At 40.6% G+C, this 60,948-nt stretch overlaps 2 protein-coding genes across 3 annotated transcripts; both read right to left on the reverse strand.

The window, feature by feature from the left end:
- Nucleotides 1-22,410: 22,410 nt before the first annotated feature.
- SOD2 (superoxide dismutase 2) lies at nt 22,411-29,749 on the reverse strand. The gene is made up of 5 exons (XM_065631245.1): nt 29,639-29,749; nt 28,556-28,758; nt 26,134-26,250; nt 24,247-24,426; nt 22,411-22,923 (listed from the first exon to the last, which is right to left on the reverse strand). Exons 1-5 carry the CDS (start codon nt 29,665-29,667, stop codon nt 22,778-22,780), a joined length of 675 nt encoding a protein of 224 aa, XP_065487317.1. The 5' UTR covers nt 29,668-29,749; the 3' UTR covers nt 22,411-22,777.
- A 3,072-nt stretch (nt 29,750-32,821) lies between these two features.
- WTAP (WT1 associated protein) lies at nt 32,822-60,623 on the reverse strand. 2 transcript variants are annotated; one of them, XM_065631979.1, is made up of 8 exons: nt 60,375-60,623; nt 56,577-56,614; nt 56,435-56,490; nt 49,934-49,992; nt 48,075-48,202; nt 40,855-41,033; nt 35,925-36,079; nt 32,822-34,040 (listed from the first exon to the last, which is right to left on the reverse strand). In XM_065631979.1, exons 2-8 carry the CDS (start codon nt 56,604-56,606, stop codon nt 33,451-33,453), a joined length of 1,197 nt encoding a protein of 398 aa, XP_065488051.1. In that variant the 5' UTR covers nt 56,607-56,614; nt 60,375-60,623; the 3' UTR covers nt 32,822-33,450. The 2 variants fall into 2 exon arrangements, 1 of the variants encoding a protein (XP_065488051.1); XR_010605980.1 differs by lacking the exon at nt 32,822-34,040 and having other exon boundaries at nt 35,997-36,079; nt 40,301-41,033.
- Between the last annotated feature and the right edge of the window lie 325 nt (nt 60,624-60,948).

A 60,948-nucleotide genomic window follows, 5' to 3' on the forward strand; every position in this document is an offset into this window, starting at 1 on the left:
AGGAGAGAGACTCTACTTTCAGTAATTTGAGCTATTATAGGTTTTTCTTACAAGGAAACAGCTGTGTAATGGTCTGTACAATGGTCTTCTCGTCAGGGTCACACCACCATGTCAAGCAGAGTGCCATAAGCAAGTGAGAGAGAAGAAAAACATGAACCAGCAGTCTGGCTAAAATGAGTCCTCATGAGCACTACAATAAGGCTCAAAAACTATAAGCCAAATCGCAACAAGAGTTGCATAGATAGGATTAGAACTGTTTATATCACTGCCAAAAACTTTTATATGCCCAGAAGGCCTGTTAAAAATTGGGGAAGTTTGATGTTGGCTAGAAATACTGTGTTAATAGAGGGAAATGCGAGTTCTGGAAAAGAAAATTATTGTGTGCTACACAATTTAATAAAAAGCTGTTTGAAAGACATACACTAGTGTATCATGGGTAGAGTAGAAGTGGCTTTGAAAGAAGTGATGGTTAAGAAAACCTAGCACTTGCTTTCACTTTCTAAGACAGATTCAAAATTCAAAAACAGCAGAAAAGCTGGAAAACAAGCGTGTCTTCCTATGTAACAGGTAGCTGGACATGGAAGTTCCTGAAATATGTTACTGGAGGAGTGGAAAATGCCATGGGAAGAAGAGGAAGAATAGATTCATTTCACACTTTGAAGCTCAAAAGTCTATCTACATGGGGAAGGCTTCTCCGAATATCAAAAAATCTATCCCACAACTCATGCTGGTGTGCAATGTGGGGAACACTAGATTTCTGCTTCACATAAACCCTAGATGCTAAAAAAATTGTGTTTAAAGAAAAAACATGGAAGAAAAAAAAATGTGCAGAATGTACTGGACCATACACAAGGGAAGAAGCATCAAGCACCAGTGCAAATTCAGCCTTAATAAACTGGATATTTTTCACGAACCTGAAACTGAGGTTGTAAATGCTGAGCTCCAACACCCCTTCCTTAGCAGGAATAGCAGGGTCTTGATGGGAAATCTTGACTTTGAAGGACAGCTATGCTGCTGAGCAAGTTCGTCCTGGCACCCAGTTTCTGGACCTTAACTTCAAATGTCTGGCACGATGTTAGACCTCACTACTCTGCATGGCCAGGCTTTTCCTTGTGGAGGAAGGTTATGAATCAAAATGACAAAAGGAGCTTTACTCTCCCAGGTTTGATCACGGCTCATAGCTATATTCTTTATAACATGGCTAACTACATGCACTGAACAAAGTAGAAAACGGCACAGGGCAAACGCACCCCGAGGCAGCAGGGGCCAAGGCGGTGCCCAGAAGGATGGCCAGGCAGGAGATGAGCTTACGCTTTTAGTTCCTGCAGGCACAGTATTCACATTTGCTCGGGTAATATTGCCTAGGCCATCTGAAAGCTCTTCTGTAGTTCTGACGTTCAGTCAGGACCTGAGACTAAGAAACAGCAACAGTACTCATCTTCAGCCTCAAAGAAGAGAGCTGCCCCGGCTTCAGGAGGACATTTCCCCCTTATCAGAGGGATAGGGGAGAGAGACCCTCACGATACCCACATGGGGCTTTTGGTGGGGCATGAGGAAGAGGACAAGACACTGCTGGACAACAAGCAAAGAGAAGAATGCTTTGAAGGGTATCTTTGTAATGTTTTTTACATTACTTTGCTAGCTGGACGGCAGCATGGAGCATCTGTTTTCAGCTACAGAACTGCTCATGGAAAAGAAAATACTCTGGCGGCTGCAGAGGCTCCCTTCCCCCGCCCTGAGGCCTCCCCCCAAACCGCACCAGCACTGGATTACGGGCTACATCGCTCAGGGCATTTTGCCTATGATCCCTGGCAATAGATTTATACGTGGAGTCCAATTATGTCCTCAAATTTATGATTACAATGGAGTGATTTAGACTGCAAACAGAAGAGCTAATGGGTCACAAGACCTGTCTTCCTGTGTTTCAGTTTGTTTCTCTGGTGGTTTTTTTCTTCTTTCACTTTTGGGGAGCTGAGGTTTGGGTTTTTGTTGGGGTTTTTCGTTTTCATTTGGTTTGGTTTTTGTCAGAGATGCTGCTTCCTCGTAGCTTGACGGCACAAGGCAAGCAGGAAGAGGCAGGCCAAGAGGAAGCAGTGACTCGCCATGTCTTGTGCATTTAATTGTTTTTAATTTATGAGCTGTAGGCAGACAGTGGCTGCAGCACATTAAAGTTTCTGTAGGAAATAACACAAAGGGTTTTCCCTCCAGTGCCTGAAAATTTTGCATCCTCAATAAAAAGAGTGAGAGAGTGCAGCGCAGCATCGGCACTGGCATAGCACCTGCACACAACTGGCGAACCTGAGGCTCCGTTGTTACTGAGGGCTTTTGCTGCACAAAGGCAGCTCAGGGAAAGTACAAGAGCTCCAATGAAATCAGAAAAGCTGATGACAACGGATGCTTGCTCCGGAGATGTGCACTCCCTCTCACCCTGTGCAACACCATCTTTGTAGCCACTTGTCTTCTCTGAACTAGCGAGAAACCTCAAAGGAAAAGAACAAAGTCAAAAGAAACAGGATCTTGGAAGAGAAGAGCTGCTGCTATGAATAAAGTAGGCCAGATGGGAAAATCACTGCACAGAAATGCAGTGTGAATCACTGCAATGGGAATTATGGCTCTTTTGGTGTACCTGGACCTCAGCAGGCAGACATAGTTGCAGACACTGTGTGTCAGAAGCCTGGCATATATTGTTACTATTACTAAATATTTCATCTCTGCTCATTTGGAACATCTGGTTCTAAAAAATGTCTGGAAGAAGACTGAGTAGCTCTCCGAACATCACTACTGATAATGGTGAAAAGGCAGATAAAACCTTTAATCCTGTTCATGACATGAGGAATCCACCACCAATATCTTTCCACCCCAAATACGCTTGGCATAGGATGCTGCAGGTATAAAAGTCTACTTGGGTTCAAGGGACAAGTTTGGAAGTTCATGAACCAGAAATAACATGAAGAGCTATTACATACAAAGGCACTCACTTCTGGCCGAGACACAAGTTGCTGGAGGATGGGGAAGCATCGCTTTGCAGTTGCCACAATCTCATATCATTGCCGCACTTCAGTCCTAGCAATGGTAGGGCACAGCTTCCTGGGCTGGGTGAACCTTGTCCTGACCCACTTGGTTGCTCTTATGTTCCTGTAGATTTATTTTATAGCAAGTCTGGTCAGTTATTGATAGATCATTCCCACACTTCCTCTATAATCTTCTTTCCATGAAAGAGCATCTCAGGCCTACTACACAGTAGTTTGTGCTGGTGTAGCCATTAAATGTTTTAATGAGTCTGATTGGAGACAAAGAGTCTGATTGGACAGTGAGAGTTTATACACAGGCACCCAGTACTGTAATACTGTATTTTGGCTTTGCTTAAACCATTCTTTTTATTTTCAACAGAGTAAAAGAAACCAGAATAAGCCACTCCTAACCCCCGGTAGCCTACACCTACACTGTCCTATCTAGCCACACCAGCTAAAATACACAGTATTAATTAATCCCTGGTATTTTGCATGTAGAACTGAACTTTCTTGCAGCTCATTGGGGATGCTTTCCTCAGCACTATGAAACTGCTGCTGCTTTAGACAGACATTACTTTTTGAGAGAATATATAAAGGTGATGTAATGCTAGGGTCTAGCATGTCACTCTGCATGCCACCAGGGTGGCAGCAAGACCCTCTCTGGTCATGGCGGGGAGTGAAATACCGCAGCATTGACTCTCAGCACCCGTGCCTCAGATTCAAGCCTTCGAGGAGGTGGAGAGAAATCTTTTCCCTGGAAAGGCTGCTTGAAGTAATAGGATGCCTTCGAGGCATCCAGGCCCTGTGTGGGATGAGCACTTTGTTCCACTGTACTAAGAAGAGCAAACGTAAATTTGGACTGCTTTGGAATACAAGTATAAATAGGAATTATACACAACACATACTTCACACCTTGCAGTGACAGAATGTGCTCAAAGTTGTTCTTTCCATTTGTCTGTCCCTGCTTCCAACAAAATGATTCAACCTTGCACACCATTCAGAGCTTGAACCTTGTGGGGGTTATTTTACATCCACATGCTTGCAGAGATGAGAAGGTCTTTTGGACATAAGGCTATACTCAATGTTTAAAGCAAAATCATATGGAAAATATATTGGGAATCTTGAACTTTTGAAAAGACAGTATTTAGAGCAGTTGGCTTCTGTTAAAGGAGAGTGTAGAAGCTGGTAAAGACTCATATTCCAAATGAAGCTCCAAATTGAAGACAGCCCATTTTATAATCCCAGTTTGATGTTAACTAGCCTTCTAACACTACAAGCAATATATACCAAGGTCAAGGCAACCAGCTTTCCTGGGTCAATCCATTCACTCCACCCTTGCACTCAAGAAAGGAAAGCATTAAAAGCCTCCTGGGTTGATCCCAAAGAGTAGGGCTGTGCCAGTCCACCCCATTAAAAGAGAAAAACTGGAGAAGCAGCACAGTTTTTGTTGGCACTGCTTTGTGTATCTCACTCCTCAGCATTTGCTGCCATGGAGCAAGCGCACAGACGCTGCGGGGGAGCTGCCACGCGAGCCCACACCGAACGCCACCAAGGGCCAGAGCTTTCAGCCATCGGCAGCGCACCTCCATCCGCGCCCTTGTCACCTGCAGCTGGGACAGCTGGCTTGCCCTACCCAGGACTGCAGCTCCAGCTTGGCAGGGGCAGGAGCCAGCGGACGCTGAGCCCCATCCCAGCCCTGGGTGCAGGGATTGGGGAGCAGCGCCCCGGGGTCCCCTCCCCACAGGCTGGGTGTCCGGGAGCTGCGCAGTCCCCATCCGGCGGCTCCCGCCAGCACCGCTGTTTTCTCTCTGGGCTGCTCTTGGCTTCCTCCTGTGCAGCTGTGCTCTCCACATCAGAAGGGACTTTTCAGAGAGAAGTGAAATTAGTAAAAATTAAGATAATTGAATGCATTTTGTTTTAGCAGAGAGACTGTTTGTGGTTAGCAAATAGATGTGAAATGTTATAAAATATTTTCTAACAGTACCCTATAGAGATGACTTGTCTGTAAAACATGAAATAAAACTGGCAGGCAACCACCACACTGACTTAATAAAACATAACATTAACTGACACCAAAAAGCAACTTAGTTAAGAAGCAGAAAAGTTTACAACCTCGGTTATTTGAAAAATACAGAGGTAGCCCAGCTATTACAATGAAAGGGATCATTAGGGTAATTTCCACTATTTGGTTCCCTGCTATTAAACGTGATGCCATGAATACATTGGGTTGGAATTTCTTTGACTCTATGATTCTTCTGACTACTCCTGCTCAAAAAAAAAAAAAACAGTAAAGGACTAACTGCCATTGTAAAACCATACAATGTTTTGCAACACTCATTTAGAAATATTTCTAGCTGAGCCAATCAAGGCTTCAGAGTTTATAGAGCATATATCTTCCCAGTGCATAATGGTATGTACATTCTTGACATACTTGGCTCGAACTGGATAACTAGAGGTACCGCCTGGGTCTAACCCAGGCCCTGGAAGCCTGTTAACCCTTTCTGTCTTTTAACTGCAATTTTGCAAGAACATCTGTGCACAGAAAAGGTGAAAACAACAGTAGGTTGCTAACCTAGAAGATAGTTATTCATTCACACTTACATTTTTGTGCTGATGCAGTCCACAGGACCCTGTGAATGAGCCAGGACTCCAGCACAGCTGGTACTACAGAGGTGTGAGACAAATGCAGAGCCTGGGAATGGTCTCCACTGTGCTGAGCACCTGCCTCAGATGCATGAAAAAGAAAGGGAAAACAGCTGAACATGTTCTTAGCCATTTTTTAACTACTATGGACTTCTGGGCAATAGCTCTTAAGAGGCAGCCCTAAAGCATCTCTCAACATAAACACCAAAACCATTCTTGCTCACCCTAGTCCTGGCTTAACCCTTTGTGCCATGGGGCCCAGAAAAGCATCACAGTCACTGCTGTTCTGCCTGTCATGAGCAGCTTTCTGGAAAATCACAAGGTGTTCAAGTGGCTGGTGAGGTGGCATCAGTGTGAAATCACAGAGAGCTGAACATCACTGTTCGTGCTGCAAGCAAGCCTTTGCGATGCCACAGCTGTTATTATTTTACTTGCAATACCAGAGTCCCAACTCTTGAGTCTTTGGGTTGGGAACTTAGGGTACCAGATCGTCTTGATATGACTGTCAGCGAAAGGCTCAGTGTAACCTTACCCGAGGTGGTGCATGATCCCAAAGCCTTGCTGAAAAGGCCTGTCCCATAACTGGATAGGTCCTGACCCTATTCCTCTCTGTTCTCCTTGCTGTCTGAAGTGTCTCTCTTTCTTCACATCTCCTCTAACAGCACAGTCATTTGTTCACTTTTAAATGCACAGCTCCCCTGGGGGAGTCAGTAGTTCCCCCTTCTCTTTCTAAAAACAAGCACAGCACACGTTGGGGTGTCGGGGATGCTTGCAGGTGCCTCTTCATCAGACAGACACCAGGCTTGAAAGACACCTCATGTGCAACAACAAATACAGCTACCATAAACTTTTTTCCCAGAACCTAGACAGCCACAAAGAGAATGGTGGGTGGTTTTGTTGGTGGTGTGTTTTAAGAGTGTCTAGTACCATGGATTATACCAAGTAACTAAGTCTCCTGAGTGGTAAAATAATACAAAGAAATTAATTAGGAGAACAAAGTATTTGTATGGAGTAAATGTATAAGAGCAACTGACTCAGCCATCCTCCTTAAATTCTGAGGTGGTGTGCCATTGTTCTAAAAAGAGAAGACTCTGAATGCCAACATGCAAAGATTTAATATGCTTTTCCTCTTAGGCTAAACTAAAGTAAAATTGGCTGCACTTTCCTGGAGTTAACAGCAAACAGATCACATTTTATCATCCTGCCACTCATGTTTGAGAACTAGCAATTTAACTGCTCCTAAATAAGCTGGTTTGGCCCTCCTGAAACTGGAGATGGGTGGTGGTTTATATGCAATCTTATCTGCTGGAAATGACTAATATTAGAATAACAAGGGACTGCAATCTTGGCGTTCTGGAAAGCTGGTGAGATCCTAGCCCCAAATTCTCCTGCTTAAATGCTGCTGGTAATTTCAGCAGTGTTTGTTTTATTGCTATGATTTATGTATATAGGTCCCAGATAAGCTACCCATGAAGGAAAAAATAATTGACAAATTCTCCACTAGCCTTCTGAGTTGTTTTTTCCCTTCCCAGGATCAAAATTTCCTTAAAAAAAAGACTATTATTCTCTCCCCACAACTATAAATTCCTCAGCCAGCTCCTCTGTTACCAGGCAGTCTGCTGGGCACATTCCAGAATTATTTCTGAAGTTTTCTCAGACTTCCATATAAGTCCAAAAATTCCACAGTCCTGCTCCATGCCAGCATGACAGCCGACCCTTACTGCTTGGTATAAACTTTTGAAACAGCCAGTTCCGCTGATGCTGAGCAGTCAGTTACACTGACTGGTAAATTAAGGACACAAGATCTGCATAAGACTCCGGGCAAGCACTGCCACGATAATCACACCCATGTCTCCAGGAGCTGCAGTGCTTTGTAGCAAACCAGCCTGCCCCAGAAATCACAGGGACAGGGAGCATCCAGTCATCCCCATATGCTGTAGCACGGATCACCTCCAGAGAACATGGTGTTGTGGAGTAGTCATAAAAAGGGGCGGGGGCAGAACCCCAATATCTGTGCAAAAATACGTGAATTGTACAAAACGAAATAACATTCGTCCACCGGAAGAAAGTAAATCACTCCCAGGTGTGAAGTCAAGTGTGACTGGAAGTGCTTTGTGAAAATAGATGCAGCGTCCTCAGCATGGTGGTGTTCACGACGAGGTCTTCCTACCGGGACCTGGTGTCCCAGCCACGGTGTGGATCCCAGCCCTGCCGTGGGCTGGAGGTGCAAGGCAAGCGTCTGCTCAGGGCCTCTGCATCCCTCTTCCCTGCTAAAAGAGAGAATTAGCCAACAATAACAGTGTTTGTTTTGTTGCCATCTCAGTAGACGCTCTAATAGAGCTAATAGGAAAAAGAAACCTCACCAGAGAAGGGAAAGGTCAGAAGGCTAATAAAATAAATGCAGCTATTGTGCTTTCACTTGGCAATTCATGAGGGAGTGTGATGTTCTTTTCTTTTTTTTTTCAGTACAAAAAGAGTTCACTGATTAATCCAAAAATGACATTTCAGCTTTCATACAACGTTTGTTACTGACAACCACATAATTGCAGAGTCAGGAATTTTAGATACTTAGGTCTACACTTGCTAGATTCCTCTCTCATCTCATTTCTTTGTTTTTGAATTTCTCTTCCAATCAGTTCTGGCTATCAGAAAGAAGCAGTGTCATCCGTGAGAAAATGTTGGTCAAAAAGGTAATTTTATGCCAAGAGCCCTGTTTTGTTCTTGAAGAGCACATCTGGCCAGCTACTGTCCTTTTTCAGTGTTGCCCAGCTAGGTAATTCATGGTTGTTTTATCTTCAAGCTTGTGAGTGTTCCTCTGTTTATAACCAAGCACCTGCTGAAGTGCTTGGCTGGTCTGGGGCTTTGAGTTGACAAAACACAGTTTGATGGATGGTTTACTTCTGAGAACGCTCCTCTCCACCACTGTATTGGCACCATGGCACTGCTGGGTTCAGGGCCCCCATTCTTGTGTGTCTGAGAGTGCACATATACACATAAATGTATACCCCATGTATCTGAGAGTCACCAGGTGCACATGGGGCTGAAATTTGGTCCTCTTACCAGTACCCAGGCGGGACACATGATCGAGGCAACACGTCCTCCTGCGCTGCCAGACCTTGGCGCTCCAAGGCAGCTGTCGTAAAGCATCCAAACATAGGCTGTGGTGCTGGAAATAGCTGATCACCAGCATGACAAAAGCTGAGGGAGAAAGCAGCCTCAAAGGCTGCAAAATAAGTTGCACAGCCACACTTAGGAGCACTGGTTTGTTCCCAGAAACCAAGGCAGAAGGTCACCTGCTGCGAAGAAGTTCTCTCAGATCTGCAGAGGGATGGATCCCATCTTTCACATCAGTCAGCACAGCTGAAACAGCAGCGTCTGCAACTTCCCCAAGTGCCCAAAGGAAATATGCAGTTTAAATCTATCAAACACACAGGAAGGCTTCGTCCTGACTTCTTGTACAGCAGGCTGATGCAAGTAAACACGCAGCCCCGTGCCCTGTGGAGGAAGGAGGGCAGTGTTTTGGTGGGATACCCTTCCCAGCGTACTAGAGAAGAAATACTAGAGAGGAAACTCGCCACACTAGAGAAGAAAAAAAATCTGTCATGTCAGCCATCCCTCTGCAGCGGTGGAGCTTTTTCCTAGTCAGTATGTTTGTTGTTTTAAAGGGTACAATTTTGTCCTTTTCACGTCAACCTTTTCTAAAGTTATACCACAATTGCAAAAAAATAGTTTTGTGCTCTATATAGTATATGTGTTTTGTAGGTAATGATACATCCTTCCTCAACTTCTCTTAACTATACTTCATTTCTCTAAAAAAACAACAGCCTGAGATTGTCCACAGAGTTAATGGGATGTTGTGGTAGGTAAGCAGGGGATGAAGCATCATTGGCAGGTGCTTTGACTCTCTGCTCCCGGCGCTGGTGAAGGCAGGACGAGGAGAGCTGTATGTTACCAGGCTGATGACCACACATGAAAAGGGATGTTGGAAAACGGGGATAGGCTCATAGATCAGCTACAAGAAAAACCTCCCCTTTGGTTGGTGTCCATGTCCATGCAATCGGTGACAGACCATATAGACTATGCCTTTTGGCAGCTCAGTTAAATAAAGCAAAGCATGGGAACATGAAACTGGCTTGTGAACATCTTAATTAAGTTTTCACTCTGCAGAAAAACCCATTGCTTGCCACATATAGCCTATTTTCTTGGCAACCTGAGTCTTCAGCCTACATCAGTACTACAGGTCCTTAGTTTTCCTATGACAGTTTCCTACTCAAATCTTTTATTCTACTGGAAAAAAATATATATTACATCAGTGTGATTCAGATGGGGATTAGTTATTGCTGTCTCTAAAACAAAGATAATCTTTCCTTTTCAAGGCGCTCTTGTATCATAGGGGATTAGGTGGCCTTGGACAACCTAGTTGTTCCATATACTTCAGTGCAGACACTCAGACTAGCCACAGGAATCCTACTAATCTAATGGATCACACAAACTAATAACAGGGAGACTAGGATTTGATCGAAGCCCTCAGCTTTTGGAGGGAGAGAGAAACCAACTTCTCATCAGGGAGAAAGACAGGAAGGGTAAAGCAAATGATACGGGAATTAAGAAAGGAAAGGAAAATATATTAAGTTTACTGGCTTTAAAACGCAAAGAGACACTGTGATCATCCATTTAATATAAATTCCTGCATAAGCCAGGCCATTACATGATTGATTACCTCCCAACAAACACATGGTTAGTTCCCCTACAACTATAATTACAAGTATCTTCAGAATAAGAACATTTGCTTGCATCCCAATATTGCAGTGTTTTACTAGCATCATCTATCCACCTTTTGGGAAAACATTCTTACACCCCTTTCCAGACACTCTGTGTGAATTCTTGTCCAAAAATACCACAGACATGACCAATACATTCACTAGGGGACCTCAAAAGAATAAAGCATGTCCCAGACCTCTTTATTAGAGAACACATATTGCTATTCAAACTTCTTTGAAGTCAACATCCCTCAGATGAAGAACTGCTTCAGACTTTTCTAGGAGCTCTCATTACCACAGCGATATTTATGGCTGTGCCTTAGGGGGAACAAGCAGACAGCCCAGCCCATCCCACGCACAGCCAGCAGTCTCTGGGCACTACTTATAGCATTCTTTTAATGCAAATTTCATCTCAGACCAAGGGTTCAGGCAACGACCTTCTAAACATCACCACAGCCCCAGCAGTAATTGCTTGGGCAGAATTTTATGCCAGGTTAAATTTCTTAACCTTAGTCTGCTCAATGGCACTGAAAGAAGAGCACCCAGCCCATGTGCTCATCACTGCTCTAATCCAGCGTGACTGATCAGACATTCACAGACCATCGTCATGCTGGATGGGGCCCCCAAGGGCTCCTTCAGTTCCCAGTGCAAAAATACAAAACACTTCTCAAGATACTCAAGCTTTCTGCAAATGCATACAAATCTGATGTGTTTTCAGAAAGCAGCAGGAGCAGCAGTGTTTTTTCTGGTCTCCATTGCTCATGTCCCTTCTGAAGGATATCGATATCCTGTCTCTTACAGAAATTTCAATTGAAATTCCCCAGAGGACTTGTGAAGAATTGAAGTTGCACATGCTGGGGATGTAGCACAAAACCAGCAGTCAAGACCACATGGAATTCTGCAGCTTCAGAGAAGCGTTGAGAATTGCCTGATACAGAGATCACGGAAATGCAGCCGACTTCTTACTCCATGACACTCCTGGCTATTAATACCACATGTGAACAATTTAACATAAATTGGAGATAAATGTACTTGTTCGGAATTTAGACCTCTACATACTTAATGTCCCAAAGTCACCTATTTCCTGAACTCATTTTTTATCAAAAGTTTCACTGGCTTCAGGAAATTTTCACCTGAATCTGGGCCAGTTTAAGTTTTTCATTGCAATGTCTTGCTTGGATTAGTTCCAAGCCAAAGTAAGTTTATTAATCATGCATTGTAAATGAGATCCACACAAAGCTGGCAACTCAAAACCAAGTTCAGAGAATAAAGGTGGCATGCTAAATTCAAACAAAAATATTCACCTGGCTCTCAGCTAACAAAAACATTTTTCAAAGGAAAGATAACATACAAATCAATCATTTAAATGCAGAAGATATATTTCGGGGCAATTTTCTCCTTGTTTTCTACATAATGCCATTTTCCGGAAAGTACTACATGATGGTTTGCCAGCTACATCAAGCACCACTTCCATTCTGTACTGTGTTGCGGTACTTCATCCTACTAGGAACTAGGAAGGATGAAATACAAAGAACACGAGAAACTCTTACAGTGAATTTTGGTTGTATTTTGGCCACCTTGAATGATGGATGAGGCACAGCATTATGAAATGCCTCCATGTCCTAATAAACCCGAGCATCCTTCTGGTTAATGGAAAAGTGGAATTTTATTTTTATTTGATCCCACTAAAAAGCACAATCCCAGTTAAAGGCATATAACAAAGAACAGAAAATAGTCCACAGAAGGGTTCCAGGAAAGCAGTAAGTCTCCTTCCATTCCTATCAGAAGAATGCAAGGCTGGACTCCAGCAAGAACGAAATGAAAGCAGGTCACTTCAGCACGGCAGCTCTTGCATTTTCCAGGTATATGAGCGATAGTTTACCAAGAACACTAGTAGGGAGTTCCTGGGGGAAAATATGAAAATGTGCTTTTGTTTAAAAACTCATTTTAATTTGTATGGCATCATCTGCACAGTTTTAGAGAGCACAAGGAGAAGCCAGGGGTTACCATTGTCTGTTCCCTTCTCTCTTCTGCCACATAGCAAAGGAAGTGACGTTAAATGGCTTATGCTGTTCCTATGGAAATAAATACCATCTCCTGCTGGAAGTGCTCTTCCCTGCCTAGGTAGATCCTGTCTTAACAGAGAGAGCTCTCTGCTGGATTCATCCAGCTGCCTGCTCCACCTGACTCATGGTGATCTGGAATGTGCAACAGCTGTCAATCAGGAAAGGTGGATGTTTGAATCTGGACTGTCAATACATCAGACAATAAACCCCAAAAGCAGCTACAAGCTCCTCTGGGAGCATTTTCTTTGGTGAGAAGGAGCAAATACCTCTAGGAGAGCAGAGGTTCTGCACATATGGTAATGCTGTTTAGTTTAACATCAATTCAAGTTGAGAGTGAAGGATATTGTGGCAACAGGATATTGTTTGATCTAGCCGCGGTCTATCTTATTTGGCGTATTTTTTTAAAGGTTTAATGTTAGCAAGCCTGGGCCATTCTGGCTAATCCTTGACTGTGAGCTGAGAACTTGACAGACGAGGCCAACAGAGGTGACAGCTTGTTTGGGGCAGATGGTGGTGATACTAACTCCTGTGAGCAGCTTTTAAACTTCACCAAAAATTATTGTAACAGGTGACCAAACAACTGGCTTTCTACAAAACCAGGTTTTTTTGGTTTTGTTGTTTTCCAGTTACATCCTTTATCTCTGATTCCTTGGAGTTCTGTGTGTGTGTTGGTTTTGGTTTGGTTTGGTTTTTTCTCCAGAAAATGTCCACAATTTTCTCACCATTGTCAAGAATTCCATACAAATCAGTACGAGAGACAGAAAAGAGGGTCTCTTTCTGCCTCTTCTGCTGCATTTGTTTTTCTGGTCAAGGCGAAGGATAAAAACTGATCATTTCTCCAAGAGAATCTGAGGTCGTGTTGCTTTAAAAAAGAAAGCGATTATCCCAATTCTCATTCTATCATCTCTTTTTTGTTTTTCCCTGGAAAAACTAACATAAAATGCTGATGCTGTGACTTTCCAATAATACTCCCCTTTTGATCTGCAGTTTTACAGGTAGTTCTTCCTTTTTTCCTTGTTTTTCATGTTGCTGATTTCTACTTGGTGCTATATTTAATTTTACGCTATATTTAGTTTTGTGCTCAAGTTCATATAACCCAAATGTCACTGCCAAGTGCCACCAAGGCAGTCATTCTGTCTTGAGATGAACAAATTCATTGTAAATTCCTTCAAAAAAACCCCCACTTCACAACCCAAATATCTGTAGATGATGAAGACTAAATTTGATCACGACAAAAATCAGTAAATTGGAGTTCTTGTTTAGCTGCCATTACATGTTCTTTGACTCAGTCAACAAATTTATTTCATTCCTGTTCCCCTTTCAGGCCAATAGAAAGTAATTTCCTGGAGCTGGAAAATGCTTTGGGCAAGACTGGGAGAAGCAAACAACTTATTTACTGAATATGGGGTGTTGACTGATTCAGAACATCTTGTCAGTTTATCCGAAGTCACCAAACACTTGGAGCCAGAAAGAGGATGTGGAGCTCAATTAGTGGAACGAGACCGGGATGAGGGCAGACAGCTCCCCTTGAGCAGTCCCGATACTGCCTGTAGCATTTTTTGGAACTCCAGTCTCCCTTTTAGGCGAGAATCTCGGGCACTGGGCTGGAGGGGGCCACCTCTGCCTGGCTACCCCAGCTAACCAGCATTTCAGTAGTTTTGGCTGCAAGGAACTCAGAATTCATCACCTCCAAAATGCTCCTGGCAGGGCAGGCAGGGCACTCCGGTGGGAGACACACATTCAGGTCAGCCTCAGCAGAGGAAGAATTCGATGCTGTTCTCCTGCATTTTGGAGGAGCGTCCGAACTGCCCACCCAGAGTGCGGAGGCAAAGCTGCAGCACCCTCTTCCTCCCTCCTTGCGTGAACGGTGCTGTCATCCTGCCCATTTTCATTCATCCAGAGAGAAATCAAGGGAGGGAAGACACAAGGTCTCATTTCCTTAGGGGTTAGGGAGGGGAAAAAAAAAAAAGTTTTTCCTGAATTTCAGTTCAGAGGCTAACAGGAAGCCTTCATTTTTTATTCACATTGCAGGACTAGCATTTCACCTCTACGGTACATCTGGGTAACTGCACGAGCAGCTCCAGCCCAAGCAACAGGTTTTTAAGGCCAAGGCTTTAGTGGTGAAGAGATATGAGAACCACACACACATACTGCCACTTGGATTAACCTGGCAAGACTTCCACATAAAAAGGTCTAATGGTGGACACCTCCTGTCCTTCCAACACAAGCCCAGCTTGCACTCCGCCGTGGGGGGCAAGTTCCTCTCCAGTGCTCAGTCATAGTGGGGAACCAAAGCATGGAAACCGTATGAGCAGAGATTACACAGCCTCTCCAGGCTGGCAGACAGATGTTGGACTGCAATAGTGAGCGTAACCAGATGATTTTTCTGCCATTCTTTCTCCAAACACCCAGAAGAATTTAGCAGAACAACACACACAGAGATAAACTCATGATCACATTTGCATATTTAAACACATAGACATATTAGTCCCTTCGAAACTGTAATCCCTAAGAATCCATAAGTGAACAGCATGACTAGGATTTTCAGCTGTCAGGTCCAGCTCAGACTCTGCAAGAAGCTGCAAGTGAGCAACAGCTGGACTAGGACTTCTCCATGTCACTGCCTGGATGCCAGGACCAGCCCAGGGGTGCAGCCCACAAAATGCCTCTGCAGGTGGCTCCTGGGTGCAGCACATGGGGACAGGTTTTCAGCTGGCCATGGACAGGTTTACTCTTTTCTACCCATGCAAAGCTGCCCTGCAGTGAGCGCTGCGGGATTTGGAATAACAAGTACATCGGGAAAATCGTTGCACTGCTGTGAGACACTGGCTGCTGATGCAAAGGGCTCAGGCAAAGGAAAGAGGACTTTGATGGGATATTCCTACATCCAACACGAGCTAGCTCCTCAGATACTTCTCTGAGGTCACAGAAGCACACTAATTTCTAATGAAGCTGACATCAGAGCTCACTGGAGAGACATATGGGCAAGCCAGCCCAGAATCAGTAGATGCAGATGTTACTTTCAAGGACCAGTTTCAGGGCTGAACCCTCAGCACCAGCCCACACCTGTATCTGTCCCACGGTGTCTACGCCAGACAGCTACATCTGGAACAAAAACATTTTGTTCCATTTAACATCCTGTGCTTTCTCCTGTACAAAACATGGATTCAACACTCACACACAATGTGTGTTGCGCAGTCCCACATCAGCTGGAGAGAATGCATTTAGGACAGCAATGAATATCAGCAGATGGACAACAACCACCACTTAACTGCTACAACTTATGTTTAAGATGAAACAAAATCCAGGAACAACTCCAATTCTCAGCTAGATAATACAGAAAAACAGCGGTTCTGGCTCTGAACTGCTTTTAACTGACCTGGACCTCATGAAGGCAAAGGAAAAATCCCCACTGGAGCTTTTGACCCTCAGACAGACTAATTCCAGTTGATTGTTCCCATTTTATTTAGTTATGCAAACAAGCACCAAGCCCTACACATAAGCCTCATAAATAATATTCCTCCAACCCAAAAAAATCCAGGTGAGGGTTTTAGTTTAGTGATCCTTATTCTGTCATGAGAAAAATAAGTAAGTAGAAATTCATAAGCATTTCTTCCCTGTAAATACCAGTATATCTTACTGTAATTAAACCCAAGGTCTTTTGAAATGGCCTGAAATCTTAAGTAGAGGCGGGGAGCCCAGACGGAAGAAAAGGGTAAACTGATTCTGACACAAGTTTCTCTCAGCGTCTTGGGAAATTAACTCAAAGGACCCACAAGTCAAGCTCTTCTCCTGGCAGGCTGGCCAGGTTTGTGCACATCTTTTATGGGAGGGACAAGTCGAAGACAGTCCAATGATGCATCCTTTGACAGGTTGCATTTCCCCTCCTCCCTACAGCCTCTTACTCAACACAGTTCTTCTGGAGGGCCAAGAGTGGCTGGAAATATCTCAGCGAAGCACTTAGTCTAAAGACAGATACAGAGATGCACAGAGAGACAGAGAAGGAGAGCTTTCTGAAACACTACCTTGCTGAGCCCAAAATCCTTTGTTTGAAACAACTCTCTCTGAATGACCTTTGGGGAAGCCTGAGGCTTGAAGCCCATGACAGCTGCCCCAACAGACAAGAACATCAGACTTCCCCAGCAGCTGTAGGGCCTGGGGGGCTTCTGGATTCCTGGAAATACTGACAAGTTTTCAATTCTGGCCAATTTTGACTGCCAAATTTTAAAATTCCTGCAAGAATTCTGGCATTACCTTCAAATCATGACAACTAAATTAACAGATGTGCTTTCCCCTTACTTCCAGGTTTGCAGACCTCAGAGGTGCCAGTGATAATCTTTGCGATAACAGTGTGAAAACTTTTAATCCTCTCGTAAAAAATAAGGAAAAACTGAAATTCTTATGCAGTAGTCTTCTGATATTGCCTGTGTCACAAAACTCATGGAAAAAAAAATAGTTGAATTACCATGCTACTTGCTTCTAGATCTGACTTTAGAGCTATGGCTCTGTTGCCAGTAGCATAAAGAACAAGCCTTTAAGATGCAAGCATTATGGAGCGGCTGGTGTGAAGGAACCCAGCTACAAGGAACTAAAGAACTGCAGAGCTCACTCTGCAAGAGGTGGCCCTCAGTAATGGATCTCAGTAGAAGTAGGGAGAAGCCAGGGCATAAGACACTTGATTCCTCCTCAGACAAAAAGGTGACAGAAACAAGAAAGGACTAGGGAATTGTAATCCGGCTGAAGATAGACCCAGGCTTTTCAAAGTTTTTACCTTCCTCCAGAAGAAGACAGATTCTGCAAGCTCCCAACCTGTCTGCAAATACCTAGTGCAGTAACCAGCAACTTTTGCAAGTTTCCCCAGAGTTTTTGAGAAACGAACACCTTCAGAAAACTGCCATTTCTTCTGCAACTTCATGTGCAATGGGAGCCCACAACTATGGGACTGCCAGTCACTTCACATAGCCCTAGTGCTCAGACTTGCCAAGTGCTGCACTGTGGAGAGTTCTCTGTGTTCCAGGGATTTGCCACCAACCCAGAGGTACACATTGTCAAGAGAGCTGCTTCAGTAGTGTCACAAGGCTACACCACCAGCTCTGGCACGTCCAGGCAGCAGGTTTGCTGACTTGCCTCTCTGCTAAGTTGTCCATCCATCTCTTCAACTGAGAAAATCCAGTGAAAAGCTGGAGTTTCTCCGGAGCAGCAACAGCCCCTGGAGGCAGCACGATTGTAACTGCAAAGCTCCGTGCCTCAGGTAGTCGGCTGCGCATTCTCTGCAGCTTTGGTTTAACTACAGCAATGTAACAGACATCGTTCCCTGTGGTTAAATAGCTGGTCTCTGGGCTTGAAAGACGGTGCGGGATGTCATGGACATTGTTATGTCCCCTACAGAGACACAGTTAGACTCTGATGAGGCAGCCAGGTGGAAAACCCAGAAGCATGTTCGTTTTAACTAGGAGTACCTTCCTCTAGCCTCTGCCTGCCTGGCTTTAGTTACAGCAACACCTATATTTGACTGTATGTATTGAAATAAATCGTTTTCTCCGCAGCAGCATTGCCTCCTCCCCACATACTGACGGGTGGCTTCAGCAGCAGGGCTGACCCTGATTATTTAGAAAGTGGAAAGCAACAGCCCAAACAGCTCCCCGTCCTGTGCAGCCAGAGCACACAAACCGCTTCTGGACCTGCGCCTTGGGAACGGGACTGGGAAGCGCTTCGGAGCGCAGAGCGCGGCGGATCCACACCCCCACCTAGCGGTCCCCGGCACAGGAGTCTGCAGACACATACACCCCCCAAAAAACCCCCAGAGCCGCCTCGCCTTCTGAAGGAAAGGGGTAAAAACAGCTGTGGTGAAATCTGAGGGCATTGCTTTTAATCATTAAGCAGAAAGTATTTTATCCGCTCGGCATTAGACGGGACTGCAAACACAGCTCTCTTGCTTCACGCTAGTGTAACGATTAACTTCGGCAAGGTCAATGCAGCAGGCATGTAAAATGTTAGCAGAACAGCACAGCAACATTTTAAATCTATTTTGCTGCACTAGGGAGAACTACATTCTTGAATGCAAAACGAAGACAAGTGAGCCTTCTGTAAATAAAGAGGTTTTAATATGTCTAGAAGAGCCTGCCAGCTCACAAGCCGTCACTATTTTCTGGAGACAGTTTGGGGTCTACTACTTTTTTTTTTTTTTTAAATACATGCTCTAGATAAATGTGAAATAAATAATTGTGAGGTGAAAAGTAGAAGCTGGAGGAAAACAAAACAAAACATCTTTTATCTATTTCTGACTGCTCAGTAAAGCCATTTACAGACCCCTCCTGTTCCAAGAAAAGGATGAAGGTGCCACCCTCCGGGCTCGCTGGGAGCAGCCACCACGGCGGGACAGCTGAGAGGCTGCAAGAGCTCGGCTGGGCTGGCCTTGCATTACTTTAATCTTTTGTAGTACAGAATGAGACACATGCTTTGCAACTCATACCAGCCTTCAAATGTCTATTACAGGTCAGCAAAACATCACAAATGAGTGCTAGCATTTCGCAGTAGCGTATTGCACTTTGAGACCTGATTGCATCTGTTTCTGAAACGAAGTTCAGCCACTGAAATCCGTTCAGTCTTCAAAGCAAAACCTCTAAGTGCAGCAGCTTTGCCACCCGTAAGTATTTTTAATGGGATCACCCTGATGCACTTTTTTCTTCCAACTCATAACACATAATGATTTCCAAGAGCATTTGGGTTAGGTATGGCACTTTTTTCCCCTCTTGAAAATAATTCCAAGCTCTTGTTTTAACATTGTGGCCTACACACAAATTATCTGTGTATACATGCATGACACCTTCCTAAGCAAAACAGTTAAGCAAGGACTGACGAAAGTTTGGCTCAGGGTGACTGTCAGGATGCAATTCTTCTGCAACTCTTCTGGTTTGTCCCAGCTCAAAGTATATTGAAATCAGCACTGAAGTTAGAAAACTCTGTCCTTGTCACGCAGATCAAGTCTGCAAGTAATTCCATGCTCGTTGGCAAGAGATATCCTGCACAGTTCGGATTGGAGACAACTTTACACACACAGCTACTATTTTTACTGTTAGGTTCAGGAAGCTCCAGATAGAACAAACTGCATCGGTAGTTCAGTTTTCGAGTAACAGGTCTTAGACTTGTCCATTCAGAAGAGTGCATGTGAATTGGCTGTCATTATTTACCTTCCTGTTTCTCAATTCATGTGGGAGATACACACCTTCCCACCCCCAGGCCAGCTTCTGTAATGCAAAGCACTAGTTCTGAATAGCAACAAGCAGTTCCAACTTTAACACAGATTAGTTAAGAGGTTTATGTACTTTCACTGACAGCTTTGCTAGCAGATCTGCTAAATGACAGGCAGGCACTTCAGTTCCTAGTGCCACAAGAACCACTAGAACTTCTTCCAGATTTCATGGAAGTTTGGAGTTAAAAAAGTTTAACCAAGACCCTCCTTCAACGGCACCACACAACCTGCCTTTGTTTGTCCTTTATAACTGTCCACCACAACAAGCATTAAATTGCTTTCATTGCTTCACTGTTCCTACTGTTTGCCTTTAACATTTAGTAAATTTTCATCTTCCTATTCCACAAACGTTCCTCTTTGTATACAGCTTTGGACTTCCTACATTCAGACTTAAGGACGAGATAAAAGACACAAGGTCAAGCTCACCAGTTGACTGTAAGCAGATGAGCAGAGCTTCTTCTTAACCTGGTGCACAGCAGAAACTGAGCCCTACCAGCACACGTTGGGTCTCACACTACCGGCCTTAAAGCCTCAGCAACAGCCAGTGCTGCTTGAGGAGCTTCCCAGGATTTACCTCCTCACTGCCTGGAGTTAACTCAGGCTTACTGCAGAGTTTAAGTGCGCCCTTCCAGAGCACCAGCGTATGGCACATTTACCTCTCTGTCCTTCAGGAGTATGCAGCACCAAGAAGATGCCCAATATACGCACTATGGCACTGCCCACCAAAGCCCTGCCTCAGCATTCACTTACTGAGGAGGAGCATTCCACTAAGGTTTTTTGATCTCTGCTGTATGGTATTTCACCACATCATATCGTCTTGTATAAGGAAAGAAAAAAAAAAAAAAAAAAAAAAGACTCCACTGTTTCCTTCATCTCCAGGTAGACTCCATGGTAAACACAACATGCCTCCTCTGTGCTTCTCTTCATATCTTAAAAAAAATTACTTCGCCTCCACTCAATCCACCTGTTCTGCAGGATTTCAGTAAACTGAAATCTGAAAACTAAAACCTACACATGGCCTTTACTAATCCAGGTACTAACCCAACGTGCTTGAATTAAGTAGCTAGCTAGCTACAAGGTTTACAAGTTATGGTGCTTTTCCTTTCTCTCCCTAATAATTATCAACAATATTAATCTACCCTGTAACTAATATTAAATCCTTAAAAGGGATTTGCCTCAGTAGTCTTGCAACAGGAATATTGTGGGCTACACAATGTATTTTGCATTGAATTAAGCATTCTGAAGTGCTTAAAATGAAACATTCAAGGACAGAGGCTGGAAACATTAAGTTAGGAAGATGTGCTTCAAAATAAACTGATCACCTCAGTTAATAATTGCTGCAAAGCTTTTGTATTGAATTGCCACATAGAAGTGCCACAAGCTTGTATCGGGAGAAAAATCCACATGCTGCTAGTGTTTACTCATGGAGACCCAGGCTTCCTCCCTAAGAAGAAAAACTGAGCACCGTTTGTGACAGAGTCTTCATTCACCAGCTCTCCAAACTTAGACAGGATTTTGCAGACAGCAAGAATACAGGTGCTTCGGTAGACTTCTTTTTTTCTTAAAGTCAAAAACTGCCAGAATGATTACCAAGAGACTTACTTTTCTTCATTACTGCTCTCACACCCTCAGAGGTAAATGGAGGATCTGAGGGATGACAATATGTTTTAAACAAGATTATGAAGCAATCCAGACTTCAGCAGAAGCTCAAGTTGCACATCTGAGAACTGGGTCTAGAGAAAAAATATTCCATGGTAGAAAAAAAAAAAAAAACGCTTTACAGGTGAAATAAGCCATGTTTGCACAACTCACTTTCATTGGCAACAAAGATCTCCCACCAGTTGCTGCTTTGGTTAGCTACTGAAAACTGTTCCTATGGTGATGATATCTTCTCTCCCTACATCTGCTAATGAAAGGCATTTCTTTCTTTATAAACACTTCTCCCTTTAATCTTACTTGATACTTCAAAACAGCAGCATTAACAGTATGGTAATGTAAGCCTATTCCTCGTTTCCCTGAGAATCCATCCTGAACTTGTAGGACCTATACCAAAAAAGCTCAAAGAAAACTGATACACAAGGTACTACGAATGTCCACTAGCATCCAGTCTGAAATACTTGCAACAAAATTAGTAAAAAAACCCCAAAACACACCAGCCTTTTTTTTTGTATTTTTCAAGACCTTTTGGGCATGCTCCTTTATACCAGATGGTACTTTATTCCCACCTCAAGCATTATCATGTTACAACTGCTTCAGAAACACAGCTATGCAGAGACAATTTATATCTGACATATGTACATAATCAGTCTCTTAAGTTAAAGGATGTTTTAGGATACACTTGAGCAGCTAGTATGAACTGACTACCACATGCTGTCATTCAGTCCCTGTAAGAACAATTTAGGCTGACCCAGTACTGTAATCTCTTGTCCAAGGTAACACTTAACAGCCCCAATGCAAGAAATGAAGATCTCACTTAAGAGACCCAAGAAGGGGCAGGGATGAGTGCAGACAGCCAAGCCAGGCAGGCACAGCAAGGCCCACTTCTCTTTTTGAATCTGTAAGAAAGCTCCATACCTGTAACACAACAAATTACAAGAAGCATTTCTCTTCTCCAATCATGTTCATATCAAGTAAGTAAGTGGACCAGCTATCACTAAAAATGAGTCTTTCGTAGACAGTTATAGAAGATTCTTCTCTTGAGTTTTATTTGTTTATAGCAACATGAAGTACATGTTTCCACGTAGGTATTTCAGTGCAACAAGGAAATCCATTACCTCATTAAGCTTCAGCAAAGTGATCTATATGCAATGGAAAAGATTATTTAAAGTATCTTCCTTAGATGCACAACAGTGTAAAGCTTCAAAAACCTAAGTAAATACCTCCCACAGAATTAAACAAGCAGACACTTTGCTTGATTATGAAATGCTTTTGTTGGACGAACTAGGTGTGCAGTAGAGCAATTCATTTGTAAGCCACAGGCACTACTACAAGAGTGGTATCAGAGTAAAGTGGTGACATTTCAGTAGTCTGTGCAAGAATTCCACTCTACTTTTTGCAAGTTGCATATCTTGAAGATACATTCTCCCAGTTGATCACATTCCAGATGGCTTTCAAATAATCAGGTCGAACATTTTTATACTGAAGATAATAAGCGTGTTCCCATACATCGATTCCTAGCAAAGGAATGAGACCTGTAAAAAAACCAGGAGGATAAATTTTGTAAATTTATCACATTTTCCAAGTAAAAAGTTTTATATTGCATCCCAAAGCTGTATCCAATTTCTGACCCTTTATCTGCAGGAAGACAAAGAGCTCTCCAGCACACAGGTGCTTATTGCAACGTTTTGCAGAATAGTCTGCTCTCCACACACACATATATCATATAAACTGAAAGAGCTGCTTCAGATAAACACCTATGAATACTCTAGAACTGCCTTGAAGACATAACTGAAACCAGATAAAGTAACTTTTGAAAGGTTTACATCTTTTGCACAGTTATGAAAGCATTTTCATTGAAAGTTACACCATGAAGGAGGCTCTTGCCATGCCAGTTTGCCTCTAATATTTTAATCACAAGTTATTCATTAAGTATCTAATTATTTTCCTTGCTTTTGTGCTAAAATATCCTTCTCACTACATTTTTAGTGGGGAGTTTTCATGGAGGTGGGTGAAATTTACCCGCATCATGCCGTATGTTCCTATATATTTTTTTTCCTTACTGAAAAGCAATACATAAAAGTCCTTGCCATTCTCTATGCATTCTACAGAACATGTTTTTAAGATGTCTGAAATAGAATTTGGACAAACAGCCACTGCAGGCAGGACTGTCATTGGCCATGAGCTCCTCCTTCTGTGGAGGGTGTCCAGCCTGCCACTGTCACCTCCATGTCTCTCTAAGCAAGTAAAAATGTCTTCAAAAGTGATAAGGCCAGCATTACGCTGTTTGCATAAATTTATCCCCATCTAAGGCTTATTTAATTGACACTCATTGCTCCTTATCAACATTAAGGAAGCAGATTATGAGCCTTCCATTTTAAACCCAGCCTACCCAGTAACCCTTGTTACTATGTTCACCTTCCCCCCTCCTGCTGTCTGACCTACACTGACAGTTCTGTGAATAGTCTCTGCCAGAGAAAACAGTCTAAAAGTAGGAGGTTTAATCCTCCTCAACACAGGCAAGCTACTCCAGTTATTCAAAAATAATCCAAAGGAGCCTGAACTGAAACTATTGTCTGAGAGACAGTGCTTTCAACAATATGTCCCATCTATTTCCCCTTTGCCTAGACGGAGTTTAAGCCCTACTGCTCTTCACGGTTTTTAAGTCCCAATTTACAAATGCTGCTTTAAAAATTGCAACTGTTTTTCACTCCTGCTAGTAGCGACATGCAGTATTCCAGCCCTATTTATCCAGCAACGTCTTCTCAGCATTTGTCCACAAAGCCCTTTTCAGATTTCATACACTTTTCTACGAAATCTATAAAGAGAGAAGCGGACGGGAACAAAAGAAATGGGACCTGTTGTTCCTTGCAAAGGATCTTGATTTGCACAAGCTGCTATTTGCAGGCGTCCCTGCTCCTTGTTATAGCCAAGCCACCCCCAGCCTGATCCTTGAACACCAACTGATACGGCTGTCAGCTTCTCCTTGAAGTTTGCGAAGGAACCAAAGTCACGCTTGATGGCTTCCATCAATTCTCCTTTTAAAAAACATACAGAAAAAATCACAGGTCAGATACGGAACGTGTTTCAATTTCCAGTACCACCTGGAAATAGAAGGAAAGAGGAGCAGAAGCCTCTGGGCTCTGCGAGAAGGAAATGTCTAGACAGAGTTGTTGCACTGTTCTGTCCCAACCTGCTTAAGTGGGCAAGCAAGAAATTAATGCAGTAGTCAAACATGCTGTCCTCAAAGCCACAGTCAGGGTGCTATCAACAGGACATTCAGGAATTTATATTCTTGTCTAAAAGGAAAATCACAGGGGAGGACCAGGAAAGAAGGTAAAGAGCTAGTTTGCATATCTAAAAGGACAACACTAAGGGGCTGCCGTTTCTTTGTCTTCATACAAAGAAATATTTGGACATCTCTGATATCAATGTAATGAACCTACACTTAGTACGAGGTATTTAACCACTTCTCTCAGGTTTAAGATTTACATCTGCTTCTACAGTTAAGTAGTCTATTTGATATGGCTAAGTAGGCCCCGTGATTAGATCCCTTCTTTATTATATAGTTAAACTAACCTGTGCTGGGGCAGAGGGGACAGAAACTAGAACTGTTTTAGTGTAACAATGCACTGTCAAACTACTTCCTTTCCCCTACACCCCAGCACACCAGTAGTTTTCAGATATTTCAGTGTTTGCTCAAAACCTCTAATTAACACGCATAAAAATACTTCACACAGTGCAATGCTGGAGAATTCTTCATTCCTTTCACCTTCAGAAAGATGGTCTTGAAAATCACTTGGTGATAGCTGAAATGCATCTTAAGATAAGCTTTAGCAGGCTTCCTACGAAAGCCTTGAACCATTCAGTTGAAACTGAAAGATGACATTTTAAACTTACTTTCACAAAAACTTCGCAGAAATTGGGAGACAAAAAATCAAGGTTTTACAGCATCTTTTCTGATAATGTCATCTAAAAACAAGCTCTATCAGAAATGCACTGATATCAGAACTGCTTGTTGAAATTTCAGCTTCACAGCTTCAAAACTTTATGCTCTAGTCTTAACTGGACCATCTTCAGAGCATCTTTGTACTTTCACAGTAGAGTCGAAAGTCACAAGCAGATGTCACCTATGACCACTGGAGTACAAAGTACCTGAAAGCCACCAATTTACAGACAGGCATATGAACCTCATTCAAAAACCCTCAAGTTTATCACAACAGCTTTTGTGGGATCTGTATGATAGAGCCTTTACCTTTAATTGCAGGTCACTTGTAGAAAACCACTATGCTATCTTCCCAAAGGGGATTTCTTCCTTTAGGCTTTAGCTGCTAAATTATCCCTATTTCAAATTAGAGCATAAACCCCGTCACTACATTGGGTGGTCTGCAGCACATTTCTTCCTTTTCTGTGAAGCAAGTACATATATGGCAACATAATCAGCATAGCTTTGGAAAACTATTTTCTCATATTGAGACGGAAAGGACAATATGCAGCAACAGCCAAGTATTTTGCAGTGTAGACAATCAGATTTAGAAATTAAAAATACTTTGCACAGGGCTAGCTTTTCATGTTCTTTGCTTGCATCTGAAAAACGCTGAAGTCCTCAGACCTGGAATAACTGTCACATATAAACAGGCAAATTAATTTTGAAAAATAAAGATCCTTTACTCTCTGAAAAAGAGAAATTATCATCAGTTTTACTAGTCAATTAAAACTGACACAATAAAGTAACAAGCACTAACCTTTAGGCTCTCCTCCTCCATTAGGAGAAAGGTTTGTCCAGAAGATGGTGTGATTGATATGACCCCCACCATTGAACTTCAGGGCAGGCTGAAGTGATACCTGAGCTGTAACATCACCTAAGGATGCAGAAGATAAAAATACACAGATAAATAAAAACATAATCACTACCACAGTAGTCATTATGTTGCCATTAAGCCTCCATCGATCTCCAAAATCTTTCAAGTCTTGCTGGTCTATAACATGTCTATGGAAAAGGTTTGTGACTGTTATCCATATTTTGTCACTGACATAAACTACACTAAATATTTCTTTATCGTTGACTTTTTCTTATCCTGTAATTATATGTGATCTGGCAATACTGCACTTATCAGGCAACTCAGACTACACGTACAAGATCTACTACCATTCTAGAGCAGAATAAAGCAACTAGTAGAACCAGAACGTTTTAAGCACTCAGCATTTGTAAATTGCTCCATGTTAAGACTAGAAAACAAGAACACTGTTCATCCATGAGCTCACAAAAGTGCACACTCATTTTCAAATGAGCTGACAACATAAGCCAACTCTACTCAGGACAGTTTTTATTTGAGCTTTCTAAGCAGATATAGATACATGAGAAAGATGTTAAAGACGATCTGAAGAGAAAACTTTACCTTCTATTGCTGAACAAAAGCCATTCACAAGGCTCTCTTATCCAGAAGAGATATTAGTGATTAGATATGCTGTGTAACCCAATAATGAAATGAAGCACAGAAAAGATTTTTGATTATGCTCAGTTTTTAAATACAGAAAAAGAATTACAATACTGAGAGACTGAGGTGGCCATTCAGACATTCCCCTTTCATGAAGCCTGGCCTTAGAAGTTTGTCTATTGAGGGTCAAAATACTACACACAATATACTGGGATACCAGTTTGGAAAAAAAAAAGGCCAAACCAAAATACACACACAGAGATATCACAAGCAAATATTTGCTGCTTTGATGTGCATGACCATCACCAATACATTACCCATTTGCAAAATAATGCATGCAAAATCCATGAGGAAAGCTTAACTTGTACCTCTAGACAGACGATTTCCAACAGCTAGCAATGAGACACTATCAAAGTATAGTATTTTCGAAAAATACCTCAAAGTGTCCACAATACTGCAGATGTTTCTGCTAACCAGAAATTCTGCCTCCACTAGTGGCTGAAGCCTTGCTCATTAAACAGCATTAGTAACATCAGCAGCAGATACACTGATTTCTAACAATTCAGGTTCCCTCAGGTCCTTCCTGGACCTACCGCTGCCAGCCAATCTTGAGTAACTGATTCTTAACCAAATCTCATTAGTTCGTTAATTTAGACTGCACAAGTTATTTTTAGGTTTATTTAGGCACTTGAAAATCTCTACATTTTCATAGGTAACATTCTCTACTCAAGCACACTGGCTCGGAAATTGACAATTCTCACTTTCATGCAAACCCAAGCAGTTAAATTACAGTGTATAGCCACCTGGAAACCAGAGAGAGATCAGTCTATAAAGTAATCACTTATTAGAGATAAAATTATATTCCTTAGAAAGATCATAATGATAGGAAAAAAAAAACCCTCAGAAAATATTCTACCTTCCTCAAAAGATACACACATTATATCACACACTTTCATCAGTCCCACTGAAAAACTGGAAGAAGATTTGAAAAATGCATTTAATGTGTTTCTGTGTAGCACTGCTACAACAACTGTAAAGTTTTCACAGAAGTCAGCATATCTCAAGATTCAATTTAAGATCTTAAAAAAAATTCCATGATGGCTTGACATATATTTTTGTGTCTCACACTGGCATGCAACCTATAACCTCTTAATCTGACCCAATGATAGAAATGACAGCCAAATTCAGATCTCTTCACTGGGTGTCGTATACATTACCTGCACATCTCTCTTACCTCCATTTGTTGGTGACTAAAATTATTTCGCAAGAATCAGCAGAACATCTGATGTAAAAACCATCATGGTGCACATATTTTGCTTCATTTAAGTTTGTTACTAACCTTTCATTAAAAAATATTTGTATAGTAAAATGACTGCAGTTTCTTATTGACTCAGTGTTTGGTTCAAGTTACTAATGTAATATGGACAAAAGCCACAACAATCAATGAATTGTCTTCTAGTTTTACAGCACTACAAAGAACAGAAATCATGCTTTTTAGTTACACCTAGTTTCCAATTATCAGCACCACTGAAGCTTACAATTAAAGCTCTTTCCTAATAGCACTTCTCTTTATTAAGAAAAAAAAAACCAAAACAAAACCTTGAGTCAGATAACCCAAAACTTCTAAAATAAACTATTTCCCCTAGAATGAAGGACTACCCATTTTTTTCTCCTATATCATCTACGTCAACTAGCTTCTGCCTCATGTGTTGACTGTGGATATACGAACCTTTTGCCAGTGCCTCTTTGTATTTCTCCTCTGTGACATTCAGGTTGTTCACGTAGGTGGCATGATGTTTGCTGTGGTGCAGCTGCATGATCTCTGCACTAATATGAGGTTCCAGAGCACCATAGTCATATGGCAGGTCAGGAAGAGCGTGCTTTTGCCTGGAGACCAAGCAGCCCAATGGTGCTATCAGCTTGGCGCTGCTTCTAGAAGAGAAGAAACGAGAAAGTAGTCTTATTCAGTACCTGGGCTTTACCACTGAAGTGGACTATAAGCACGACTGTTACAATCAGCTGCTTTGAGGATATGGAGGGTTATCTTAAGGTCAAGAAGTCAAATTACCATTTTTCAGGAGCTCAAAGCAAGCACGCTCTGTAGCTTAATTGCAAAGATGAATTCACATAAAGGTCACAGGCGCAGGGCTGTGCAATGTAAAGCTGTCACTTCCCAAACCGAGCCCCCCATAGCCCCTGCAAAGCGCCACCCGCCTTCCCAGGCCCGGCAAAGGTGGGCGCAGGAACGGACAGCCAGCAGCGACACGCCGACATTCAGAGCCTCGCCTCATCTTTATCGATTAAAAACAGAGGCCAAGATGTCCCTGAAGCGCCTTTTCCTTACTATCCACAAGGCCCCTGTACCGGAAAACAACGGGGCTGAAAACCCCACGCAGGTTGTGGTCACCCTTTCCCGCCCCAACACCTCGCACTTGTCATGAAACGTAACAGGAGAACCGCTGGGCCAGGAGAAAAGTCAGCTCCTGAGGCCCTTTTACGTTTCGCTGGTGACCTTGGCATAAAGCAGAGACAAACCAAGCGCGAAACCCTCGGGGCCGTGACGAGCGGCCGGGCGCGGCGGCCCTGGCCAGCGAAGCTCTGGCAGCGCCCGAGCCCTGCGGAGCTGCCGGCAGCGGCGCGACCTCCCTCCTCTCGAAATGGCGCCAGGGGCGCCGCTGAGGGGCGACCCCACCGCCTCCTCCCCTCCCCTCCCGCTCGGCCGCCGAGGGCGAGGGCGGCCCGGCCGGCGCCTCACGCTGCGGAGCTCTGCCCGCCATTACGCTCCCCCCAGCGCCCCGCGGTGCGCCCTCACCTTCCCGCCGAGGCGAAGCGGCACAACATGGCGGCTCCCTCGCTTCACCGACGGCGCAACAGGGTGCGCGCCCGCCCCGCAGCCCCGGCTGCCGGCGGGGAGGGCGGCGCCGAGGGCGGGCAGCGCAGGGGGCTGAGCTTCCCCCAGTCGCAGGTGACACAGCGCTGCAGCCACCCTATTTCTTCACATTAAGAGAATTACATTTAAAAAAAAAAAAAATGTAGCACAATATTATAAACAGAACCACTATATAGAGCGTTCTGTTAAAACTCAGCGCTGCGAGCCGAGGTGAGGCAGCCCCTGAGGAGCCTCTACCAGGCAGAAAAACGTCTCTGCCTGTGGGCCCTGGAGAGGACCTGGCAGCACGAAGCAGCCACATTAAGCTCGGAAAACTCAGTGTGGATGCCTTAAGCCCATCAGATAAAATAACCGGTATAATGAGTACAAGTGAGTTCGGGAGCCATTAAAAACGGGTTCTCCAGAAAGGTCAGTGGGAACGCCTCCCTCAGGAGGGACACTGCAGATAAGCCAAACAGCAGGTAAAATTCAAATTGTATGGAAAACACCTCCGCTACCACAAAATCCTCAATCTTTTTTGGGTTTGTCTTTTTGAATAAAACATGTATATTCAAAGACCTTATAGAACTCATATTTACCAGGCCAACCCCCCCCGCGCCCCCCCCCCCCCAAAAAAAAAAAAAAAAAAAAAAAGTAGGGGTTAGGTCTGAACAACCTTGTTGAAATTAAACAAATTACCTTATCTTGGAAATTGCCAGGAAACCCACCTGGAGAGACCCACACTGGGAATCTGGGGATCTCAGCGCACACAGTAGCGTGTGTCCATGCCCCTGCTTCCCGACAGACCCTAGAAAACCACGTTAATGTAGTTTCACCCATCAGCCAGTGCTACCCTCTGGAAAATAACTGCTTTATCAATAAACACAATAAGAGGTGAATTGTCCAAAATCAACAGGAGGTTTGGAAACAGTATTTCCCCCTGAAAATATATACAGCAAGATTCTGGCAGTATCTAATTTTAAAGAGGAATATGTTGTATTTCTTGGTGAACAATAAAATGTCATCTTCTGCTAAAATAAACCAACTACATTCAGGATTACTAAATATCATAATACAGGCATTGACAGTGAGGCAAGAACATGAATATAACAGGTTTTAGCATTTCTACATGTATTATTATACTGCAATACACTAATGATTTGCAGTAAGTGTTCCATGAAAGCACATAAACTATATGATGCATTTTGTTATTAACTGGTGCAATTGCTGGGTTGCTTTCATTTGGGGGGAGAAAAACAAAACAATCAAACAAAATACCCCAGCCTGCTTATTTAGAAGATGCCCTCTAAGCAAAGAATGACAAGGGGATTGGCTTACCTTGCCTTACGATTAGTTTTCTTCAAGTTAAGCTAACTTCTAGGCTGAGGATAAAATTTGTATTTCTAATTTTTTTTAGCTCTTTAGCTAAGCTTTTTTACTTCTTAAAAATGAAGCACCACACAATCTTAAGAAAATTAAAACCATCTTTATAGGAGTATTTAAGACGTGTGTTCTGTAGTAACTGACAAATTTTAAGTAGTAAGCTGTCAACCTGTAAACTATGCATTTTTTTAACCTTAGTGCAATTAATAGCAATTACTCTAACTCCAAATATTAATTTACACCCTTCTAATTCCTTATACTAGGTAAAAATATGTCTACCATTTTCTTGGCACGAATTGCTTTCATGTTTCAGACTGATTTGAACCACGACCACATATTTCACAAGGATTTTTACCATCTATATTACCAGATAAAGCCAATGTTATAGTCTGTTACCAGCATTTTAAGCTTAAGATATTATTTCTACCATGTACAGGATCTGGGATGTACATATACATGTGCTATGGATAATCAAACAATATGATACTACAACCAAGTATAAATCACCAGCAACTACAGATCTACATCACCATCAGGGATTTTTGTAAGCTAGAAATTACTTTGTGTGCCAGATGCTGGTAGTTTTTTTGTATGGATACCTGCCACTTTCATGCATTCAGCTGTTAACTACTATTTCTCTGGCCATGAGGGCTCATGTTCAAAAAACAACCAGGTAACATGAATGGAATTTACGCTTCCAGTGACAACTACTTAGTTGTTTTAATACATTTAAGTGAAAGCAGTGAAATTAAAACAGCAGCAGTGCATCCACTAGCATGTCTCCAACACAGATGACAGCACCTAGTAGTTTTACTTCCATCCATTTGTCTTGGACTATTGCAGATGCTCATTGTCATATGCCACTTAAAAATGGTACCACAGAAACCCTTCTACAATCTAGGAATTTATTTTAACTGTAAATTCAAAACAAATTCAAGTATGTCCTAGAACTTTGGAGAAATACTGCTTTCAAAACAAGAGTCTGTTTCCACACTGAACTCCAAGCTGTAAGTTATTTACTATTGGTTTTTGTGGCTACAAACAAGATTATTTTACAACTCATCTGCCAATTACAAGATTCACAGGTAAGAAAAATGTTCAAACTGGATTTAAGTCTACCTGAAAATATATTGCTAAGTACTTTTATCTTCCCTTCAAACAGTGCTTAAAAGTCAGAAATTTTTCACTTCCTTGCTTATATGCCACCATCACTAAACTAGTAGATAGAAAATAACCAGAAATTCAGGTTCTGAGAAATTTATAACTCATTGCTACTGAACAATAAGAATATGCACTCAAAGGTAACTTTTTCATTCTCTGCATCTGTTAAAAAGTCAGTTCCCTCGGGCTGGCCTTTAAAAACAACAGGAGTTATATCTGGTTTAAGAGGCTGAATTACTAACTCCTTCTGTAATTTAATTTGTGGGATACTTCTAGCTTTTCGGAGTTTATCTTTATAAAAACCAGGTTCCAACTCTAAGGTTTAGGTGTTGGTTTTTTTTTTTTTTTTGCCCCCCTTTCTCTGTTATCTGCCAATAAGGACAAAACCTGTAGAATAAGCACTATCGGGTTAGCCTGAAATTAGTATGACAGTACACACCTGTAACTTCAGGTATTTGGCATAAGCTGTATCAGATAGGATTGACACAGGAGGAAATTCAGCTAAAAAAAGCAAGTACAGTAAATACACTTCAGACAAATAAAACCGTGTAAGCCAATGCAGAACAATGAGGAAATTACATTATTAAAAGTTTTTATTTAAGTTTGGTCAGTACAGGTAAGATAATATTGGAGTCACAGAGCAATATGCATGAACAGGATACAACAGTTCTTAAAAACTGAGTAACTATGCACACAATTCATAAACATTCGGTCACCTAAGGAGAAAATGCACAGATGTGTGGTGGGAAAAACTGTAACACTGAAACTACTACAGGACTCCTTCAATAAGTCCATCTTTTAGTGATAAAACTACTGTACTGGGCAAACTTGGCAGTCATAAACCCACAGCTATTATGACAAGTCTTGAAGGTGGTGTAAGTTTAACAGTATGAGTAAGAACGCCCTTACACAGCACAGGTTCTAGATATACACAGATTTGTACAGACATCATTTATGTTATACTTTATGGAAGTAATTTCCATTTCAACTTCACATTAACTCATATAAAAATAACTTGAGCTACACAAACGTCCTTTTAGCAACATTCAACATAATTAACTGTTAAAATTTTCAAAGTGGCAGAGGTATTGAAGCAAAAAGAAACCCACAAAAAGGCAAAATTGTGACAAGTATGCACTAATTTAAACGGCTTCTGGACAGTATCCTCTCCCAATTTAAATGACACTGTATAAAAATGTTGCAGAAAAACGTTACAAAACTGAACCCTGCACATTTACACTGGAGTCCAAACCATTCTGGACATGACGAGAACCCGCAGTTCTGTTACCTTTCATGCTCACTGTTTTCTCCTCTTGAGGATCATGATTGGAGTCTGTGTCATTTGAGTGGTGAGTGAGAGAGTTTTCACTGCCAGTGGGAGAGTCTACACTTTCATACCCAGTACTGAGCTGGTTTATGTAGCTACCACTTCCTCTACCAGTTCTATCTTCAGAGTGGTTGGACAGCTTATTACCATTCCCTGGAGAAGCCGGGAAGTCATCTTCCGTGCCGCTACCCTCCCTATAAAATCCAGGCCCAGACGTCCGCTGATGGGAGGAGCTCCCATTGCTTGGTCCGTTTGCCAGGCGGCTGCAGTCCTTTCCCACCGCCTCGCCCTGCTCTGCGGGCTCGGGAGCTGCTGGAGTCCTGCTGGTGCCGGGGTTGGTGGGCTGGGACTGCTGCTGCTGCTGGTACTGCGCCAGCTGCTGGCGAGTCTCCTTCAGTTGCTGCTGGAGAACTAGAATGGTACTCTGCATGCCCTCTACCTCCTCATCAAGCTGGATGATGAAGTCATTCAATTCTATATAAAGAAAACACATTTGTTGCAAATACTTAATAGCTTGAATCTCAGACAAAAAAATTAAAATCCTGTAACTCAACATTTTATGACTAAATGTTTCAACAGACTATTTTTCAGCCATCAGGTATGCAGGGCTTTGACGCTCTGCCTCTGAAGGAAGAAATGCTTAACTACCATCATTTTATACGGCTACTCAGAATATATGAGAAGAAATTAATTTCCAGTGAAGGAGGATATTTGGAAAACAGTTCAATTTCAACAATTAGTATTTTGCAAGTAGAACCTCCTGTATCTACTTTTACTCAAGTATAAAATCTTAGAAGTACTGTAAAAGTGACCATGAACCACATCTGTATGTAACAGATCTGAATAATTACAAAAGCAACCAAAAAAAAAAAATTAGTCACATTTCAATGACGTTTCAGCTCTCCCTGTTTTTAATCCTTTAAATCCTGCATAACGGGACACTGCAAGACTTTCTTACTAACAAAACTGTTAACTAATTCCACAGGGTGTTTTAGTAATTGCACACCAAGAAAAAGGATTTTACAATTAGGCCTGCATTTTGGAGCACAACAAATTTGACATGTAAACAGTAAGAGAAACACTGACTCCCTTATTCTTCAATTAAACTGCACCATTGATATGACAGAGGAATTAAAATGCGAACTGCTTGTTATTGTAAAAACTCATAAAATTAAAGTGTTCTTGCTGCTTTGGGAAAAAAAATCATTAGGAAAACTGCTACTGCAGGATTATCATTGTCTTTGTTCATATGGGGAAGAAGCAATAGGGGCTAAAGAACACATCTCTGTTCTGGAGCTTACTTTACTAAACTGCATTCAAGAGCAGAAATCTTTAATGCATGTCCACCTTTGCTTCAATTATGAACTTGATAAATTTAGATGAAGTGCATTATCTAAATAGTAGTTAAGAAGCAAAAGGGTAACTACTCCAACAAAATGTAATTACAGATAGAATAATTTACCTTAAGAATTCTAGTTATTGTCACTTTATACTACTACTTTCTCAAAAATATGATCCTATGGGGATGGGGAGAGAGAAATCTATCCTTAAAAATACAGGATATACCAGACTTAGATTAATGCCAAATCAAGTCTATGCTATCCTACAAAGTTCAGTTGCAAAACAAAAACATATCCAGGTTTGTGTGATACCTAAAAAGCTTGTGTGCTAAGACTTGTTGTAATAATCAGATAACTTACAGATAACATTATACTAAAAAAGCAGTGATTCTATACAGAACTCTCACCTGAAGATTTTTTTAACTTTGCATTTACCCCACCATTTAAATAATGCAAGAGATCAGAGTTTATACATGACTTCAGTTTAGGTTTACAATACTGTAAAATTTGGACTGTGAACACAATCAGATATTTTAGTTCACCTGAGTTACCCAAGGTTAAAAAAAGAATATATATATATTTTCCTTTTTCTTGGGCAGTTAAAAAGCTGTTGATTTTTAAAAAATAATGTCGAAATTAATCAGAGCTAACAAGCAGCATTCTATTCTCAGTGCATGCTTAACTTCATGCAACATTAACAGCTTTCATCTTACCAATCCACCAATAGTGTGTGCAGTCTAAACATTCCCTGTTAAATAGCAAGACCTACAGTACGAAACCTGGCAATTTCAAATTCAAACACTGCATTACTGGAGCTGCAAATCCCTCTAGTCCCCCAAAGTTAAGTTTGTATTTATTATTTATTTTTGAATTAAGACTACCAGTGAAGACTTAATTTTCGTATTTTACTTTATATTGCCCTTTCATTCTGGGAAAGATGGTTTTACAGTGTGTATCATCAGGAAATTAAACTGGCAGAAGTGCAAGGCAACTCCATTTTCTTAAAAAAATCCCTTACCATCCTGACTGCTTTTAAGTTCCTCACTATATTTCTTCTGTAAAGCCAACTCTGCCTCAAGCTGTGCAATACGTCCTTGGGACAGCTGCCTTCCAAGCTCTTGATTCTCCTGGATAAGCATTCGACACTTCGCCATTAACTTTTTGCCTGTTTGGCTGTAAAGGAAAGAGCCATCTATCACAAAATGAATACAAAACCTTCAGTAATCTTCCTCAATCACAATTACAGACAAAAAGGAGATGCAATTTCTGCATGTCACAATTCAAGGAACATTATGTCTCAACATAATTGTCATAGCAGAAAGTCTCCCTATAGTTACCACGTGCTGTTCCAACGCCAGTTGATCTTCTGTCGCTGTCCCATAAAGTGGAAGGCAAGTTTTATTACTGCAAATATGAATAAGCACATTGTTCTTTTTTGATACCAACATCTGGATTATCAGTATGCACAATCTTGCATGTGCTAATTCTCAATTGAGTTAAATATTTGATTAAAGATGTGCCTGTAATTCAAAAGATCAAGTACTGCATGAAAATTACATGTGTAAACTGAATTATAAACAAAAACCTCCTTCACGCATTTCACTAGTAAAACTTAATTATTACATTTGGGTGAACAGAAGAAAGTTGCTTGGGGAAACTTTAAATCCCACATTCATTTTTCATAGTGACACCCATTTTTTCTTAAAGAAGCTCAGACATTCTTTTGAATGCTGTTCAGTCTAATTTTAAAAATTCAATGTCTATTTTTCAACTCAATTTATATATCTGACAGTAATATACACAGTCTGTTTAATGATTTCTATGGTCAGCTTCCCCTAAGCACATCTTGCATGGTGAGGAGAAAATAAAACATAGTTAAAAATTGGCAAGAAATTAAGGAAGGAGTATATTATTAATCTACTTCCTTTAGAACGGCAGATTTCAACTCATGAGTAATGATCATTAGGATGTCCAGTTTCTGAAAGAAACAGGGAACAGGCAGAAAAGTACTATTTTTACCTGACAAGATTTTCTTTACTAAATGGGAAACATCACACATCTTTAATCCTCACGATAAAAATTGCACCGTAAAGCATTATAGGAAGCAGTATGCAAATTAATATATAGGCAATACAGCTGACTCCATAAAAGAGAAAAATTAAAGTCCTTTAAGACCCTTGGTCTGCCAAAATCAGTAGAGTAACCACAAACAGTTCTCCTTTTAATAGGCTCAACAACGTAATGAAGCTGTCGTCTTTTCTACAGAAGTGTAAGCTCTGCCAGGAAAAACAACAACGAAAACCAAACCAAACCAACAAAAAAAGCCACCAAAAATGAACAAAAAACCCCCACCAAACTTGAACAGGTTTATTGCAAATTCAATGGCAGGACTTGTATTGCTTTTCAAGACCAAGAAGGTCACTTAATTTTTTGTTTGTTTTTAAACAAGTGATGATTGAAAGAAATTTTGAGGATTAAAAAAGAAACAGGAAATTTCTGCTACAATTCACAGCCACGGTTCTCTCCTGAAACCAAAATAATAATTTCCTTATCAGCTACCTTTTAAGCATTCAATCCTTAGACAACTTTTAAGTTCTGCCAACTCTGCCCCATTTAACATTTTCCGACTGACTCTCCCAAACTTTTCAGATGGGCTGCTCCAGAAGGAATCTGGCTGTGTAAAGTCCTGGATGCCTGCAACTCTGCTAAAGCAGCAGCCTTTTTTTCGTTCTTGATGTGATGTCCAATGCCAGGTCCTTGAAGTTTAAATTGTGCTGACCTAATACAGTCCAAGTCGCACACTTAAGATGCAAGTTTCCTTAGAGATGTTCATTCTGGGTAAAGCAGGACCACTTTGGAGATAACCAATGTGACAATACCCCAAAAGTTATTAGGCAGACATGCAATGATTTTTAGCGATTCGCAAATTCCTGTTACCGTCACTAAAAGTTGAAGAAGTTCACAGTCTTTAAGTCATTTAATGCTTTTCTCTTCACAAAACGTCAACTGTAGAATTAGCAAGTACCAGTTACCTTGGAATTGGGACAATTTTAGAATCCCATTAATTTCTTCATGTTAATTCCTGCCAAAATGTAAAGTATTTATTACCTGTATAGAAATTTGCATAGTTACCTATAATGCTATTTCTTACCATCAAAATTTTTCCAGATGTTCTGAACTAGTACGGCACCATGTAACTTCCCCTTGCAATTTACAAAAAAGACAACATGCAAGAATATAAAATCCAGTAACTATTAAAATAACTCTTATTAGCAGAAAAACTAGGTTTGCATTCTTTTCACAAATCCTCTTGAACATACATGCAACAAAACCTGTAAGAATATAAGTGGTTAAATTTCGGACGACTAGTATTTGTTGTACTAGGTTTACTGCAAATGACATTTCCACTAATTTTTAATCCAAGTGTATACTCTAATGACAATTGAAATGGCTTAGTATAGCCATTCCTTTGATTACATATGCCCTTTTATTTCTCCCTCCAGACATCAGCAATGATTATGCTGTACACCTTTATCTATGGTTAAGGCCCAGAACTAACACTGCTTAGGGTTGCAGTTAACATGTTACCCTGTCAGTTGGAGATGTGAATAGGAACAACATCTCTTTCAAAAACTAGGTCAGATGTCAAGAAATAAGAGTAATTGCATACAAGGATGAACAATTAAAGCAATTAAAAGGGGGAGGCAGGGAATGGGGACGGACAGGATGTGCAAGGAGAATGGAAAAATCTTATAAATACTTTACATGAGTCATCATTTCTTTACCTTTCCAGAAATAAAGATCAATAAAATCTTAACCCAGTTAATGAAGACAGCCTCAATTATTTATCAGGAAATAACTCTAATTTTCTGTATTCCAGCTACTGCATATATGAATTATGCACACTGGCATCACTGACTTAAAATTATATGATGCATATTAGGGTATGTTGTAGCTACAGAAATAACAAAATTTTCTTTCGATACTTTTGCTTGAAAGAAAGTGGTAAGTTACTTGTCTCTCCTCCGTTGTACACACACATTTAGAGACCAAATACTTAAAAAAAAGAACCAACCTGTATCTGAAAGCATAAAATAATCTTCTGAACTCAAAGTTAAACAAGCAATCTCCACAACATGCCTCTGTCCACATATTATAGTGAGCTTTACAAACAGCTTGGTAACCTGTTAATAATTTATTAATGCAAGTCTTACCTCTGTTTTGATGCTAGATCGTTAAAATCTTAAGATACTGCTATAGCAAAATCATTCCAGATGTATCACTTTTTAAAAAGTAACCTTTTTCTTTAGGTTTTTTTTTTGCTGTTAAGTCATTACTCATGCAGACAAAATAAGCCTGCAGAAGTACACTACTCTTTGATCCCATATGAATCATCTGAAGCATAAACAGTTACGATACTTCTGAGTTAAAAATACGTAATACCATCTTATTAATTCATCAAAACAGTTAGAATACATCACCTTTTGTGACAGCTGGATGTCTTTTTTTTAACTTAAATTTGAACTTTCTAGGATCAAACTGAGTCACAAAATGTTGCCCAACTGTTTTGAAAACCAAAACCTCGGATTACTAAATAGAACTCAATTCACTAAGGAAAAAAAACAAACACACAAACGCTATACCAAATCTGCATTTCACTTTACACACCTCAGACATGCCACTCCCAACTGTCCCAGATTGCTACTCTTACAAGTAACTTGGGACAACAGAACAGAGGCATCAATCGAGTAGCAAAGGCTCCTTCACTGATTCCACCAAGGAAAATGCATGCATTTATGGTTTTTTGGTTTGTTAAAATACTTTGTTTTCAGAGAACGAGACAATGCAGAAATAACAACCTGTTCAATTCTCGTTCATCCCAGGAGTTTCACAATACAACAGTATAACCAGTAGCGTTCCTTGAACTATATATTACAACTATTTCAAGGCACATTTTATATAGAAGTGCAATACAAAAAAACAGGTGTACAAAGGAATAAAAACACCCCACCAACACTGAAGACAGTTGCCATTGTGTGCCTTCGGTATTGAGCATTTGAGATCAGTTCTTAGTATAGAAGGATCAAAATATTCTCATTTCTGCATGAAAACATGCAGTGAAATACTTATCACAACCAGTTTTTGTTATACATGCTAGTTGTGATCAAATATATATATAGCTTTCGTACAGTCCTAATTTTGAGGCGTCCATGGTATTACCAACCATCCAGAAAACAGTTCATTATTTAGCAACATTGACTTAAGGCTCCGTCAAGTGCTAGAGAGCCCAAAGGCTAAACAGTCAAATGTGTATGCTACCACTGTTGTGATAGCAAATAGCACTCTCATGGCTATTCAAAACTGGTTAGCAAGTAAACTCAACGCAAAATTCACCTCGAGTTCTGACCCAGCAGTTCAGTGAACAAGCAGGAAGTCCACAGTCTTATTGGCAAAACTGACTTACAGTGTCTCTAAGTCATCACTAGGCTCAAGGTTAAGAGCGAAGCATATTCCACTTCTACATTTTACAGGAATTTTACATGTTCAATTCATGATTTTTAATCTCTAGGTTCTCTCTCCTCCAAACTGTCTGTAGACACAGTGTGCCACAGACTTTAGACTTCTGTTTCTCCCTGTATTTTCTTCAAATAGAACAATTTTGCAAATGTCTACATGTTCTAGAAAAATTTTTTCGAAGATGGCCATTTCTTCAGAATAGTCCGACGCCATCAGGCCTCTGAAGCAAAGGGGGAGAAAAAAGCTGAAACACAAGGTTCATCTGGTAAGTTTTACATTAAGCATTACAAGCTGGACAGTATAAGAATGTGGCTTTTGCCTCAAAACGTCTGAGTCTTGGTGTGGAAACGAGTACTTGGCTGTCCCACCATAGCATTCTCGTAGTGGGACTGTCAGGGAAGTCTTGACTGGGGAGTATTTGTTTTGTTTACCTATCAGGCGTAAATTTCCAGGCACTCAGTTCATTTTGGGCTTGTTCCAGTTTGTCTTTAGTCTGTTCCAGTTCACCTTTCATTTTTAGGAAAAACAAGTTGATGGCTGGATCCACCATTGTTGATCGCAGTTGGGCAACACTAGGCTGCTGGACTTGCTTGAGGTACTGAATCTGATTCTGCATAAAATAATAAAAAGGACTGTTATTCATAAAACATTAAAAACATTTTGAAGTGATTTAGAGACAAATAAAAAGTTATTCTAAAGATAACATCAAGGAAGCTTGCCTTCTTTCTACACTGTAACCTGAAAAGGGCAGGATAAAAATAACTTTTGCCCACCTGAACCCTATCAATGTGCATATTCACCCAATTCCCCATCCCACCACCTGCCAAATTTAAACTTTAAAGGTCTTTTTTTTTTTCCTCTCCTCTCTCTGCTTTACAATGTTTTCTACATGTTAGTTTACATTTGTCAAAGCAATGACTCGAGCATTAGAATGCTCCATTTCTATTTTATCTGCCTGCACTCTTTGGGGGGGGGCAGGGGGGAAGTATATACAAAGCATTATCTGCTTAAAACAGATAGCTAATTTCCATGTAACTCCAGTGACAGTTATTATGGAACACTACAGCTATTACTGATGAGCAATATTTTTAAGTAACTAAAAAGGTTTTTATAAACTAAGGATTTTTGCAAGTGTGACAGTCACTTATGATGCAAGTTAGCATATTTTTTAAACAAAATAACTTAGAAATACTAACAAACATATTTTGGTTGGATTTTATTCTCTTGCAATAACCACAACCTAAAATATTTACAATTTTATAAATCTGTAATCCAGAATAGTTAGTCAAAATTTTAGGAGGAGTAACTGTGAGAGGATTTCTTTTACATATAGCATTCATTAGTCAAAACTTGCATGTATTTACATAGGATTAACTTTTTAGAAAAGTTTTTTATATTTTAATCCCATCACAAGAGAAACTCAAAATGTATTAAAACAATAAGTGTTTAGAATCCAGCTAATCACTAAAATTATATCAGCGTACACAGAGAGTGCTCATTAAGTTCCATTTATTATGCTCCCTGTATCACACATATTTCTTCATCAGCAAGAGGTGAACAAAATTACCTGAGATTAAAAAAGAAACATTTTAATTGAAAATTGGGGGGTTTGCCTCCTGCTGCACACACAATCTTGCCACCAGACTTCATAGCAACAGAGTTTCACCGATGAACAGTACAAGGCAGCACGTTACTTGGTACAAGCAGCACAGTCAAAGCACTGCTAGTTTATTCATTTTTCTATAGATACACAGTTACTCTGTAATGGGGTCTTTACACAGCAATGGTGAAGAGAAAGTAGAAACATTTTAATTATATTAAAAATATGTAGTGACCTCAGTCAGTTCTTGGTTCAGGATATTATACATTTTAATTTTATTTTGTCAAGTAGCAACAATTCTTGGATTTTATTTCAAATAAGTGATTTTAAAGGTATTGAGATAACTGAAATATTTCCACTGACTCCACATTAATTTGATATTATTAAAATAAAAATGTTTAGCTATGTAAAAAAATGAAATAACCAACATACTTTAAATTTTAAACAGACAACCTTTTATCTGTCCAGAAAGAAATATAAAGGGAATAAAGCACTGCATAAAAATATTTTCAACAAATAAACCACTCAAGGGCTCGCCTACAAATACTACTTGGAAATGGTAAGTACAAATTAAGATTATCCTAACATTTCTGAGATGGCATTTTACCCCTTTGCCTCACTGACTGTACACAACATTGCTCACTGAATAAAAGATCTATTTAATTTATTGTTATTGATATATATTTTCTACCCACTCAAGTTTCTGATGCTTGCACTACTGGAAATATTTCAGCAGCCTGTCAATTCTTCGTGAGGGGTGGCACTGGTAGAGGGCAAAACAGCTAGTTTAACAGACGCCTGCACACACAGAGATCCTCCAGTTGGCAACTTATTCCAAGAATATAATTATGCTACAGCACCATGGCTCCCAACCTATTTTTAGACAGGCATCATTGAGGAAAAAAAGACCATGTTCCTTGTCTTCCCCAGGCCCAGCTCCCTCCCTCTTCTACTGCCAGCCTAGGAACTGTAATAGACTCCTTGGATCAGCAGCACAGAGAACTGATGCCATCTGCTCCTCATTCATGCCAGACATGCGCCAAAAACACTCAAGAGGACCCAGTTGATTCTGTCTGAAGTCCATTATTTAAGAGTCTCATTTGTGTATCTTTAGCTCATGCTCCTAGGCCGAGCAGAAAGCACCCACACAGGCTTCACGGAACACCTCAACTGTCACTCCTAAAACAGTAGTATAGAAAGAATTTACTAAAACTGAACAACCCTTGCTCATTCTCTCCATGAACTTAAAGACCACCTATTCCTCCAGTTTCCCCAAGCCCAGTTTCTCCAGAATTCTCACCCATCGAGCTTTTCTGCCACCCAGACCTAGCAACCTCCCCCCAACATGACCCACTCCCAAAGTGAGCCCAAACCTCTTAACCCTTCTGCCTACTTCCTTATTCCATTCTTCTTCCTGCTTGGCCAGTCTAACTCTCCAATTCTTGCCACCTCTAAACACTCCCTTGTACACAACTCCTCCCACTGGTATTCCAGGTGGTAAGGGGTGTGGGATCTAAAGAGTTTTCCTGTAGTCAGGACCAACTTCAGGCTAGAGCTGAATATACAGGAATAGTCATGTCCAATGCCAGACCTGAGGACGTGTGCTCTAACACCCAAAACGCCTACTGGCTGTTTGTATTTCCAAACCCAACAGCACACACTATTTTTCAAAAGCCCATCAGATGGACAAATAGGGATGAATTTTCACAAGCAGAATAAAAACCTTGCAGCTTTCTCTCTGCTCTAACCCAAGGCAGAATACTGAAAGTAGTCTGTTTAGAGGACATCAGGTTGTGTGGAGTTTCATTTGGGTGGACTTTTTTTTTTTTTGTTAAGACAGACAGTAACATTTTCGACCCTTCTGCTTCTCCCATATTTTTGGAAACAGTCAAATCCTTTTAGCTGAAGTTGTCCAAAGATATCCAGAAAGAACAGATCCTCTAATATGAAGAATTTAACAAAAGATAACACAGTTGCTTAACAGAAAATGTAAGCAAACTAAGTACAACTATCTATCTTTCTTAAAAGGCAGAGTAGGAGGGAAGAAACTGCATACCCTGTTTCCCTGAAAATAAGACCTACCCCAAAAATAAACCCTAACATGATTTTTCAGGATTTTTGAGGATGCTTGAAATATAAGCCCTACTCCAAAAATAAGCCCTAGTTACAGTTCATTAAAAAAGTCAATTTAAATAGTGTCCAGGCAGCTATACATGTTAAAAAGTAATAAGTTTTGGAGTAAAACTTAATATAAGACCCTGTCTTATTTTCAAGGAAACTGAGAGGAAGAGAGAAAACACAAAGGAGCTGTAACCTAAACCACAAGTAGGATATTAAGAGTAATGACTATCTAGGTACTATAGTCCAACTACATCCACAGGAAGCTTCCACTCATTGTTATCTGTTCCATGGAAAACCTACTGGAGTAGCAAATATTCCCAATGCCTGTCTGCTTATTGGCCTGCAGTAGCTTAGGAGGGGGTCAAGATCTTTCCTGAGGTAGCAATATCTTCATCACCACCTCTGCCAGAAATAATGCTAATGCTAGTGTTACCTACGCTTCCCCAAAAGCAGCAATCTCTTTATGGGGTTGCTCCTGCTAGGACTGGGAAGGCAGCTCAAGGCTGATGCTGACAATGGGGCACACAAGGTGGTAAACACCTAAACTTCAATCTAGCCCTTTAGCTAGCCACTCTGAACTATGCAGAGTAAGTTTGCAACACCAGTCAGACTCTCAGTAAGCTCCCAGCTCAAAAGAAATCCATATATTCTGCTGCTAGACTCTGCACTGAGCAAGAGAGAAACCAGAGCTTTGCACTCAACTACCATCTTGTTCAAAAAGAGTACTGAATGAGAATCCAGACAATGATTCTGCTACTCTGACATGCACACCTACACCTTCAAGACAATGTTGGGTGACTTTTATAAGCTGAAGTACATTTTGTTGTGGTTTATATTTTAAAAATAAAGAGTACAAATTAAAATAGCAACTAAGACAAAGTCTGTCACACCTTACTTTAAAACACAGCTAGTATATTTTAACTACCAAGGTGTTTTGTACATCAGTAATTGGAAAACTTGCTAATGTCCTTGCCAGAACCATCTGAATATGGTACGGTATTTTTAAGTTTTTATTGATTTAAATTTGAACATGACGAGTTTGTAAGTAGAATCACACTGAGTCATAAAGTGTTGCCCAACTGTTTTGAAAAATCAAAACCTTAGATTACTAAATAGAACTCTATTCACTAAGGAAAATAACTAAACACACAAATGTTATACCAAATCTGCATTTAGTCTTATACACCTCAGACATGTCACTCCTGACTGTCCTGGATTGCTACTCTTAAAAGTAACTTGGGACAACAGAACAGTATAAAAATCTCCCAAAAAGAGATTAAGAGTAATATGAACAATAAGTTCATATTATTTGGTAAATATTCATCTTTAGTTTTCAAGAAACTTGACACCATAGATGCTCAGTCTTTCTAGTTAAGATGTGACAGGAAATATTAATGGCTTACATATAAATAACTACCAGTAGTATATTTTACATGTAAATATGATTATAAAAATGGTTAACTATGCCAAAATAGAAGTTACTTAGACATGTCAAATAACTTATCATATGGTGAATAGTTTTTTGTTCATTTGTGAAATTATTTAGCAACCTACAGCTTAGCTTTGCATCTCATCCAACATGACTTATTTTGCTACTGTTACTTTACTTGAAAAAAAAATGCTGTCTAATACTACAAAACCAAGTCCTCCAGAGCTTCTTGCAACTTTGTGCATTTAAACTCAAAAACACTGTAAGGTACCATTACAGCTTTTACCCCCTTCTTCAAGGATACACCTTCCTACCTCCATGCACTATGGAGGAGACAACATACTTGATGTTATTCACTTATCAATACCTGGAAAAAATTAAGCTACTTGGATGTGTGGTTTTTGTTTCTTTTTCTGGGTTGTTCTATTCTTTCCAACCCCCTCCCTTTTTTTTTTTTTTTATGTACACTGAAATTAATAAAGGCTTTCAGGAAGTTCTTCTAAACAGATGTTCCAGAAAGCCTTTGTATCACAGCTATAAACATCTATAACAAAGTGCAGGAAAAAATCCTATAGTCTTCATAAGCTTGTCAAAATTCATTGTCTTAAATATCTGAAATTTTTGTTTAACTCGTTCTTTTAGAAATAAGGAGGAAGGTGAAAACAGTACACACAAATTTGGTTTGGTGAAAAACTTTTTTTTTTGTATTTATTGTTTGAGCTATATGCTCAGAAGTTCAAAAGAAAAAAAAAAAAAGAAATACAACTCCTATTACTGCTGTTCTTCATACCAGAATTTATCAGTAAAACTAACAAGAGAAGTAGGATCAATACAGTAATTTATTACTAGGGAAGTGTTACAGTACAGTACCAGAACAGATCTTCATTGGCATCCTGGGCTGCATTAGGAGGAGTGCTGCCAACAGGCTGAGGGAGGTGATCCTGCCTCTCCACTCAGCACTGGTGAGACAACTGGAGTACTGGGTCCAGTTCTGGGCTCCTCCAGTAAAAGAGAGACATGCACGTAATAGGGTGGAGCAAAAAAAAGGCCATGAAGATGACTAAGCGGCTGGAGCATCAGATAGACAAGCAGAGGCTGAGAGTGCAAGGGCTGTTCAGCCTGGAGAAGGCTCAGGGGGATCTTATCAATGTGCATAAATACCTGATGGGGTACATAAGGCAGAGCCAGGCTCTTCTCAGTGCGCCCACTGAAAGCACAGAAGGCAAGAGGCACAAATGGAAACACAGGAAATCCCACTTCAATATATGAAAATGTTTTTGGTTTTGTTTTTCTGTGACTGTGTTTAACACTGGCACAGGTCCCCCAGAGAGGTTTTGGAGTCTCTATTCCATTAGGAGATGCTCAAAACTCAACTGTGCACAGTCCTTAGTAATATGGTCCAACTGACCCTGCTCTGAGCAGGCAGGTTGGACTAGACAAATGGCAAGTCTCTTCCAACCTCAGTGATTCTGCGATTCATATTTTACCACTGCAAAGTAAGCTTTTTTTCCTCTTCACACTAGTGCTTACTATGAACTAAACTAATCTTATAGTCTTAAGAGAAGTTAAAATAATATGTACCAAGTGTCACGCCATTATACCTGACAGCTCTGAAAATCTACAGGAAAAAGGTAGGCTAAAAGAAAATATCAGAGGAAAGCTACAATAGTCATTATTAGTGTTGCACATATTTTATATTTTTCATGAGCTCTCAGAAGTGTATTACAGAAATTAACAATAAGAAGCTTTTTACAATCTTCTCTTAGTCACTGCTAAATTAAAGCAGCAGGTGAAAATTATGTTAAGAAGGTAATCCAAAAAAGATTGAAAGTTCAAAAGTGGTAGAAGATAGTTTCAAGAAACCAAAACTAAACACAGAAGAAAACAGTGACAGAAAATCCACTGAAATAAACAAGAAACAGAAATAGCAACAAAAAAGGTACTCAGTACAAAGAACATTAGAAACCCCAAGAAGACCTGCCACATTTCAAAATAATTTCCTCTGAAAAAGTCAGTAGCTCTTTCCCCTACCTAGCCAAACAGATGCAGAAGTTTACAAATACCTTGCTATCCAAATCCAGCATAAATATCAGCCTAAAATCTCCTAAATGAAACCCAGTAAACTCAATGTTATCCTTACAGTTCAATTTGTTCCTGCATCCAATGATAGTCACAAGCAATATTTTTGGTAAATATGCACAGTTGAAAAATGCTAGAAGAAAATAAGCATGGCTCATGCAAGAATTAGCTTGGTTCTGAAGCAAAAGTCCTTCCAAGCACAATTGCTGCTGAAAATCACCTGAAATAACTAACATTAAAAAAAGCAAACTTTAAGAAGTTATCATTACTGATTCAGTGAAATTTTAAGTGCCCTGCCATTTCTTTAAGCACAGAAAATGTGATGCTATAGATATACAAAAAATACAGCACATGAGTACTGGCTCAAAAGCTGATATCCCTGAAACAGTCTGAAAACACTTATCTCCTCTTTAAATACTTACAGTACACTCTTGCATCTCCTGTTCCTTAGTTGCCAGCCTCATCACCAGAATATTTTCTCTTCGGGCAGACTCTTGCTGTTGCTGTTTCAACTTCTCTTCAGATTCCCTCAATCCCGTCACATCATTGGCTAATACAAGCAATGACATACAAAAAGCATATTTTATAGCATCCTCTCATGAACAGTTTTTGAAGACAACTAAAAGAATCTAAAAACCAAATTCAAAACCAGCAAGAGTCATAAACAAGCATGACTATAATAAGCATAAATGAGGAAAATCAAAATAGCATTAACTATTAGAAAAGCTTGGCAACAGCTGGTTTTAAGTACATCTTAAGATTTACTGAACTTTTGAAAATGTTTCTGTTTATATGGGAAATAACTTTTAAATTGCTTGCTTAACCAACTACTATTACAACTTGCAGTCTCAAACTTGGAAGTGTTCTTTTATCTACAAGAAACATTGAGACCAGGGTGAGGGAAGGGGGAAGTCTACCCTCTGATAAAGCAATCCACAGTCTGTAAAATAGGGCCATTTGTGGTCAATCCTCAAACTGGTCTCAACACCCCATGAGTAAACAGTTAAGACATTCAAGAACTTCAGAAAGAGCAGTTCAGTCAACTAGAACTCTTCTGATTCATGAACATTTATGGAAGTTTATATATGAAATATGAGAGAAGGCAACACAGCACATTTCCAAATTACTAAAATGGGAAGACCTGCAAGCACCCTGATATAAACAGCAAATATTCACTCTGCTCCTTATCACGTATAAAAGGATGGAAAGTTGGAAAAATTGAGATTTTTATTTTTTCTAACTACTTGAGAATGATCGGCTGTAAATGTAAACTTAGACCACCACAAATTGCTTCACAACAATTATCTAGAAATAGTTCTTTGCAGATGATTCCATAATAGTGATTACTACAGCCTGTATTAGAGTTTCCAAAACTGAGAAACTGAGAATTTTGAAACAACTTACTTATGTCAGGACAGTTTGAGATTAGAATGAAATCAAATGCTTCCATTTGCTATATTTTAGTCTCTCCAAAACTCAAACATTATGGGTTGGCAGAAGAAGGATGTAACAACAGAAAAAGAGAGAGATAACATCTGTTTGGACTGACAGAAAAACACCCTTCAAACTCACACCCTTCAAACTCAGTGATACTAAGTCTTTAGACTGAAAAGGTGAGCAGAAAATAGGAAAGAGCCCATTTCTAGCTTCAAACACAATTTTTACAAACTACTTAAGACTGACAATTCAGTCACTTCCAGAACATATCCAGCTTTTCCCATTTGAGAGTAGGATGTTTGTCCCATATTCTCTTTTGAAAGACTGAAGTACAGACTAAGTTTTAAAGATCACATAAGACTGACAATCAATTAGTTAATTTGCCTGATCAGATCAAACATGACTTGAGGACTCATTCTAGACCTTTACCTCTACAAACTATTCCCCCTCCCACGTGGTTTACAATCCTGTTAGACTACTGAAGGCACGATATTCATGGAGAATTTTGCTAGAGGATAATGTTTCCTTTTTAATAAAAAAGTAATGAAAATACACCTATTTCTGTATTGTTCCCCTAGCAGTCTGGGTAAAGATGGTCTTACAGATGTAAAAATAGACTTTTTACATGCTGTGTAAGATCTGCAAAGGAAAACAAGCAGCCGAGAAAGCTGGAAAAGGCTGAAAACTTACACTGGAATAAACAGGGATTTTTTTCTGCAAAACAACTGACATACAGATTACCTCTTATTTCTAATGTCTGTGCTTTCTAAAACTATTACTTGAACACTCTGCTTTATACAAACATTCAGGTAACTCATACCATTTTGAAACTTGACTAACTTACAATTAAGGTCTGTGTACTTGCCCTCCAGAGCTTGCACGTATGCTTCATACTGTTTCCACCTATTGCAGAGACAAAGAGGAAAAAAAAAGAATTTTCTGAAGCTCAGTTTATTAAATCAAGGCATCTCATCCCTAGACTTTGAGTATACATTCATACCACAATCAGAAAATATCAGAGGGAATTATGCAATTGCATAAAAGACAGTTCCAGTTTTTTAAAAAGTGTCTTTTGATCATAGAAGTAGTTAAATACACTTCGCATCTCAAAAGGATAAAAAGGTAGCTGTGTATTACAACATTTAAAATTGACATCTTAAAACTTACTGTAATATTGTGGACAAACATTGCAATCAAGCACTTATTAGTTATTTGTCTAAGTACCTAAGATACATCTCATTCTCAAAGCAGGACAATTTAAACAAAATTCTGTAACAGAAAACATAATATGAAGTCAACATCAAGTCTGTTACCAAGTGAACAAGACAAGTGTATTACAATACACTACAACTCAGCCTAGGTTAAGTAGGTATACCAGCTCAATTAAAGCAAGACCATACTCTGATTATACCCATCAACCAGAAGCCAAACAGTTTAATAACTCTTTGAAAGCATGTTATTTAAGCGACTCATCCAGAGTCAGAAAACATCACACTTAAGAAGAGCATTGCATTCGATACAAACCATCGAGTCAGTAGCAAAGTCTGCAGTAAAGCTTAACATTACATGCCTTACCAACAAAGTTCACAAGACAGTGCTTCAGGATTTTTTTGCTTGTTTTCTTTAAAGAAGTACCTCGCTTCTAATTATGCATCATCGTCATGATAGTACTATTCCACGTTATGAAACAAATTAATCTAATAGCTTACCACTACAGAAAAGGAAGGTTTCTGTTCCATCTTCCCAACCACTCTTTCTCTCTGACACCTATTTTATATGCCAGACTTGTAACTCCTTTGTTTTAACTCCCCACCCTACCTAAATCAAAACTATAAAATCTAACTCTAGACCATTTTTGACCATTTGCTAAATTGAAACAGGTCATTAAAGGATATAAAAAGCACGACATCTGTAACAATAAGCAAGATCACAAAACTGGGAAATGCAAAAGCACAATATCTCCTCCTTCTAGCAGCAACAGAATTTTGCATCTCTTCAGCTGAACATGAAATCAGTATGAATTAACTCTCTTAAGCTCTGTAGAAGAGAGCAGTTGTATCCCCACTTAACTCTTAAACTTCCCTCTCTGCTCTAAAAAGAATATTGTTAAAAACAGAAGTTCCATTATTTGACCTCTAACGGTTCTATGCTAGTTCAGATTTCAAACCTCCAAAAGTAAAACTGAAACAGCTAAATAGCAAATCCAGAAAGAACCTAATTTTTACATGAAAGGATTACATGAAAGAGTTGGTCTTCAAATACAGCTACAGGATTACTTGACTTTCTAAGTTACATCTCTCAGCCTGAAAACAATAATTCTGTCAAAATCTTGACACTCTCCCTCCTCCTCCATTAGGAGCTATACAAAGAGCAAGTGAAACGAAGACCTGCAACACAAGCTAAGTAGACATGACAGACCACCACTGAACAAAACCAAACCAAAAAAACGCCACACACAATATAGTCTGTGGTCACTAAAAATGTTAGAGAGAAAAGCTCTAAGTCACCTCTCGACAACTGCTACTATTTAAGCAAGAACTGAATTCCTGGAAAAGAAAACACAGAATGCACTAGGCCATGCCACAGACTTTTCAAGTCACATGCCTGCCAGCTCTTCCAGAAACGTGACTCTTCATACATGTTTTGTCAAAAACCTCATGATGACTGTTACAGTTCACCTTCAAGCAAGCTTACAAAGTTGTACAGAATACACTTGCGATCATCACACAGAGAGTATTCTTCAATAATCAAGCCATCAGCTTTAAAACTTGAACTTTTTCTAACACAGCAGCTTTACTTTCACACACACGCACTGTCTCGATTTGCTACAACTACAGATCTCAGAAGCAATTTTCTCTTCTAGGAATTGAGCTGGTTTTCATCTCACTTCAGGCAAACCAGAAAGCTAGCAATTATAGAGACAAAAATTCGAACCAGGCTTATTTCATGCGATTGAAAAAAAAAAAACACCCCACAAAAACCACAACACAAAGATATTAAACCAGACAATCAAATAGACTAAAAGCATCAAAACAAGAAGTGAAATAATGGAAGTTTAAAAACATTCACATTAATGAAGTAGACCATCTTGTAACTTCGGCTCAGGAACATTAGCTGGTAGGCCCTTACTGAAAGTGGACTGATTTGTTTTCAAGCTTGCAGTTGTGATACATCTGACACGTATACATTTTTCTAGTGTTCTCAGTAATCCTGAGGACTAATATGTCAAAATATTTACCCAATATATCAACAAGACAGTTTTTCAAGAATATTCATTAAACCAAGTTAAAGGAAGAAAGAAAGATTTATATATATACACACATACATACTTTGACTAGTTCTAGGTATTTTAAAAGTCTTGTAATGGCTCTGATAATTTAGTTTTCACTTAAATGTCTAAGTGACTTAAGACTTTAAACACCTTTAGTAATGTTCAAGTTCTTAAGCCTCCTCTTGCAGTAACTTTTCTTGTTATGTGTCTTTAATAACCTATTTTCCTAAATACTGTCTTTCCAGCTTATTTCACTCTGGTTGTTTTCCCTTGTTTACAGTAGCAGCACAGATCATTACCAGAAGGAATTAAAGTGGAATTCTGATCTTTGAAAGCCCAAGTTCCAAAGCTGTAGCTTCTGAAGTTACACAAAAGAAAAAGGAAAATAAGGAACTGTGACAGAATAAATATTTTTTAAAATGAAGATGCTGAAGGTCATTGACAGTATGTCTAGTGGTCCAACTCTGAACATTGTTAACTCTTATCTGTTTACTTCTTCTTCTCTGTTTATTATGTCTACACTGGTACAGAAGATCAGATGATACTAAAATCACACAAGACAGGTGTAAAACTGTATTTCTAGGTCTCAAATGATCACATGAAGGGTGTTTTGAATCTGGAATACCACTCTCTAAATGAACAATTCTCACAGAAAATCTAGTTTTACCTGAACAATAAAAGCGCAGTATTTCCAGATGCACAACTTTGGTCTTATATTATACAACTGAATCTCCATGCACAACACTTTCGCTTCTATAGTTTTGTAAATAATATGGACTCCCAGCTGCTGACATGCAAGGCTGAGGTAAGCCTGCATTCCCATTACATGAATCTCACATGCTGTTTCCACATTGAGCTTGAAAGAGGTGACAAGGACAGCAGTTTGTGGAATGCTGTAATGATGTCTTTGCTCAGTGATGTTGAAACTACACAGCAGAAGCTGAAGCTCATCTAGCAGTGGATATACCATCACCTAGAAATCCCAGCTACTAAGCACAACTCCAGTACAGTCCAAAGGTTCAGAGCTAGAAGTCAACAACAACAACAAAAAGAGAGCAAGTATGATCCAAAACCTCCATTAGATCCTACTGCTATCAGGAAATGGTTAGAAAAAAGTCAGCTCACATGTAATCATGTGTCACCGAGTAGGTCTTTGAGATCCAGCTAGAAACTTTAATGCAAATTGTATTGAGAAATATCATCATTCTCTGCACAAAAACATGCAACTTCCCCATAAGACACCAGAACACATTAAAGACCTCAGATAAATTATGGACGCTTCCATATAAATAACATTCTAAAAATTACACACTTCAAGTATTTTCCAGTTAGCTAACATTACAGGTTCTTCAGGGAAAATACTTTTGCCCCTAAACACATCTCAAAGTTCAGTAAAAGAAACATGCTCAAAAAAATCAGTAGTTGATACAAACAAGTATTTTTCTCCCGTCCAAAAATTATGTCAGAATTAAAATTTAAAGATGGCTACTAGCATATCTTCTACTATACTAGGAAAGCATTTCCCCTCTGGGAGACTTTTTTGCCTTACTTGAAGATGATATATCCCTCTACCAGGTTTCATCTACACAAAATACCTGCATTAAACTTTAACAGACATTGGTAAAAATCAACACTTCGTGACGTAAAAATCCAGCTTTCAGTTAAACTATTTAAGAATTTGCACATACTCGCAAAAGCTTATTTAAATAAACCAGTGATTTATGGGAACTTGCTGGCCAGACATGAAGTCTGAGGCCCTTCTTCCCAAGATCCAAGAAAGGTAAAGTTCTCCTCTTCACACATGTAGTCTGAGACGCATCAGTTCAAGCAAACTTGAGAGTTGCTTTGACCTCCGTGCCCCATGTTGCCCCTTCTGGGACAGCTATAGAGGACATGGGCAGGTCATCAGTCAACTCAAGTGGGGAAAAAGACAAAGGCTAAAAGCCACCTTTTTTTCTCCTATCAGTTCGTTTTCACTTAATATCAGCTTCTTGATCTGGTTAGTAGTTCATGTCGGTAATCTAATGACTAAATAGTGACAATCTGAAGAGCTTCACTAAAGTGCTACTTGGAAAGGCTCTAAAGAACAGAGACAGAGCTGCACACCGAACTAGGAAGACAGCCCTGAATTTGATTTACATTCAAAGGGTCACTTAGAGCCTCACAATTACAGGAAGGTAACTGAGCACCATTGTGTTGCTTAGTTAATTCATCCTCTAAAAATATTAAGCAAATTTTAAGACTCCATGGATTCAAAATACCTCCATACATACCACTATTTTTCCTGGAGCACCCATTTTTTATGTTGACTTTTGGGGTCCAATTTTTCCTGAGAATAAATGATAAGCACTTAGGGGTTGGGGCACACACAGCATTGCACCTTAGCCATTCTAAAAGCGACTGGCTATAAGTCCTCATTGATTGAAGTTCTGTAAAAGCACTGTATTTCCTCAGAACTGCTTCTATAAATGAAAATGCTTCAATGTTCTACAGACTACTAGGCTAAAGCATCAGGGCAACACCAATCAGATTTTTAGCTGTGATCCATAGACTCCTTTGTTAGTGTGTTCTTGGCTCTCCTTTCTTCACAGAAGCTCCCACTCAGTGCAGCTAAGTAGTTACTACATTAAAGAGGAGAAGAAAAGATGAAGGAGATGAGTCCACAGCAACAAGTATTGAGACAAGCAGACATTCCCAAAAGGCCAGACTGAAAGGCTTTTTGTTGATCCTGCTCACTTTTAGTTAACAGAAGTAAAAATAAGCAAACCTAAATTATGTACTTTGTTGAAAAGAACAGTGGAGTTGGGATTCATGGAACAGGAACTGACAAAAAAGAATTAGTATTTTCTACACGTGTTTTATCTGCAATTATACTGCGACGATGATGCGGGTTTTTTGTTTTCACACTGTTAATCAAAAAGCAAGTGGCACAGAATCTACATTTGATACCTTGGCAGGACTTTCATAGCTGGAAGTAAGGGTACAACTTTACAGACTTGAGAGTTGGCTATCCTCGGGGATAACCTTGAGTACGGAAACTTTTATGAAAAGGTTCACAAGGCCTAAACCACTTAACATCAAAGAAACATTTTTTCCTACTGTTTAAATACATTTTCCTTTACTACCCAAAAGACTAGATACTCACAGGAAGCCAGAAACCAGTTTTAAACATATGGAACCAGGCTATTTTAACTCCCCTGGGAAGAACTGTACCCCAGAAGTAGCTGGCAGGATAGTTTTCCCAGAAGAGGGAGTAACTGATCATATCCTTTAAGTGTTTCACTTGCATTCTGAAGTTTCTACACAGTTCAGACTTTGTTCTATGAAACAGTAATATTTAACTTGAGATCCTAATAATGCTAATAACTCACAGGGTACAAAAAGTCAAGAGCTACAGTTTACCAAAATGCACGCACAAACTACTCTAGCAGATAAACAGACGACCACAGATGCCTGGTTTAGTTAGCTCCTTGTTCACAAATCAGGAAATTTAGGTATACAGAGAAAAGGGGCTTGGGTCAGTTTCTTTAAGCAGGTGATCTGTGTGACAGGGTTGGCAACGATTTTTTCCATGGTGACACTTAGCTTTCTAAAAGGTGAAAAAAAATAGCCAGGCTCTTCTTTATGCAAGTTCTAGGCGATTAAAAATTCATTTTAACATTTTACTGTTAATATCAGAATATGCTGAGAAGATAACTGCGCATACTAAGAAAACCTAAAATTCATCGTAGGAGTAAGGAGTTGACATTTTTCTGATGTTTAAAAATAACTTGCTATCTAGCAAGGAATGTAAGCAACCGCATCTTCTAAAGTTAGAAATGAGAAAAAAAAATCCTACTCATATATTACAAAACATTGTTCAGGATTTTGTCTCTGCAAAAAGTGTTTCCACCCCAAACCACATAGAAAAATATTTGAGATAGGATGGGAACCTTACAAAAGAGATGTGTCATGTAACAGATAAAATAGTTTTTCAGAGCAAGGATGCTAAAAAAGGAATGGAAGAGGGAGGTCATATATCTTCCATTATACATTCACTAAAATTTTAAGACGAAAAACTGCCTTTTACTTTACCTTAGGATGAGCTCATCTCTAGGTAAAACCTTAAAATCTGCTTCGCTAAGGCGAACCTATGGAGCAAAAGAAAAATCACAACTTACCAAGCTGTCATGATTACCTGGGAGGGGCAAGGGGTCACAAGTATTTTTAAACATACCTTCTTTGGGAGAGGTTCTTCATTCGTCATTGTGAACTCTGAAAGAGAGAAAAAAGGGAATTCTAGTTAGTGTAGTTACTAGTGTACATGAAATGCAGAACAAGTTAAAAGCTTGCACTTCTAGACTTACTTTTTTTTAATTTGCAATATTAGACTACTGAAATACTGGTTCCACACAATGCAAAGCCAGAGTACAAAACAACACTACAAGTTCACTGCTGTAATCCACATACAAAGTCAACAGATGCATTTTTTTTAAAAAAGTTAACCAAAACTTTCAGATGTCTAAAAAGCCTATCAGTAATCAATTCTTCCTGTTTAACTACGCAACACCACAAAACTTTGTCCATATTTGTTTAGATTGAACAGACATTTCATATGTGCCTATATCTATTTAATGTATTTTACAAGGCAGAGGATAATCAGTCTCAGGAACACAATTTATACTACTATTTCAGTATCTCTTCGGAATAAAAGTAAATCACTTGTGAACATTAACACTAATGTTTGTGTTATGCCAAAGTAACACATTCTTCCATTTACTTACTCTCTTACTTTTAAGATTCTGGTAAACAGAAAGTATTAAGCAGTTATTTTAAAACCCTTGTGAACATCTTTAGGAAAAGATGTCAAATAAATGGCTTAGATACACCACCAAATTCAATTCCTCGTGTGTGTATGCAGCACAATAGGATTGCATCGTGCTAGGTTAAATATTCACACTTCCTTGAGTTACAGGACCTGCTTCCTTACCTCAAGAAGATAATACATAGTATTTTCTACAACTATGATTATATAAAAAAAAAATTGAGTCTGCAAAGATTATAAGCACACAAGTAACAATGAATGCAAGGTTTGCTAGAGGCATGCATCTTCACAACATGCTTTTTCAACAGAAAAGTAGCATATAATATTAAGATTCGACAAGGTTGTACAGCTGCTGCGATGCACGTATGCCAGGGAAAGGATGTGTCAGCTCTTTGGTTGTGAACACTTGGCTTCACAAAAACAATGTTCTCAAGCAGTTAAAAAATATTTTCTAAAAAAAACTTTTACAGTTACAAATACCTTTTTTTACAGTTACAAATACCTTTTTTCATGACGACACACAAACTAACTACTTTTCCAAATCTTAAGACAGACAAATCCTGAAATTGTTTGTTAATGAGACAAATACACACCAAATGAAGTAAAGCCTCTTCAAACTACACTAACCATTGACAAATACGCAGCACTCTACTAAATAAGACCCTAGTTAAAAAAGAAAAGAACAACTAAAACAAACACCCCACAACACACACAAAACACCAAACACAACACCACAAACCTCCTCCAAATAAAGAAACAAAAACCCCACACCAAGCACTGATGAGACAACTTCCAAGCCTTTTATAAAATGAACACCAACATTAGAAGCCATGGAAAGGTTTCCAAAAATATTCAGTAGAAGCACATCTGATGAATGACAGCTTCCTGTTCCTAGTCTTGGTAACACACAGGCTGTTAAAGTGCTTCGCTAGCCTAAGAGGTCCCCCACCCTCACCCCCTTCCCTCTCTCTCACAAGAAGTTACCCAAGCATTTTGCTTTAACTTCTGGATGCAGCTCCTTATTTGAGACTGTTTTATCGGAAACATACCTTAAAAGTATTCAAGCATAAGAGGCTATTGAGACAAACCGCTGGTTCCCAACTCGGTCATCCAAAAATCATACAGAATAACTTGAGATCACAGGGGGATGCTTGTGATCCCTGTATTTAGGCCGCCTGCATCTCCCGCTAAAAATTTTCCTAAAGATTTTTAGAATCTTTTAACTCCTTCAGTGTTTGGAATTAGTCTTGAATATCTCAGCAAGATTTAAGTCCTTGAGACAGACAGAAACATGCTTTTCAGATGTCTCGCAGAACTACAGCTAACAGTGATTACATTGTGCACAGATGATATCAAGTCATGATTTGTGTGTTCCTCAGAAAAGTACCAGAAGCGTACAAATACCAAAAGGTGAGTTTCCCCAAAAACTTGGTTTGTGAACTCTCCAGCAGCATACAACCACTAATACCTGATTGCTGCCACAATCGTGACTAAAAGAAATCAAAGGCTGATGTTCCATCTAAGTATAGGTACTCAATCTCGTGTCTCTAGACCTCGTGCAAGGTTCCTGCACTCAGTCCTCTACAGCAGCACCAGACCCAGCTACTCTAACCTCTTTACCCAGCACAGCACCATTTACAAAGCCATCTCCTGCTTTCAAACGAGCACAAAAGTGCTGAAGACTGAAGTTACAGGCCACCACTTTATAGAAACTACCATCTTACTGCCACCTACTATCACTTGCAGTGATAAAACTGTACACTTAAAAAAAAATATACACACACTAGTTAAAAATATTCTACAGGTTATTTTGGAGAAGCTAGGTTGATCGTATCTACAAATAAACACTGGTGCTCTTTCTGTATCTGTGAATTTCACCTCACTGCTCCCATGCAATAGCATTTTTGGCACCTGCAGTAACTTACCAAAAGCTTAGAAATTACTGCTCTACCATTTTGCTCAGTGTTTTTCAGAAACCTAAGAGCATCAGCCTGACTACATCAGATTTCACAATTATTTGCCTTAGCTTTCTGTTCATTAATAGATTAACTTGTATGCTACAGACAATAACATTACAAGTGAAATGGTCATTCTTTGAACTTAATACAGTAACTTTTCAAAACACTGTGCAGCAAGAGGTGCTCCTCCATCACTTGGCTCTACTCTAAAAGCGGAGATGATCTCTTTCCTACGCAGATCAGAAATATTTTGCAAGAGCATGATGAAGTGCTATTTCCTACAATAAAAAGAATCAACGAAAACAACATTCCTGTATAACTGACTGGAATTAACACGATTATATTTAGTGATTTATATGATGAACAGCTTAACTGTACTATCCTAACTAAGCACTTTCATGACTTTGGGGAAACGACGGCTGCTACATGCCGCTCCTTCTGCGTATCTGCTCCTGGCAACAGGAGACATAAAACCGTATTCCATACTTAAAGTAACCCCGTCATGGGCACTGCAGGAATTTTTCTGCAATCCCATCAAGCTTTAGGCTTTTATGGCAATTAAAACATGAACAGAACTGAAACGGGGAAAGTGCATTTTAACTTTGGGAACTCCCAGCAGTCTGTACGCCTTTCAGTACTGTGTTTATAAAGCGCGAGATTTAAGAAGTAAAAACAAACAAGTATTAAAAAAAAGCTTCAAACAAGCACTGTAAGCGGGCAGACTTCACGCCCGCCCCGGCAGCGCGGTGTGCAGACGGCTCCCGCGCCCCCTCCCCGGCCCGGCGCGGCCCCGCCCCCCGCGCGGAGCCCCCGCGTGCCGTGCGCAGCGGCACCGGCCGCAGGCACCTGACAGACCCCGCTGCCGCCGCCCCCCGAGCCGGGGCACTGCCCGCCCCGCCGGGCCGCCCTCGCTCGTCTTCAACAAGGAATGAGAGAAACGCGTCTCCCGCGCCCGGGGGGGCGGCGGCGGCCTTGCCCAGACGCGGCGGTTGCCGGAGGCTGGGGGAGGATCCCCGCCGAGCAGCCAGGCCGGGCTCGGGGCCTCGCACAAAATGGCTCTGCGAGTGCTTCCGCTCCTCCCCCCGCTCGGGGTGAGGGAAGGGAGCAGCCGCTGCCGCGGTTTGGCGCGCCGGGACCCCGCGGTGCCCGGTGCCTCCCGCGGGCCCCACTCCCTCCAGCGCGAGGGCAGACGGCGGTGCCAGGGGAGCGGGGGTGCCCGGCGGCGGGGAGGAGCGCTAGCGCGGCCACTCACCTCCCGCCCGCGGTGCGGAGGCCTCGCTCTCCCAGCACACTAGTTGCCTGGGCCGCACCCGTCACATCGAGGGCGAAGCGCCGCCACCGCTCACGCCTGCTGCTGCTGCTGCTGCTGCCGCCGCCGCCTCTGCGCCCGCAACCAGCCTCACAGGCACCGCCGCTCCAGAACCGGGGCCGCGTCCCCCCGCCCGGGCCCCCTCACGCACCGCTCCCGCCCGCTCTTTATTTGCAGAGTCTCTGCGCTACAAAATGGCGCCCAAGGAGGAAATGAGCGCCCGGCCGCCCCGCCCACCGGCCGCCCCCCACGTTAGGGGCGGGGGCTGCGCGCGCAGCCAGCGCGGGGTGGCGGGAGCCGCCGCAGTGCTGCGGCTGGCGCGGCGCGGGGGCCCCGGCAGCGGGCGGCTTGGCCCCGGCCTGCTTGTGGGGCTGCCTCTGGGGAGGCTGCTCCGCACCTGCTGGGACCGGTGCCGGGGCCGTCCTGCCTCGCCGGTGCGGCGGCTTCCTGGGCTTATTTGAACGTTGTTTTGAAGCCTGTTAGTTTCACAGGCGGGGGTGGGCGGGCAGCGAGCCGC

Source organism: Caloenas nicobarica, chromosome 3 (genome assembly GCF_036013445.1).
Source record: "Caloenas nicobarica isolate bCalNic1 chromosome 3, bCalNic1.hap1, whole genome shotgun sequence".
NCBI lineage: Eukaryota > Metazoa > Chordata > Aves > Columbiformes > Columbidae > Caloenas > Caloenas nicobarica.

Coding starts and splice junctions, on each gene's coding strand:
- SOD2 (XM_065631245.1), bottom strand. CDS start 29,667: ATGTTGTGCCGCTTCGCCTCGGCGGGAAG. Junction 26,251..28,555: donor CAAAGAGGCACTGGCAAAAG/GTTCGTATATCC, acceptor CTGCATCCTTAG/GTGATGTTACAGCTCAGGTA. Junction 22,924..24,246: donor TCCTTTGCAAGGAACAACAG/GTCCCATTTCTT, acceptor GTTTTTTTACAG/GTCTCATTCCTTTGCTAGGA.
- WTAP (XM_065631979.1), bottom strand. CDS start 56,606: ATGACGAATGAAGAACCTCTCCCAAAGAAG. Junction 48,203..49,933: donor CAAGTACACAGACCTTAATT/GTAAGTTAGTCA, acceptor TGCTTGTATTAG/CCAATGATGTGACGGGATTG. Junction 36,080..40,854: donor TGGAAATTTACGCCTGATAG/GTAAACAAAACA, acceptor TTTCCTTTACAG/CCAAACAGGCAAAAAGTTAA.